The 51,187-nt window shown below is 43.7% G+C and overlaps 1 protein-coding gene across 4 annotated transcripts; it reads left to right on the top strand.

Moving 5' to 3' along the window:
- Nucleotides 1-956: 956 nt before the first annotated feature.
- Nucleotides 957-50,538, top strand: DSTYK (dual serine/threonine and tyrosine protein kinase). 4 transcript variants are annotated; one of them, XM_036442241.2, is made up of 15 exons: nucleotides 959-1,384; nucleotides 4,437-4,485; nucleotides 7,192-7,289; nucleotides 21,532-21,890; nucleotides 32,231-32,900; nucleotides 36,235-36,467; nucleotides 36,864-36,947; nucleotides 38,077-38,253; nucleotides 39,083-39,212; nucleotides 39,571-39,727; nucleotides 40,372-40,504; nucleotides 41,794-41,907; nucleotides 42,635-42,749; nucleotides 45,493-45,627; nucleotides 45,939-50,538. In XM_036442241.2, the coding sequence occupies exons 1-15, from the start codon at nucleotides 1,162-1,164 to the stop codon at nucleotides 46,124-46,126; spliced, it is 2,865 nt and encodes a 954-aa protein (XP_036298134.1). In that variant the 5' UTR covers nucleotides 959-1,161; the 3' UTR covers nucleotides 46,127-50,538. The 4 variants fall into 4 exon arrangements, with proteins under 4 accessions (XP_045439001.1, XP_036298134.1, XP_045439002.1 ...); XM_045583045.1 differs by lacking the exon at nucleotides 45,493-45,627 and having other exon boundaries at nucleotides 957-1,384; XM_036442242.2 differs by lacking the exons at nucleotides 4,437-4,485; nucleotides 7,192-7,289 and having other exon boundaries at nucleotides 962-1,384.
- The last annotated feature ends 649 nt before the right edge of the window (nucleotides 50,539-51,187 follow it).

Raw genomic sequence — 51,187 nt, 5'->3', positions numbered from 1 at the left:
CTTCACATCAAGAAAGACAGGATGGTTCTGTGCCTAGAGAGGAGGGGAGAGAAAGCAGGAGGCGAAAAAGAGATGGTTGTCAAGTTTTGTCTCCTCTGTATTTGTGTTCTGGGCTCCTTGACAGTCCGTGTGAATAAAAGTGTTCTATATTAGCAGAAGCCAAATGAAGATAATTAGAACCTGTTTGGAAGGCTACAAACCTCAACTTCCCTTTAACTAGCTCTCTACTTCAAGAAACCAAATGAGCTCCAGTTTAAAGCTCTTTAATGAGCCTTTCACACACCCTGTTCTCACACTTGGAGAGGAAAGTCAGAAAAGTAGCAGGAGCCCTAGCCGGTTTGCTCAGTGGTTAGAACGTTGGCCTGCGGACTGAAGGACCTGGGTTAGATTCCGGGAGCACATGCCTGGGTTGAGGGCTTGATCTCCAGTGGAAGGCATGCAGGAGGCAGCTGATTAGTGCTTCTCGCTCAACATTGTTTCTCTCTTTCTCCCTCTCCCTTCTTCTCTGAAATAAATAAAAATATTAAAAAAAAAAGAAAAAGAAAAAGAAAAGAAAAGGCGGAAACACAAACATGAGGGATTTCCCTACTTCCAGGGTATTTTTACCCAGTTCCCCAGTATCTACTGTATTCGGAAATTCAGAGCCATTAGGGTAACCATGGAGATATTACTGGCTTTCGTCCAGTTTCCTTCCTTTTCTTTGCTGTTAGAATCTTTCTGTAAGACACCCCACTCTGCCGGCATCCATTTCCTGCAGCTCCTCTCTCTGCTCAGAGATATCTCTACAGGGAGCAGGAACACGTTTTTTAAGCGAGGAGAGAGTGTAAGCAGGAGAACGAGCAAAGTCCACACCCAAAGCGGGTGAAATACCATTCACAGCCAGCGGGTTTGGACTACAAGTCCCAGGAGACACCGCAGCCTCGGCGCGTCCCCACGATCCTTCCCCCCAGCTCTTCTAGATCGTGGAGATAAAGGTTCCGCTCACAGCGCACTGCAGTGTGGTCTGTTTTTAACCGTGCTGACGGAGTGCGGAGCCCGGCCGCTCGCAGGCGGGGGCGTTCGGAGGCGGATTCCTCCTCCCTCCAGCGCTGGGGGGGTGGGGAGGAGGGAGGCCGGGCCAGCGGGCTGCGGACGGAGCCCCGAAGACAGCGGGCGGAGGAGATGGAGGGCGACGGGGTGCGGTGGGGGAGCGAGCCGCCGTCGGGTCCGGGCCCGGGCGGCGGCGGCATGATCCGGGACCTGTGCCGCAGCTTCGGCCGCTACCGCCGCTACCTGGGCCGGCTGCGGCAGAACCTGCGGGAAACCCAGAAGTTCTTCCGCGACCTCCAGGGCTCCCACAGCCCCGGCGGCCCCTCCTCCCCCGCCGAGGCCGGGCTGCAGGCCGGTAAGGAGGGCAGCCGCTAGGAGAGAGGCCCGAGAGGCCAGCGGGACGCGGACCGCGCCCCTGCCCTGCACAACAGCCCGGGGAGCGGTGGACGGGAGGAGGGCCGCGCGGCCGGGCCCGCGTGCTGCGCCGGCCGGACCCCAGATGCCCTGGGAGGGCATCCGCCGGGGGGTGGGGGGAAGCGAGGGGGCGGCGTGGGCTCGGCCTGGGGTCCCGGGGTCCCGGGGCCCTGGGATCTGGGGTCCGGGGGTCCTGGGGTCCTGGGGTCCCGGGGGCAGGAGACGCACGGAGGCTGAGTTCCCGGAGCTGGATCCCGGGGCCCGGCTGTGCGCGGGCGGGCGGGCGCGGAGGCCGGTGTCGGGGGGGGGGCCGGGGTTACCCCGGAGGAGAGTGGAAAGTGGCTCGGTGTCGGCGGCTGAGCCCCGGTGGCTCTGAGTCCCCGCTATGGGATGGAGGATGGAGGAGGGGCTGGAGGCAGGGTGCCCTGGGAGGCTGAGGAGGTCGGGGCATGATAGTGGATTGAGCGTGTGTTAGGCGTGCTTGATATGTATGTGATAGGCGTGTTGATTATGTATGTGATAGGCCTGCTTGATTATGTATGTGATAGGCGTGCTTGATTATGTATGCGATAGGCGTGCTTGATTATGTATGCGATATGTGTGCTTGCTTATGTATGTGATATGCCTGTTGATTATGTATGTTAGGCGTGCTTGATTATGTATGTGATAGGCACGTTTGATTATGTATGTGATTGGCATGTTTGATTTTGTATGTGACAGACATGTTGATTTTGCATGTGAAATGCTTTTGCACCAGTCGGGAAGCTACTCTGAAGTCAGGATTGGACTCGCAATGGCGCTGGGGTCCCTGAAGGAGATGATCGTTGACGGGTGGCATCGACTTGTCTGAGATGTTGCTTGTGCCGGTGGTGAAGTTAGGGGAGGGGTTGTTTTTGGCCCGGAAACTTCCTGACGCAGCTTCTCTCTGGGATGTGGTAGAGGCCCTAGTAGCACTTAAACTTGTGCAGGGTCTTTCTTCGATCTTCCTTAGGTTCTTGTGTCCTCTCCAATGGCTTGTTGTTGGCGGGGAACTGGACGGTTTGGTTTGCTAATGACTGACTCTAACTAGGAAATCACCTAGGTTGGGAGGGATCCCATAAAGATGGATGCCTTGGAGACAACACAGTAGAGAAGTCAGCGGGGTTATTTTAGGGATTCAGACTTAAGTATGTATTAACTTCACATTAAAGTACAATACGTCTCCGGCTCTATTCCACAGATTGAATGAGAATATCTAGTGGGTGGGTCCCAAGAATCTAAACATCTGGGATGAACATCTCTGGGGATCTGATGCAAGTGGTCTGCAAACACACTTTAAGGAACACCACAGAGGCTGACAGCAGATTTGAACGCGAGGCTCAAATGGAATGAATTGTTAAACTCGATAGGGTTTGTGTCTTGGGCCCTATATTTCCGAAGTTACATGGTTAGTATCCTGAATTTGCCTGAGACTCCAGAAATGGTGATAAAAATAAGACAGTAGGATTCTGATAAGGTCCTCAGTGATACTATATATAGTGATACTATACTATTATACTGAATTAGCCTAGATATAAGTAAAAAGACCATTTTACTTCATGGGATGAATGGGAGGAGGAGGATGACTTGTGTCAGGGAGGAGGAGATTCCTCCCCGCCCCCACCTCCTTCTTTAGTTCCAGGACTGGACTCATAATGAAATAATAAAATTGACACAAGACTAAATTAACAGGAGAAAAAAACCCAATTTAAGAGGTACACATAGGAGAATGATAGTATGGTCAGATTATAAAATGAGGCTTGAAATTATCCCATCGGGCACCTTTAAAAAAAATTCTCACCAGAGAATGTGTTCTATTGATTTTTAGACAGCGAAACATCCACCCGTTGCCTCCCATACGCTCCCGATTAGGGACTGAACCTGAAACCTAGGTATGTGCCCTGACCAGGAACCTAATGCACAACCTTTTCCAACCAAGCCACCCAGCCAGGACCAACCAGGCCCCTTTTTACACCTTGTAGCCAAAGAAACAAATGTGACAAATTGACAGAACAAAGCAAGTGAGTGCTTATTAGAAAGGAATCTAAGCAAAGTTTGGAATTGAGTAGGAAGTTAGCGAAGGCATTACAGGGCTTGTTAATACAAGCTTTTGTCTGGATTTTTTAAAACCCAGATTGTGATAAGATTGTCTCAGGCTTGCGGAGCTAGGAGGGTGCCTAGCTCATGGGGACAGAGAGGTTACAGGCTGTTCCTTAAGTAACTTTAATTCGAGATGCTGAGGCTGCCATCGAGGGCTCTCTGCGACTGGCCTGCCCAGGGCCCCGCACTAGCTGTGCCGTAACTGCGGTGCTGACACCTTATGCCCAGAGAAGTTCTGAAAATGGAGCGCCGGAGGCGTCAGAAAACAGCTGGTGGGAAGGGCTCGGGATTTTAGCGATGATCCCCAGGGTGCGTACTTTGACCCTCTCCCTTAGCAACGCTTTCCCTGCTCCCAGGGTTCTCTGAGAGCTTATTTAATAAAACAGCACAAAACAAAAGACCCTCTATTGCTGTTGTTTTATAATAACTATTCTTGAAAAGAAACCGAGAGAGTAGATGCACCTCAGAGGGATGGAGGTTTCCAGGCATCTGGATTGGCTTTTGTTTTAATCCTTTAAAAGCCACCTTATGAAGACCGAGGCACCTTTTGCATGTTGCCTCATCGGCTTTTCTAGTTGACTGCATGGTGAACCAGTCCTAGCGTTTTTAACTCTCTTCACTCACCTTCTGTCCACCGGAATGAAAACCGAGAGAGGCTTCTGATGACAGCACTGGGAGCAATTTGATTTTGTTCCATAAAATGCTTCAACTCCTGTCAGTGTGAGGAGTTTTATCTTTGGAGGGGAGATTGGTCAGGTAGCACTTCTACTCGTATGTATATTTTGGGGTGCCATTTCCCCAGCTGGGTAGGTAATTGTGTTAGAAAGGAGGGACTCCTTAAGAGACAGGTAGCTCATGTTCTCTCCTTTTTATAGGCTGTCTTTGCAGGGTCATGTTCATTCAGAGACGTCTCGACTTTCTTTTGTGAATGTTGGTTTCTAATTCGTAGGAACTTGGAATGTTAAGGGACACTCGATTTAAAACAAAAAGTTTTTATAGAAAAAAAGAAGGGTTGGGGAGAGAAACATTGATGTGAAAGAGAAACATCGATTGGCTGCCTCCAGCACTCACCCTGACCAGGACTGAGCCCCCAACCTGGACATGTGCCCTGACCAGGAATCCAGCCAGCGACTTTTCGGTGACACTTAACCACCTGAGCCACACTGGTCAGGCGGGACACTCAGTTTTTCATATATATGTATTATTGATTTTTTACAGAGAGGAAGGGAGAGAAATAGATAGCTAGAAACAGCGATGAGAGAGAAACATCGACCAGCTGCCTCCTGCACACCCCCTACCGGGGATGTGCCCGCAACCAATGTACATGCCCTTGACCCGAATCGAACCTGGGACCTTTCAGTCCGCAGACTGACGCTCTATCCACTGAGCCAAACCGGTTTCGGCTCAGTTTTTTACCTAATGAACCTCTAGAATAGGGGTGTCGAACTCAATCAGAGAAGGGGCCAAAATCTAAAATCCAGCCTAAATCGCGGGCCGAATGGTTTACTGAACAGTCATAAACTGTCATTGTGATGGAAACGCAGCGGAGTGCAGTGATGACAGCACGGTGTGGGCCACATTGCAAGGCCTGGCGGGACGGATTTGGCCCGCGGGCCTTGTGTTTGACACATGTGCTCTAGAAGGTTTTAGGTCATATCAGGATGGGCTGTGCTTCTGGGTTGGATGTATATGGTATTTGAGCAACTGAAGATGATGGATTTACTCTGTTTCTATTATTTCACTTTAACCACAAATTAGATGAGAAGGACCCCAAAATTATGCTTCCTTCTTATTTTTGACAGCTTTGCATTCACTGGAGGCAGTATATATACGAGTGTTGCAAACAAGTTTATAGTTGCTCATGTGGAAAATAATACAAAAATTAATTAAAAAAAACAATACAAGAATAAACTGTTTCACAGACTCACCACTGTAAGCTTGCTTTTGCTCCACCCTGTATATAATGCACATGATGTTTTAGAAGTTAAATAAAATTGATGACATAGAACTCTAAAATGAGAGTAGCTTAGACTGTAATCAAGAAGACTGAATTATAAGTGAAATTTCCTTAATTGAGTTTATCTGTGGCCTTTTTTTCACCTAACTATAGGGTCAGAGAGCTTCTCTATCCGTCAATTTTCCGCTGTCAGAGGTTGAGAAGTAAAGAGAGAAAGGCTTTGAGCTCTTCTGAAAAAGGCAGATGGACTGTTAAAAGTAGCAAAGGGAAAACTACTTTTCTTTTTAGATCCTTTGGAGTTCCTAGCTATGGCAATGGAACATAAATCTCTCCATTTTAAGAAACCAGAATAACTCAAATGTGTCTAATTGGAATGTTCTAGTGTCCTGCATTCCCTCAATCCTGACTCCCACTCCTATTGACTGAGTGACCTTGGGCAAATCACAGCTATGCTGGGCCAGTTTGCTCATCAGGAAATGGGGATTATGGTAATAGCACTTGCCTTCAGGGTTGTGGGAAGTTATAGGTGTTCAGAGCAGCGTTTGGTACTGCTGTCTAACTGTTTGCTATTATTCAATAAACTTTTGAGTGCCTGGTTTAGAGGATGAAGAGTCCAAGACATTGGCCTTGGCCTTCGATTAGTGGAAGTCAGTATTTCCCTTTTATACTTTTCTCCTAAGAAAGAAAAAAATACATAAAATAGTCAACATTATCATGTACCTATTTGTCTGTGTTGGATGAGAGATAAAAGGAAGACCTGAATTTGGTCCTGTGATCTTAACCATATGCACACTTAATGCGTAAAGCAGAGAAATGGCAGAAAGCTGAGGTATTGTAGGCGTTTTATGTGAGTTATGATTCTTTTTAGAGCTCTTTGCCTTTGCTTAGCCAACAGCTTGACTTCCCCCACATTCTTCACCCTCTTTTTTCTGTCACAACCAGTATAAACTGGTTGCCAGAATTAAAAAGAAGAGGAAAAACACTAGTGCACTTATTTAAGTAGACATTTTTCTTGAACTCCTTGGACAGAAATTGGTGTGGACAATAAAGTTTAAGTGGCAGAGTGACATCTGGGCAAGGGACAGAAAGTTGGGAGAGAGGAGATTCTTTCCAGCCTGGATGTGTAGAACTGCCCTCTGCATGGGGTTGGGGGTGGGGAGAAGTTGGGGTTTGGGGATGAAACAGAAAGAGATGAGTTGGTGGTAGTTTGCCATGGTCTGTGTAGAGGAGCTGCCTCAGTAATCCTATATAATAAAAGGCTAATATGCAAATTGACCGAATGGCTGAAAGACTGGCCGCTATGATGCTCACTGACCACCAGGGGCTGACACTCAATGCAGGAGCTGCCCCCTGTGGTCAGGCTTATATACAGGCTGGTGAGTGCAGCTGTGGTCGCTGGAGCCTCTCCCACCTCCGCCGGCGGTGCTAAGGATGTCCAACTGATATCTTATGGGCCTAAGCTGTCAGTTGGACATCCCCCGAGGGCTCGCAGACTGTGAGAGGGCACAGGCCAGGCTGAGGGATCCCTCTAAGTGCACAAGTTTTGTGTATCGGGCCTCTAGTGTCAATAGAAGCTCAGCAGAGACGGTGTAATTGTGGTTCTCGCTACTTAAATTAGATGAATAAAACCCTCTTTCTCCAAGTACATCTAAAACTTTCATTTTCTCTCTCAGTTTTCTTCCTGGATGGAAGCAGCATGTAGTGGTCAGAAGCAAGCCCAAGCATTTGCATCAGACTCGGGTTCCTGTTCTGGTTCAGCCTCTTATTAATGGTGTGGCCTGGGGCAAGTTACTTAAACCTATTTGAGTCTTGGTTTCTTCATATGTAAAATGGGAGTGGTACAGAATGCCCCTTATTTGATGATTCCATCTATATCAAATGCCCAGAATAGGCCAATTCATAAAGAGAGAAAGTAGACCAGTGATTGCCAGGGGATGGGGAGAGAAAAGTGAGAAGTGACTGCGAATGAGTATGGATTTCTTTGGGGGAATGAAAGTGTTCTGGAATTAGTAGTGTTGGTTGCACGATTCAGTGACATGTGAATTATCTAAAGAAATAAATGGGAGTGATAATGTATGCCTCACATAGTCATTATGACCTTTAAAAACACTATACATCAAAGCACTCAGTGCAGGCATATAGTTAGTGTTAGTATATTAGTGTGTGTGTGCGTGCGTGCGTGCGTGCGTGCGTGTGTGTAGTTGGTGAAGAGTAGCTTAGGAAGTTGGAATATGATGGGTTAGGGCACATGTGTCAAACACAAGGCCCGCGGGCCAAATCCGTCCCGCCAGGCCTTGCAATGTGGCCCGCACCGCGCTGTCATCACTGCACTCCGCTGCGTTTCCATCACAATGACAGTTTATGACTGTTCAGTAAACCATTCGGCCCGCGATTTAGGCTGGATTTTAGATTTTGGCCCCTTCTCTGATTGAGTTCGACACCCCTAGGTTAGGGGGAAGAAGAAGAGAAGCAGAAAGATAGGATGTGGGACAGAGCAGTTTTGAACAGGAACCAGACTTAGGTGCGGGTCTCTAAGCTCCAGTTCTGTTTCTGTGGCTTCTCCCCTGTTCTCTCTGACCTGGCCCAGGGAATATAAAACGCACCCTGGCAGGGGAGCGAGCTTACTGCAAATGAGTCATAACCCAGGCTCCATAGCTTGTCCTGGAACTAATTTACTTCAGTGGCGATGTTATCCGATTGAGTGAGAATAATGTGACACTACCTATATCCAAGCCTCTTAGACCATGTCCACTCCCTAACGTTTAGGGCGCCAGACCCCTCTTTGTGGCCCTTGCCACCTCCTTGTCTCTGGGAGGATATGGCCTCAAGCACAGTGGCTTTTTGCACCCTTTGCCTTTACCACCTTTCCCCTTTCTAACCTGCCTTTCCTAGGATTCTGTTTTCCATGGCACAGGGAAGCCTACAGTTAAAAAGGTTGGGATAATCCTGCCTGCTCCTAAAAGATATTATTACCTTAAGTTAGTATCATTTTCAGTGTGTACTGCTTTCAATATGATTAATTTTTCAGCCTTGCAAGTAGTTTTAAAGAAAGCATAGATTTAAATAAAAACTCATTTTGATCTTTACATTTTGTTTTGCTCTGTCCACTTTGCCAGCATGCTCTTTATTTCTTCATACTTCTGTTATCTGACTCACTAGGCTAAGGGAAAAAACAGTCTTCCTGCAGTAAATGTACTTCTCAAAAACAACCTTTTAAAAATAAAACCTTAAAAAGATGTTACTGAAGTAAAGGGAAATATGAATTTCCCCTTATATCTGCTGCTCAATTCCTATAGGCTCAGCACATACCCATTATGCTTTTAATATTTATTTCTTTGTATGATAGTTGCAGATGTATTTATCTTGTCCTTCTGACTAGATTGTGAACCCCTCAGGGTAAAGACTGTTTTTACTCATCTTTGTGTCCTACACTTTCTGCCACAGTGCTTTGTGCATAACAGACAAATACCTTTCCAATTATTTCCATGGCTAGTAGACTTTGGAATGACGTTGTTTTTACTGCAGAAGGTCTCCCCCCCCCCCCCCCAAAGAAAATGCTTTTTGTAGATTTGCCCCATTTTGCTCTTTGGGCCCCTAAAAAATAACGCTGATTAGATGATTGACTAGGCTGGAGTTACGTTCTTCGCTAGTATCCCAGAGAACAATTCTCATGTCCCACAGAATGAGTTGCATGCAGATATCCAGTATCAGAGTTTCCCCATGAGATAGGAAGTAAAATTCCTAATACTCATTCACTCAACAGACCTTTATTAATGCCTGATTGTACTGGGTGCAGGACACATAATGGTGAACCATGTCCAAATAATTGTATTACTCATTCCAAGGTGATATTATGAAAGAAGGATTAGTGTTTCATCACGCTCCTACTGGGTTTTCTACATGTTGGTTACCTTCTTAATTAACCATTAGCTGCCTTGGACGGAGTAGGGATAAGACATATGGGAAATTTTAAGACTGAATGGCATTGATAAAACAGAAGTTGACACGTTTTATTAACTTTCTGAAAGAATACAGGAAAATTAGCTCCAAACTGTCTTTTTTTTTTTTTTTTTTTTTTTTTTTAATCCTTACCCGGGTATATTTTTCTATTGATTTTTAGAGAGCGGAAGGGAGAGAGAGAGAGAAACATCAATGTGAGAGAGTCACATTGGTTGTGTTCTGCACGTGCCCTGACCAGCGCCTAGGCTGGAGAATAGCCTGCAACTGAGGTACATGCCCTTGACTGGAATTGAACCTGGGACTCTTCAGTCCGCAGGCCGACACTCCCATCAACTGAGCCAAACTGGGCAGGACCCAAACTATTTTATGGAGTAATTATAATTATCTTGTTTGTATGATTCAAAAGCAGTCTCACCCAAGGGACTGCACCTGCAACCCAGGCATGTTGACCAGGAATCAAGCCCATGACCTTTCTGTATACGGGACCTGCTTCAACCAGCCTTGCCACACTGGCTGGGGCTTGTGTTTGTTGTTAGAGTGTTTGTCATCTTCAGATCTTTCTCAGAGGTTGCTCATAAGGAAGCCAGTATAAAGAGTATGAGGTGCGTGGGTGTGTGTGTTTTTTTCTTAACAGTTTGTTTATTTTTTATTAAAATTTAAAAATTGATTTGAGAGAGGAGAGAGAGAGAAAAGAGAGAGAAACATCAATTTGTTGTTCCACTTGTTTATGCATTCATTGGTTGATCTTGTTTGTGCCCTGAATGGGATCGAACCCACAAATGTAGTTTTAAAGAAAGCATGGATTTGGCATATTGGGATAACACTCTAACCAACTGACTACCTGGCCAGGACTTCCCTAACAGTTTTAAGACCTAAGGTAAAATTTGTTCCTTACTTCTTGTAGGAAAATAGGAATGATAGGTTTTGCTTCCTATATGGGAATCTGAATGCTATCATTCATAACAAGAGCACAGAGGGTGAATCCATGTGGAAGATGCAGTTTTTCGTTATTTCTTAAAAATATTTTTTTTAAATTGATTTCAGAGAGGGGGAGAGAGAGAGAAAGAGAAACACCAATGATGAGAGAGAATCATCCATTGGCTGCCTCCTGCATGCTCACACTGGGGATTGAGCCCACAACCTGGACATACGACTCTACTGAGAATTGAACCCTGACCTCCTGGTTCAAAGGTCGCTCAACCCTGAGCCACTCTGGCCGGCCCAGTTTTTCATTTTTGATCTTCCATGGTCTGACAGGAGTCCCTGTGGGATTTCCAGTCTAAGTTTAGTCCACCTCATGCTTGAAAATTTATTCTTTGCCAGAGGGGGAGTCTGGTAATTTTGGGTATCCTGGAACTTGCCACCTTAACAGAGAGAACCAGATGTAGCAGTGGCTGAGATATGTGCCCTCTTGCTTAGAGCTATAAACCAGCCATATATAATATTCCTCCAAGTCCAAACCAAAACTGAAGAGAAATTGGCCAGTGCATGGGGCGGGAATGGGGTGGGAGGTGGGACCCCCTTAGTGTCCCCGATGGCCCACAGTACAGGGCCTGCCATGGGGTGCAGGAGTGCCTGTTTCTGTCTCTTTAGCAGGCAGTGTGAGTGGTTTGGACACATGCCCCAGCCTTGTGCCCTGTGGCTGTGGGAACCTTTGACTACAATTCTCTTTGGAGTTGGGCCTCTATAATGTGTTTCCGTTCCTTGGGGTGGTGGTTTCTGGGCAGGAACATGGGAAGTAGGACTTGAAGGTTGTTTTTCTTTTCACTTGGTTGGCTAATAAAGCATCACAAACTATCCCAAAGAATTATGATAGGTCATGTAGTCATAAAAGCCTTTTATTTTAAAATGAAAACCTCACGTTTATTTTTTAAAAATACTTTTATTTATTTTCTTTAACTCAGATGTAAAGTAGATCTAACTGTAGCTTCATCAGATTAAGTTTCAAATAATAATTTAATAAAAAAATTTAAAAAAAGTTGGCTCTCAAAAGAAAAAAAAAGAGTTTTATGCATTATTTATGCTGGACAAAATTTTATCTTAGCGTATTTAACCTTTTCAGTCTATATTATATGGAGAGGATTCTTTTTAATGGGTTGTTTTTTATAAAGAGAGAGAGGAGGAGGGGAGGGAAGACAGAGAAACATCGATCGGCTGCCTTCTCTGTGTGTGTGTGTGCCCAGACTGAGGATCGAACCCACAACCTAGCCATGTGCTCTGACGAGTTAGAACCTGCCGCCTTTTGGTGTAGACGACAACACTCCAATTAACTGAGCCACACCAGCCAGGGCTCCCGGGATTTTTATTTTTTAATCAAGACAAACTTCAGAGCAAAGACCAAGGCCCTGTCATAAATATAGCTAGATTATAAGATTTATTTGAATAAAAACTTTATTTAAATTAGAGAGACAGTGACTGAACCAAAATGGAGTTGTAGGGGAAACAGAATTCTCCCGGCATACAAGAGCCCCACTGTCGAAACCCATGTCAGTTTCTCCGGATTGAACCATTTCCTGTTCTGCTGGCCCTCATTCCATGTGGTAAATGGAGGAGTTCCACTGCTCCACCTTGGTAAAGGGACTTGTTGGTAGAGAAGATTGGCTAGTGCCTGGTAAGAAGGAGGGCTGAGTCCAGAAGAAGTGGAGGTGTATTCCCCACCTCTGAGTAATCAGAGGCACCGCTGTAGGCAGTCCAAGGTCAAGTTCTTCTGGTGGGTTCTTGTTCCGTGAACTGGATAGTTATAGAAACTTTTATCAGAATGTCCTGACCTGGAGCATGATGTTTGTCTCTACTGTGTAGCCTTGAGGATTTGGATTCTAAATCTGACCCCGAACTCCTAAGATTAGTGCCTTGAACTCCCCTGACTCGATCTGGCAGCAGTAAACCTTCACGGGAAGATTGAGGAGGCAGAAAGTAACGTGCAGGGTAAAAGTGCCGACAGTGAAGAAAGTTATTGTTTAAATTCTGTTATTGCCATATTCAATGCATTTTTTAACCTGCTGGATTTGGTTTGTTTTGTCAAGTAAAATTCTATCTCTTGATGTCTTTCTCCTCTGAGATCCAGAACTGCGTCACTTTGCTAGGCATCCTTTTGGCTCATAAAAAAAAAAAATATTTTGAAACAATTTCAAACATAAATCTTGCCAGATGAATACAAAGAGCTCTCACACTACTTCATGCAGATTCCCCAGTTGTTAACATTTTATTGCATTGGCTCCATCACCCAATATCTGTCTCTCCATGATGTCTACTCATCTTCTGGAAGGTTTGAAAGCAAGCTCTAAGTAGGTTGTCTTATCAGGGGTCCTCAAACTTTTTAAAGTGGGGGCCAGATCATGGTCCCTCAGAGAGCTGGAGGGCCGGACTATATGAACTACTAATTCCTACTGTAACACCTTGGCTGCGCTCACTGCCCAAAAAACCTGGCGGGCCGGATCAGACTCCTCTGCGGGCTGCATGTGGCCCGAGGGCTGTAGTTTGAAGATAAGTTACAAGACTTATCTCTTGTAAACACTTCAGTGTACATACCAGCATACAGCCCCCCAAGTCAGGATGTTAACATTGACTCACTGCTGCCATCCAGTCCAGAGATCCCATTCAGATGTTGCTAACTGTCCCAGTAATGTCTGTCTTTCTTTTTGATCCAGGATCCTGTCCAAGTTGCATTTAGTTGTCATGTCTCTCCTCTTCCTTCCCCTGGCCTTTCTTACATCTTCGATAGGTTTAAAGAGTTGGTTTTTCTTTGTGTAGGATGACCCGCATGGATCTCTCTGTTGTTCCCTCATGACCAGACTTGGGTCATGAGCTCTCAGCAGGATTGGGCACAGAAACGATGTGGTGTGCGTGGTGTCAGCCAACATGCTCCTGAAGACATTAAGCTTGGTCATTGGTCATGTTAACTGTCTTCTAGGTTTTCACCTTAAAGTCACCATTTTCCTCTTTGCAGGCAGTTTTTTTGTGGGGAGGAGTTCTAAGATATCACTGGTAGTCCTGTTCCTGATATACCAGTAGATGTCGCATCTGTTGGTCTGACAGCCACCTGCCTCAGTGGCGGTTTGTATAGTTATCATGTATCTCTTAGTTGGTATTCAGTGTCAAGGAAGAGCTCTCCTTTTCCTTTATCTGTTTATGTCAGTCTTTACTTGAGAGTTTTTTTCAATGGATTTTAATCTGTTATCATTAAAATTTTTTTAAAAACGTATATTGTTCTTGATTTGGTCTGTGAGCCCCCGTTTGAGCTGGCTCCTGCGATCATGTTACTGGTTACTGTAAAATGCTGCCTTCCAGATGATGAAACTAAGCCCCTGGTGAAGCCTGGGTCCTTCCAGGTGCCACTTCCCTCTCTGCATCTTGTAAACCCAGCCTCAGCTGCCAGCAGCCTTTGCTCCCTCTGCAGCTCCAGCCTCGGGAGCAGCTTTACCTGAAAGGAGCTTGTCAGCGGGCTGCCCCGTGCGTCTGCATTGCTCATGGCTTCCAGAGGCTGTAACGCTGGGGGCAGAGGTCCTCTCTCTTCCCTGGTGCCAGGATAGCATATTTCTTTAAAACTGTCAGAGATACCCATCAGGTAGGACAGTGGTCGGCAAACCGCGGCTCGGGAGCCACATGCGGCTCTCGAGCCGCAGTTTGCCACTCTGTTGACCAATGAGTTTGCTGACCACTGGACTAGACTAAATGTTACTGTGTAGTTAGAAGCTGTGAGGATTAGGCAATTGTGGCATATTGTGTGCAAAGAGGTAAAGGTTAGTATATGACAGTATATTCAGCTTTCAATACAAGCTTGGCTTCTTGAGTATATTTCAATCTCTAATCTCTAAAAACCATCCCTTTCAACCAAAATCTCTTGTACTGCTTGGTCCTGAAGTTTCTGAAACCCAGACTGCCTACGTATATGTTTTCCTTAAAGGGAGGGGTGCTTGCTCCAGTTCAGAATCCTTTAAATTTAGCTCAAGGTCAGAGAACTTGTTGGGGAATGATAAATGTTTCTTAGCAGAATTATTTCTCTCTCAGCTCCTGGGAGTTTTGTAGCTCAATACTCTGAAGCACGTAGGAGAATTGATTGTAGTAGAAAGACTATAAGCTTCATTTCTCAATTTAGGATTTATCCTTTACTCGTGGCACATGTAAGTAATAAGAAATAAAACATCACTATTTGTGGAAATGTATATCTGTGTTACTGATACTTCAGTGAATGATAAAACTCTGTATTTTCATTCACTTTCAGAGAGGACTATCTGTTTAATGTTAACAGTGAGGCATAAAACTTGGCTGAAGGAGGCAATCCTTGCGTTCCAGGAACAGAGATGGCAGTAGGAACTGTTGAGATGTGAATAGTAAAGTAGTCTGAGGCAAAGGCAGGTCCCATTCATTTGCTTCGTTAAATGCCTTCCTAGCTTGGCCAAAGACTGCACCTTACCCTGGCCTTCACTCACCTCTCGAATGTAATACTGATCAGGATGGAAAACTGGCAAGGAGGAGAGTGTGGTAAACTCCATTGCCCTTACTCCAAACAGCGTGGAGTACCTATTCTAATGGGCAGTAGAGACATAAAAAGGCCATAGTATTCCTTCTCTCCAGTTCTTCCTTTTGAGAATATTCTTAACCTCAAACCCAAAGGATAATACACACTGGTAAGAGGAGCATTAAAAATTTTTCTGAAAAGCACCCACAGACTCTTATAAGAAAAAGACCTTAGGATAACAATAATTAAAAAAAAAATGTTCACCAGCTATTAGTAATTCTGTGTTTCCCCCTAAGTGTTATTTCTGGTTTTGGGCAATTTTCGTAGTGACTATCAGTTTGCTTTAAATTGGGTTCAGAGCAGTTTTCATAGTGGCTCTGTCAGTCTGCTTTACATTGGGGTTCTACAATTACTAAGTTGTGTTTCATGCAGATTGGGAAAACGCGGTAGAGGGTGTAGGGGAGGAAAAATATCTCTATTCAGTTAGGGTCTCAAAGCTGGGCCTAAGACCTAAATTGATATAGGACCAATTAACAGGAGAAAAGCAAGTGCATCTTATTAAATTTTCCTCATATTTGGGAATCCTCATAAGAGAATGAAGACCCAAAGAAGCGGAGTTGAACATTTACTGATTTGGGAAAAGAGAAGTAAGTTTGAAAACATGACAGGACACAGGGGCTTGGGCTAGGGCAGCTAATGGTGGAAAAGTAGGAAGACAAAGACAAAGGGTGGTTTAACGAGGCTCATTTGTACAGATTTTTCATGGCCTTGACTCCGAGTCTCTGGTGATAAGGATGTTGCTTTCCTTCTGGTCTAAGGAGGACATTTGCCAGATGGGGGTTTTATCTCCTGCTCTCAGGAAGAAAAAGGGGAGGTCAGAGTGCTCTTCTTAAACCTGCTGTGTGCCAAGTACCCTTATGTTCAAAACAATCCTTATGCCAAAGTGGTGTATTTTGGGATGGCATATTCTGCCACCCTTCAGGGGTATGGTCTACGACTAAGTAATAACCTGGTGAAGTCGTTCAGAACCAGTCTCCCAGAATGTGGCACTTGGGTATGTGAACTGTTTTGAGCTGAAGACCATGAAGGTCCAATGACATAGAGTTTTTTTTTTAACCTACCCCTTAACTTTCCAAAAGAATTTAAATAGAGGGCCTGGTCTAGGGAGAGAACTAGCACACTGTTAGCCACAACGAATATGGGTAGGTGTAGCGGTCTGGGAAGCTTGGCAAGGCCTGGAGATTGAAGTCCTCTGGGTTCCATTGTCTCTCAATGGCCTGGCAAACATTTGTTTACCAAACTTTTGCTCTTTCCATCCTCCTGAAATTTGTCTTCCTGACCTTTGAAGTCCAGACCTTATCTCAGTAAGGCAAATAAATCTCAATTGCCAACTGCCTGTGAGTCTCATGTTCTTATGGGGGTCCTGTACTCATAGGCAATTACTCCTGTTAATGTGTCCTTCACTAATTTGGTGGTTGGACCAGCCAAAGAATCTCGAATGGTAGAAGGAAACGTTTTTCTCCCCTACACTGGTCCCCTGAGACCTAGGTATAGCTCCCGCACCTTTTATTTGTCTAGATACATGGAGAAACTTGGGCTCTTTTTTTAAAGCTGTTTCCTGTGGATTTTGACTATTACCTATAAATAGGGATAATAATATTCATTCTCTGGGAGAATCGGGAACATTAAATGACATGAGGCAATTCAAGTTATGTACTTAGAAAGGGTAGAGTAAATGCTACTGTGGGAGGAAAAATAATTCCTCTATCTTCTAGGTTCTTGGTGGAGACTTACCCCCTCCCCCCAATAATAAGGACTCTCCCATAATAAAGAGACATTAACAGGAGAAAAACAAACAGAAATTTGATAATATGCATGCCTCCTGTATATGTGGGAGAAACTCAGGAAAACTGAGTAATTCTGAAATGGTCTAAGTTGCCACTTTAAATATCATCTTCAGTTAAAGACAGATGTTGGGTGGGGATGGGAGGTTGCAAGGAAAAGCATAGTACACAAGGGTAAGGTTGTTAACGCATATCTAAGCTTTCCCTTCTTCATTGATAAGAGTGTCTAGAGATTTAGAGTCATCTTTTCCTGCTACGGAGAGGAAGATACCCTTACAAATGGGTATTTCCCTTATAAATGTTTCTTACAAAAGGGTAACTTGTGTTCAGTTTTCAGAGCTTCACCTGAGTCTGCTGTTTCTTAAAAATAACCAGCTTAAAATCAATCAACATGCCAGAGGCATTTTGGCTCCCCTTCATTATCTAAAACAAATGAACAAAATGGATTGGTACTTTAGTTGATCTTCTCCTTCGAGTTTGAAAGCTTTGTTCAGAAGTACAGGGTGTGTTTTTTTGGTTTTTAAAAATATATATTTTATTGATTTTTTACAGAGAGGAAGGGAGAGATATAGAGAGCTAGAAACGTAGATGAGAGAGAAACATCGACCAGCTGCCTCCTGCACCTCCCCACCGGGGATGTGCCCACAACCAATGTACATGCCCTTGACCAGAATCGAACCTGGGACCTTTCAAACCGACACTCTACCACTGAGCCAAACCGGTTTCGGCCAGAAGTACAGGTTTTTGAACCCTTGCACGTCAGTTTGAACTGCTTGGGTCCACTTATACATGCCTTTTCTCAATCGAACTGAGTGGGTCAATTAAAACGCATTTTCAAGGGCCAACTGGCAGGTTGTTGGAGCCCCGAACCCTGACATTGTTCAAGGGCCAGCTCTAGTCGCAATCAAGAAAATCTGTATTTAGGAACTACTGAGTGAAAAATAAGCCTTAACTTGCACTTGAATTTGAATTGACTTTTCCTGTAGTCAGAGTTGGCAAGGTTAATGTGCTCCAGCAGAGAAGCCCTACCGTTACCTTCTGGCAGCCCATAAGCAGATGCTGTTACATTAATTACAAAGAAAACCCGATTAACTCCGAAGTCCTTCCACTGTCAGTGGGGCAGCTGCTCCACCTCTGAAGCAGGTTTTCTTCCTTCCTGCTCCTGTCAGTCTGCAGTTGCTCATCTGCTGCAGCGAACTGCTCACACTGCGCTGTAGGTCCTCAGGGCCCCCGGCTAGTTCAGTCGCGATAGTCCAGGGAGAGCGTGCATAATTTAATTCACAGATAACTTACGGTAAAAACAACCAGACCAACCACCCATCCCCTCAATTACTTTTCCTTCAACAGTTAAAACCTGAGGGAATCCTGGAGTTTTAGAACTGGAAAGGATGTTAAAGATGATCTAATCCCTTAGTTCAGAGATGAGAAATCCAAGGCTGAGAAAAGGCAAGTGAATTGCCAAGGTCACAGAGCTAATCAGCAGTGAAGCGGGGACCAGGATCTCTCCCTTCTCTAGTGCTGTTTCCAATTGGATGCTGCACTCCTCCTCCCTAAACCAGGAACCGTTTGCTGAGAGAATCAAGGAGTGAAACAGTCTAGTTTCACCTTCATTTCTCTCCACATCCTTATTCAAATCTTGTAGACACATTGGAGATCAATAAAAAAGTGAAAGATTGCCCTAGCTCAGTGGATAGAGCATCGGCCTGTGGACTGAAGGGTCTCGGGTTCAATTCTGGTCAAAGGCACATGTCCAGGTTGTGGTCTCGATCCCCAGTGGGGGGGGGGGGCGTGCAGGAGGCAGCCCACCAATGATTCATCATCGATGTTTCTCTCTCCTCCCTTTCTCTCTGAAAGCAATAAAAAATATTTTAAAGAAAGGTAAAGATTTGTAGGAGAAGCATAGGGCTTAGATAATGAGGTATTGAAAAACCAATGGTGATATCCATGAAAGAGCTTTTTTTAGTGTCCATGGGAACAAAAATTAAAACTGGTTTCAGTGTCGGCCCCTGGCCCATTGCACTGGTCTATGGCTGTTTGACACTAGAGGGTCTATTTGTAGTGACTGTTTTTGTCACTATAGAGGTGTGTGTGTGTGTGTGTGTGTGTGTGTGTGTGTGGTGATTTGGGTCAGATGAACAATGGAGTGTGTCTGCTGTGGTTTTTGGCTCATGCAGAGCATGTTTTACTGGCTCTCCTATAGTTGACAGTGTCTCAGAGATGTTGAGATCTCTCCCTTTGGTGCTGAAAATGCTTAGTTGATTTTCATTATCTACTAGAGGTCCAGTACACAACATTCGTGCACTTTTAGGGGGGTCTGGAGGGAGTCCCTCAGCCCAGCCTGTGCCCTCTCACAGTCTGGGACCCCTCAGGGATTCTGACTGCTGGCTTTGGCCTGCTCCCCCAGAGGTCCTTAGCACTGCCACAGAGGGAGCCTCTCTCGCCACTGCTGCTGTGCTCGCCAGCCAAGAGCCTGGCTTCCAGCCGAGCTGTGCTCCCCCTGTGGGAGTGTACTTGACCACTAGGGGACAGCTCCTGCATTGAGCTCCTGCCTCCTGGTGGTCAGTGCGTGTCATAGTGACTGGTCATTCCGCCATTCAATTTGCATGTTATCCTTTTATTATATAGGATTACCCACTCTCCTAGCTGCAGCAATAATAAATCTCATTCAGATTGTTTTTTTTATGTACCAACTTTTGTTTTAGGAGTTCTGAAATTTGTCAGAATGAATTTACTTCTATCTGAGGATATGAGGACGACTGAGAAGAGAGGAAAGGAAGGAAGCGTAGATGAGAGTGAATCTAGTTGGACATTTCACTGCTCAGGCAGAGAGTTCGGTAGTTAAGTGAATTCTGCAAGGTGTTTGGGGAGATCCTGTTCCGTTGTCCATGTTGAGATGAAGGAGGTTTTTAGTAATGTTAGTCGCTCCTAAGTGGTTCATCCTGGTCCTGGACTTTCCTGAGTCTTTAGCAGAATATTTACAGTTTTCTATAAACCATTCTGCACAGTAAATGGGTTCTTGCATGGAGTGAACAAAGGTGTAACATAAAGTACTTACTATGTTTTCATTGTCCTGTTGGGGTGTTTCGCTAATTATAAACAAGATAACTAGAGTAGACTGTGACAAGTGTTTAGCTGTGAACAAGATAGGCAGGCACTCAGGAAAAGTCCATTGCTGCGTGCTAAGTGGTCATACAAGAAATTGGCTGTGTCCCATTGCTTTTGATGGTAGTCAAAGTCAGACCAGTGGTCTGGTGTTTTGCGCTCAGTAAGCACCTTACACAGAAGTAGGCACTCACTAACGCTCTTAGCTTTTCCAAAGGACACATCTCTTCCCTGGGGAGCATAGGCTCCTTGCTTCAGTGTCTGGCGCTGTTGACGTGCATGTGCAGGCCAGGTGGTGTGCCTGCCCACGGCCCTGAAAGGAGGGGCTCCCCAAAATGCACACGGGGGTCTGGGTGAGAGTGGACCCCTGTAAACCTTTTGGAGATGCCATTTGTAGAAGAGAAGGAGGTTTAAGGATGTGAAATGGTAAGTTTGTGGCAGGAAGGTACAGTCTAAAGTAGACCAACCTCTGTAGTGAGTCTGGGCTCTCTTGCTTCATGCATAGGAACAAAATAAACAGCGTATGGAAGGTATACAGCTCGTGGTTAAGTGTCTCAGGGGATGCTGTGTGTTGGTGCCCCCCCCAAATTTCAGTTAAGATGCATGTAAGATCAGCCTTCTTACAGCCCAAGAGCCATGTGTCTGTGCCCTTCCGAACAAACTCACGGGCTGCCTGAACCATAGAGATAGGCAGGCACTGGCGCTGGACAAGGGGGAGAACGAAGGAGTTCAGAATCTGAGCTTCAGGCAGCTAATTTCAGGTTCCTCTCCTCAAACAGGGGTCTTCATGCTTTAGGGAGTCTCTTGTTCTGTGTTGAATACCATTGGACTTGTTTGTGGAAGCGTGGCTGCCTTGAAAGAACGTTTTTGAAAGAAATCACATCTTGTAGAGTTGCCTGGATCCTAACTGGCAGTTCTCTCCTTTTCCATAAGTGGGAATGTGATTTGATTAGGAGATATTGACCTTAATTGAGTACGTGATGCTTTAAGAAAACAGCTGACTTGGCAACTGGGGCGCTGTCTCCAGCTCTCGGAGAGATGAGCTCAAAAAGATCCTAGAGCTTATGTAAATTTGAATAACTTTTTATTTCAACGTGTGTGATTCCCATACATTTAGTTATAAAATATGTCATCAGAGAGGAAAATAACAAGCTAAAACTTCACATGGTAGCAACACTTGAAAAGGTCGAATATGTTCGAGTATTAAATCTTCTGTCCTAAGGAAGGTTTTCATTTTAACATTCAGGTGTGGTTTCTCCTTGGACTCACATCCCAGTCAGTGGCTTTGTCAATGTAATGATCTTGTGATTGTGACGGAGTCCCTGTAAACTCCTTAGGCTGCCCCTCCCCTGGATGGAAACCGCTACCTTTCTGGATAAAACAGCTGCTTTGGGGAGGAGCCAGGGAGGGGAAGTCTGTTTGATGTTTGAGGAGCCTTTTCTGACTGGGATGTTTTCCTGATATCTCCTTCCACCAAGAGCTTCCTAGAAATGTTTTCTCTAGGACGCCTGGCATCCTCCTGGGGTCTCTGTATGAATCTCTAGGACCCCTGGCATCCTCCTGGGGTTTCTGTATGAATCTCTCTCCACCCCTCCTCACTCTTCTCTCTGTCCTCCTCTCTCCTTCTCACCCTCCCCTTCCCCAACTAGGCCAACTGAGCTGCATTTCCTTTCCACCGAAGGAAGAGAAGTACCTCCAGCAGATGGTGGACTGCCTCCCCTGCATCCTGATCCTCGGCCAGGACTGTAATGCCAAGTGCCAGCTATTGAACCTGCTCTTGGGGGTGCAGGTGCTTCCCACCACCAAGCTGGCCAGTGAGGAGAGCTGTAAGCTGCGGCGCCTCCGCTTCACCTATGGGACTCAGACCCGGGTCAGCCACACTCCGGTTGCTCACCAGGGCGCCTGGGAGACCATCCCTGAGGAGGACCTGGAGGTCCAGGAGGACAGTGAGGATGCTGCCCATGTGTTAGCCGAACTGGAGGTGACGATGCAACATGCTCTCTTACAGGTACTGATCTCATACTTACACAATTGTATACACATATACCAGCTTTTCTTGTGTTTGAACTTTCTCAAAGGCAGTATCCACTCTCAGCTCTGAGCATCAGCTGATGGAGTTAAAGGAACATAGTCTAGGAAGTTGAAAACAGACAAGGTTGTAGCAGTGCCCATCCCTGCCTCTGTGGCCGTGCTGCAAGGCCCTGAGCAATTGGCTTGTCTCCTTGCCTCCTGTCTCCCTTTTTAAAATAGAAGGAATGTGCCCTGGCTGGTTTGGCTCAGTGGATAGAGCGTCAGCCTGCAGACTGAAGGGTCGAGGTTTGATTCTAGTCAAGGGCACATGCTTGGGTTGTAGGCTTAATCCCCAGTGTGGGGTGTGCAGAAGGCAGCCGATCAGTGATTCTCTTTCATCAGCCAATCGGTGATTGATGTTTCTATTGTTCCCTCTTCCTTCCTTTCTGAACTCAATAAAAATATATTTAAATAAAATAAAATAGAAGGAATGTGATATTTGCACCTTGCTATGCTTTTACAGAATGATTATGTTCAAGGGCAGAAATCCTTTTTTCTTTCTTAGCAGGAAGGTGTTCTTGGATTATCAGCTGCTTCCTGCACACTCCCAACTGGGGATCGAGTCTGAAACCCAGGCTTGTCTCTGACTGGGAATCGAACCAGTGACTTCTTGGTTCATGGGTAAATGCTCAACCACTGAGCAACACTGTCTAGGCATGTTTCCTACTTTCTAAGGAATTTTGGGAATGTGAAGACAGGTCTGGCTCAATGTTATGAGATCTGGAGATTATCATTTGCTTCTCTTTTCAAGTAAACTCGCAAGGAGAGCACAAGGTGTTAAGGCATATCCTAAGAGATCATATTGTTTGTCTGGTGTTGCTGCCTCCACTTAGGGAGGACTTGTTTCTTGTGCTAGGCTTCCTTTCCTGCTGTATAGCTGGCATTGGGCTATTGGAGTAGACTGAATGGGGATTGGCAACACATGTGACTATGCCAAGGTTCAGGAGTGGGTAGGAATACAAGAATGCAGGCACTCTCAGCATAGAGATCCATTACCTTGGTTAGTTGTGCTAGGAAGGATGGGCTAGTTTGGCGGGACTAGGAGAGTGGTTTCTTTTTTCTAATATATTTTTATTTCTTTCAGAGATGAAGGGAGATAACAATAGAAACATCAATGATGAGAATTATTGATTAGGTGCCTCCTGCACACCCAACACAGGGGGTGGAGTTTGCAACCTGGGCATATTTCCTTGACTGGAATCCAACCTGGAACCCTTCAGTCTGCAGGCCAAAGCTCTAAACACTGAGCCAAATTGGCTAGGGCGGTTTCTTTCTTCTTATAACCTATTCACCTACTCATGTTCTAAAAGGCTTGATCTCCCAGTCAGTGAATGAGTCCTTTGGTTGTAGCCATGTCTGTGACATTCTGGAAATAGAAACTCATTTCCTTCCAGAGTCCAGATTTATTTTATCTTGATAAAAGCTAGAGGGGACTATGATATAGGGCAGCATTTTCTCTCAGGTTAGTTTCAGTGTGACTTTTCTGTTTTCTTGAGCTTGCATTTCTCAGCTCAGGGAGCTGTGAGAATTCTTAGATAACTCTGAGTAAGAGTTGTATATTGACTGAGGCTCCTCAGTTGACCCATGAGCTTCTTCACAGGCATAAATATTTGATCCATACACAGTCTGTCTATTGTATACTACCCTGGTCTGGTTCCTTCCAGTTGTCAGCAGCTCAGTGGTTTTTCTAATTTTTTAGATTTTAATTCCCTGTAAGAAATAACATTTTATAACAGGACCCAGTACATACATACACATATACTTTGAAATAAAGTTTCAGGAACCAAAACTTTTACTTCTTGCAAAACACACTGATATTTTTCTTCCTATTCTATTTGACTTTATTTTGAAAAATGATGGTAGCAACCACTAAATTGATGCTATGACCGCATGCTTTGTGATCGGCAGCTTAAAAAACACAGCTTAAAATGGGTGAAATGACTGACTGCTCTAGCTTGGGTAGTGATTTTTCCTATCATTGCCTTTTAAAACCAGTCCTGGAATGTGTGCAAAGCCATTGCAGAAGGGGCGAATTGCTTTATTTCTTTGTACCTCATCATTTTATTGGTTTCAATTTTTAAATACTTTTCCTTTCACTGGTTTTCATTTTAACGCTCATTTACTTTTGTTCCATGAATCGAGGCGATGCAAATAGGGGAAGTGAGAGCCTTCCCCCAAGAGCCTGTCTGAGCGCTTCGCTTGCCGCTGAGAGCGGTGCTTGCTCTGCTCTTGCTAAGCTCTCAGACTGAGATGACCACTGCAGAGGCCACCTGGATGGGGAGTTGCGATACCAGACCAGCTTTTTGTCCACACAGTTGAAATATATATTCTTTCTTGAGGAATATTCTTTTTGAGGAATTCACAAGCCTGTGTTTCTGTTTCATGTGGTTTCTGAGGCTTCCTTAGCCAGTGTTTCTCCGGATCTGCTTTATTCACTAATGGTTTTGATGTAGAAATAGCAACGGACCCCAACGGTTCCAAGTTTGAGCCCTTTGATGCTGAGCCTCACAGGGGCAGCCTTTGTGGAGCACAGGCCCTGCCCTGTCTCTGCAGTCAGGCTCCCGTCTCCGTGAAGCGCATCAGCCATGCTCCGCTCACTGCTGGGAGCATTTCACAGCCACCTTGAAGATTCTTCATGCCAGTGAGAAAGATCTTTCTGTTCAGCTCCCTTTTTATTTAGGACCAGTGAGTTAGCTCTAATAGCCCTTCCATTTGGCGTGTAAAAGGGGTGGCGAAGAAAGGAAACATTTAGCTAAAGGAAACCAAGATTGAATTAGGGGAAATGGATATTCATTTGCAACTGTCAGATTGTCAAAGCAGAATTTCCCCTGCCCTCTTATACAATGGCCATTCTTCTAATCTGCTGCTTTAAAGTCTTCGTAAATTAGTCATTTTCAGTTTTCTAGAAATAGGCCAACTCACATGAACCCTAGTGCTGTGTGTTCCCAGCTTTTTAGTTCTGGTCCCCGGAGATTCTTGGTTCATAATTCAGTAGGAGAGGCACTGTCAAGCCATTAGTTTCCAAAACCTTGTTTAGTGTTAAATTTAAAGCAGTCACTTTCCAATTGGCAACACATTTCGCCACTCACCATATAGTTCTGTCTTTGTGGACATACTTCCCCTTCGGCACCCTCAGCCCTCTCTTTGCATCCATCCATCTACCCACCTCTTTCTCTCTTTTCTTCCTCTTATAAGTCCAGTGGAGCACAGGGTCTGCCTCAGAGTTGTCTCAGTCTGATGCTGGGGGTGTCTATGTATTTTTTTCCTGTGAACAACTGTAAGAAAGGAATGAAAAGAAGCAGAGGAGATTACACGTACTGAGCTTACACAGATCCTGCATTCCAGCAGCGGTGTTTTCTGTTCCGCGGCTGGTCCGGAGCTCTCAGCTGTGCTGTGCTTATCAGTAGCCTGTTTGTCCCCACCAGATGCTTTCTGGCCTTTTGGACAAATGTCACCTGGCAGCCAGGCTGCCACACGCTGCCATGGTTTTTGGCTCATAGTGATGTCTGATCGGATATATTTCAGGGAACTGTAGTAGGTTGATGTTTCCACAAAAGGTATAATAACTTGCAAATAAACTTATTTTTATTTTTATTTTTAACTCGAACCAGTTGGCACAGTAAAGTTTTCTCTAACACTCAATCAATAGATTTCAATGGAAATGCTCTTTTCAAAATTTTATACAGACATTTATATTTTTAATTTCCCAGCAGTTAAACACTTTCACAAACAAAATTCATTATAAAGGATCTTACTTAAAATAATAAACGTTGATGCACAATTTTAATTTCAAAATTTACAGAAAATTATTTGTTGCTAGAAAGTTAGCTTCTCTCAATTTTTGTCTAGTTATTGCATTTGAAATGGCACCTTCTAGAACTAAATTTGTCTGTTGCTTACTTTTAGTTAGATGATGAAGTTGGGATAACAGCTGTGAGAGAAAAATCATGATATTCTAGAGATATTAAAATAAACCATGATTTTTGTGGGAGAATAAGAAAGGGGAACTGAGGTATATGTTAATAAAGGATATGGGAGGTTCCAGCAAATCATTACTTATAATTTCCTTCTAACAATAGTCCTGTATTCTTTGAATTTAACATCTCTCTTGCCTTTCCCCTAACATACATGTGTTTGGTTTTTTTTGCCAAGAAACCTGGGAATACGTATAGGTTAACTTACCTATTAACAGTATATGTAGTTTAAATGCAAGTTTTTAAAAAATCTCTATGCTCACAAGAGAAGCCTTGGTATCTCTTAGGAACAGCTTGAAGTTGAGGATGTATACTCTCAATTCACCGCCAGTGATTAATTTTTAGCCTTCCAAGATTAGCTCTTGGGGAAAAAATCTGGCTGAGATCATAATCGTAACCTTCCTCTTTTGTCTTGTCCCTTTTCTAGGATCCTGTCTCTTTCCTGCATCAAATGACTTCCCTCTCTGTTTTCACTGTCTCAGATCTGCTGCTATTGCCCTTTGAGTAGAGGATGATGGCGTAGAGCACATGTGTCAAACACAAGGCCCTCGGGCCAAATCCGTCCCGCCAGGCCTTGCAATGTGGCCCAAACCGCGCTGTCATCACTGCACTCCGCTGCGTTTCCATCACAATGACAGTTTATGACTGTTCAGTAAACCATTCAGCCCGCGATTTAGGCTGGATTTTAGATTTTGGCCCCTTCTCTGATTGAGTTCGACACCCCTAGCGTAGAGGGTCTTTCCTACTTCAGAGACTCAGAGGTTGAAAGTACTGTCAACATGAACTGTTGTTGGGACTATGAAACTTATTTTCTTTGGTGATTTCTCACCCAATCCTTGCAGAGTTGTTTCATAGCTGTGCCTGCATTTTGCAGCAAACATATACTTCTTAACACAGACACAGGGTTGTTAGGAACCCTGAAATCATCTTGTCCAATCTTTGTCCTTTCAGAACTTTCCTAGCAGATAGCTCCTGACATACAGTGGACCTTCAGTTACTATTTAACCTTGGTCTTGATAGTTGAATGGACCTGGGTTTACATCCTGGCTTCGTTACTTAACTGACTGTCCCCTCATTTGTAAGATGGAGTAGTTATTCATATCCTTTAGGACTAGTGTGAGGCTTAAAAGAGAGTGTTTGTAGTTTGTAAAGCACCCAGCACAGGGTCTGGCACATAGTAAGCCAGTCCCTCCTCCCTTTGTACGAATGAATCTGTGTCCTTGAGAAGATTCCTGCCTCTCTGTCACCCATCCCTTCCCTGAGAACCATCCACATTGGAACGCCTTCCTTTTGTCAAACCTAGGTCCTCCTGGTCCCCACGTACTTACAGTCATTATCCTGCTCTAATTAGAGACAAAGGTCTTCATAATTCACTATGAAGTTCTTTTGTAATAAAATGAAATAAGAGAAATGTTATAACAAGGTAAATAATACAACAGTTAAAGTCATAAAGTTAAAAGGTAAAGTCTTCCTTTCTTCTCCATGGTACTGTTTCTCCCCCTCCCCCATACTTCCCTCCTCTCCCTACCCCTTCTTCCTCCCCCTCTCCCTCTCCCTCCTCCTCCTCCTCTATCTCTATCTCTCCCCCCCACCCCCACCTGACCTCTGCCCCAAGTCTAGTAAGTGGTAAGATAGTAAAGCTTCAGATTCCTGCTTTATATGTATATGTGGTAGAATGCACAGTGTCTGTTCAGCACATTCTTGTAAACTTGTCTGTTTACCTGATTCATACAAGTATGCAGTACAGAGAAGTTGGAACCTTAGGGCTTCGTGCTTATCAGTTGAGCTGAAGAGGACCTGCTTCGGGGTGTTTGGGATTGTAAATATATGTGCACTGTTAGCATGCTGCTTTCTCTGGCTAGTTTAGGGCTTTGGTTGGGATTGTGACTTTGGCATCTGAGTTAACTACACTGATACTTTACCAGGTAGGAGATGGACTGTACCCATTCCATGCTGCCTGCAGATAAGGCTCTGGGCTGGCTTCAGACTAGTCCCAGGTGCTTACTGGGCAGGCATGTTACAGCCCGGAAGCTGCGGTTGCAGCTCCCCTTTGAGAGGGTTTGTACCAATAAGAGTCACGGTATTTTCTACAATATAACAGGAATAGTTATTTTCCTTAATATATAAATAACATTTAAGAGTGATAGTGAGTTCAGGGAGCTATATGAAAATGAAGAAGAATCAACCCTGTGTAAAAATAAACAGGAAAAACCTTGGACCGCCCTGTGAGCCTGGCATGAAGAATTGATAGTAAAAATAGGGAGGAAATGGAGGCAGGAGGAGGTTGGGGCTGTGTCCATTGTGAACGAGGGCAGGACAGTTATATTTTTGTGTACTTGTGTGTGATGTAAGCCTGAGCCTTCAGGACTATAGAAAAAGCAAAGATAGCTTTAGCTTACCTGTCTTCTATCTGAACCACCAGTTCGCACAACTGAGTGCTGGTATGTGCCCTGAACAGATGAGGGACTCCGCAGGGAGGGCCAGCATTCTCAGGAAGCGGCAGGCTTCTTGGTGGCTGATTTCTTCTTGGCATTTAAGGTTGTGCTATTTATAGCAAAAACAAAACTCCGGAGGTGAATTCTGGTGTCTGCAGGGTAGCAACCTCCTCTCTCTTACAGTCTCTTCATCTTGCCAAGAAAATTGATGGTCACTTCAGCTTCTGTAGATTCATAGATTTGTACCAAATGCTTTCCACAAAAGAAACTTGTTTAGGAATTTACCGTGACTTAAAATGGAATTACGGGATATTCTCATGCTTTCCTGAGATTCTTATTCCTTGGTTGAGTTAGGAGCAAAATGCTCACTGCTCCATCCTTGGAGGAGAGGCAAACAGCAGTTGCAGATAAATCTACAGGATGTGGATTGGAAGATAGAACATTTTACTCTGGGTTATTGAAAGTGATTTTCAACAAGTAGGAAAGGCATCATTTATTTATATCCATTTCACATTTATTTATTGGATTCTTATGAAGGCCAGCCACTGTTCTAGATGCAGGGACGGAGAAGTCAGGTGGTCATAACAGGGCCCAGAACCGTTCCGGCTCGTCTTTTTTTTTTTTTTTTTTTTTAACTCCCTGTCTCCAGGAGACAGCGCTAGCTTCCTTTTGTTTATAACTGTCAGGCATGAGTCATCTCTTCACCGGCAGTATTGCAGAATCACGCCGCATTCCAGTGTAATTTGTACTGCTGGCAGGAGCCCAGCCCGAGGCTCTTGTCTGTCCTCTGGAAGTTAGGAGAGTCAGCAGTGAGATCGCCGCCGGAGTTCATTAACTGAGGAGTGGGGAAGAGGGAGCATGTACTTGTTTTCTCTCCATTTTCCTTTAGTACAAGAAGTATTTAGGAGAGGAAGCTTTCTTTCTAGGTGGCATTGTATCAGGCAGTACCTGCCCTTAGAAACACTTGGGTCCATTTTTAAAATGAATTTGCACCTCTGAGCAAATAAAGTCAGCTGTGTCTTAGAAAGGGTATTGTTTCTACAAATGGACTTGAGCTTTGGTGAGGTTCTGTGGCACACAAAGTGGCCCTAGGAGGAAAACCTGGAAATTTATTTTAGAATTTTAAGAAAATCCATCAAATAAACAAGCAAACAAAAATGTTCCTGAAATTTTTCTAAAGAACACTTACTTTGGTTTTGACTAGGCTTTTTTCAGTAATACTCCTATAATAAGTTTGATTGATTTATATCTTTAAAATATGTACATTTAAGACAGCTTTGAAATTTGAAAATAAACATTTTTAGAGCATTTTCACTTATAATTTTCTTCCATATTATAACTTTTCATTTCTTGGGATTTTCTAGTCTTTTTCTAATTATTATATGCAATTATAATGTTGGCATTTAGGTAGCTGTATGTTCAACTCTAAACCTTAGAAGCTCTTACCCTCTTTTTTAATATGCCTCATGAAGTGAGGCAGGGAGCTGAAGGAGGGAGGGTTTGATTGTTTTTGTTTGTTTTAATATATTTTTATTGATTTCAGAGGGGAAGGGAGAGGGAGAGAGAGATAGAAACATCAATGATGAATCATTGATTGTCTGTTTCGTGCATACTCCCTTCTGGGGATCGAGCCCGCAACCTAGGTATGTGCCCTTGTCCGGAATTGAACCTGGGACCCTTCAGTCCGCTGGCTGATGCTCTATTCACTGAGCCCAACTGGCTAGGGCAAGGAGGGCTTGTTTTGAACCTGAGTGTGAGTGTCAGACTAACCTAATCAGAAAACATTCCCTGCAATACGAGGCACAGATGAATCAGCAGATTTTTTCTTGGCTTAGGCTTGGTTGGCAAACAGATGGATTTATGATGTGTTTGCTCAAATACAAATGGTGAGATGCTAAAAGCACTTTTCACTTTAGGGGGCTCAAAATGGAGCCAAATGACACTTATGTAACCCACCTTAGAGTAAAACTTACTAGCACTTTGCTGGGGAAGGTGAAACTTTTGTGCTTTGCTGGGAATGGGACATCTCTCTCTCTGTGTGTGTGTGTGTGAGAGAGACACACGCACACACACACACACACACACGCACACACACAGCATGAGAAAAAATAAGCTGGCATTTCTTAGTCATTTCTTACTTATCTAGAGAAGGAGATAAAAAAAGAAGAGGGCCTAGGTTTTGATTTTTAAAAATATGTAATCAGAAATACATGTTGCTCAAATAAGGTAAGGAATGAATACGAGCATTAATCTAAAAGAAAATAAACAAATTGTAGATCTTTTAGGTTTCAAATAAAGTACAGTTTCAGCATCTGATAGTTGTTAAGGAGACAAATTTGGGTTGAGTTCTCTTATAACTGTAAGATGTGCTAGAATTCAGTGGAGGGTTGGCTTTTGAGCTTGTAGAGCCCCTGAAGACATCAGGAGTTGGTGAGCTTAAATGGTGATACAGGCGTGAGTCTCCTGCTCACCCCTTAGGTCTGGAATGCCAGGCACAGTAGACAGTTTCAGAGCCATAGAGGAGCAGCAATGCAGTGGATGGAAATATATGCTCCGAAATGCCTCAGGATCCTCAGGAAAGAGGTAAAACACAAAGCAGAAACTGGTGGCTAGGAAAAGAACCCGTAGAAGGTTTGTTCCTAAACCAAACTCACTTTTGGAACTTGGGGATATCCGTTAGGTTTGGGTTGAGTCACATGTAAGAGACAATCAGAAAAGCAGGAGCTTGTTTAAATAAGACACGGGCTAGTGTTTTTTTTTCCTTTATATAAAAGAAGTCTGGAGGTAGGCAGCTCAGGGCTTCTGTGGCAGCTCTGTGGTCATCAGGTTTCCAGGCGACCTATTTCTTTTTGTTTCGTCATCCTTAACTCTGGCTTCCACAGAGGTTTGCCCTACAGCTGCCATATGACCATCGCTGTGTTGCCTGTCACTCACATCTGTGTGCCAGGCCAGAGGGCAAGGCCAGAGGGCAAACTTCTTGGTGGAATCATGGAGTCATATCCCCTCTGAAGAGCTTTCCTGGAGGCCCCGTGTGCTTACTTGGCCACCCCTGTCTGCAGAGGACATTGCCTTTCCAAATCATGAGGATAAAGGCCTTTTCAGGACTTAGTGGCTAGGATTTTGGGATACCTGTAGACTCTCAGAATAGGACAGTAATAATGTTGGGCAAACCTGGCTGTTAGTTTGCTATTGCTTGATTCATTCAATAATATTGAGCACTTACTGTGTGCTAGACACTGGAGTTATAATCATGAATAAGATGGACATGGTCGCTGCCGTTAAAGAGTTTATTGGCTAATGGGGAAAATGTGTTTTAAATAAATAAATTCTAAATGTGTCAAATACTAAGAAAAGGAGAGGTAGAGAGTACTTGAGGTTGTGTAATAGGAAAGAGGGTAAGGGTACAACATGACATACACATCAAGCTTTAAAGGATGCTCAGGAGTCAGCCAGGTTAGAGATGTGGGGGTGGGGGTGAGAGGAGTGGGAGGCATGCTCTATGCAGGCAGACTCACTCTCAGTGATGATTTCCATAGTAGTTCTTTCTTCCCTTATTTGTCTCATTTTTTTTCATCAGAGAGAATCAGAGTTTCTAAGCAACAGAGGAAGGCAGGGACTAAGTAGCATTCTCTTCATCTGCAATGGCTAACGGTCTGCCATCCTTTCTACTTGTTTTTTCACTCTCTCCAGATGACTGCCTGCCTGCACGGGCTACCCCAGGGAGGGAGGGAGGAGGTAGACAGGTGATCAGGGCATGCCAAAGTCCGGTTGCCCCATTGTAGAGCTGGACTTTGGTCTCGGTGTGGGACTTTGGGGAGGCAAGGATTGGCTGATTCTGAAATGCTGATATGACCCCGTTACCCTTCCAGGATGTGGACATTGTGGTAGCACCGTGCCAAGGCCTCCGGCCCACAGTGGAAGTTCTGGGTGACTTGGTGAATGACTCTTTGCCTGTGATAACCTATGCACTCCACAAAGATGAACTCTCCGAGAGGGATGAGCAAGAGCTTCAGGAAATCCGAAAGTATTTCTCTTTTCCCATATTTTTTTTCAAAGTCCCGAAGCTGGACTCAGAAATAATTGACTCCCCCACTAGGAGAATGGAGAATGAACGATCACCACTTCACCGCCAGCTCATTGACCTGGGCTATCTGAGCGCCGGTCACTGTAACTGGGGGGCCGCTGGCCAGGACGCTAAAGCTCAGAGCATGTTGGTGGAACAAAGTGAGAAGCTGAGGCACTTGAGCACGTTTTCTCAACATATGCTACAGGCTCGCCTGATTGACACAGCCAAGGCCCTGAACCTGGTGCACAGCTGCTGCCTCGACATCTTTATTAACCAGGCCTTTGACATGCAGCGGGACCTGCAGATTACTCCCAAACGTCTGGAATATACACGGAAAATGGAAAATGAGTTGTATGAATCATTGATGAATATTGCCAACCGAAAGCAGGAGGAAATGAAGGACATGATTGTTGAGACGCTTAATACCATGAAGGAGGAACTCCTGGATGATGCTGCCAACATGGAGTTTAAAGGTAGGTCCCCGAGAGCCTGGTGGGGTGCCAGGACTACAGGAGCCTCTGCCCTTTCCAGCTGGAAATGGAGAAACTCAGGCTGGTCTCTCTACACCGCTGTCATCAGCAGGAGCCCACTGTAGCCATTCAGCCAGAGTGGCCTCTTGTTCTCAGAGACCTTCCTGGAAGATGCCACTGCCATTCTTTCCCAGGACCCTCAGCCCACCTTTCGGTAAATCCATCCTAAGATGCTCTGTAACTTCCAGTTCATGTCTGGGTCCCTGACCTTAACGGAGCTGGAGGAGAGTTGCTTGAAGAATGGTGCTAAGTCATGCTTTCACCTTGGCTCCTTCGGCATACCCACACTTCATTGGTCCTTTTGTGTGTGAGTCATGGCGTCCACTTTCTTTTCAGGCTGTCCTTAAAACCCAACTAGAAGGATTTCACAGAGTAGTTTTTGTTTTTTTGTTTTTTTGTTTTTTAGCTTTTCTGGTGGTCCCTTTCTTACAGAAGGCTATTAATAAAGTTGGACCAAAGTGGTTAGTCAGATCTTTTGGTTTTAGATGCTATTGACTTTGTATACTAACCGCTGCATAAACATCAGGTCTGCTACCCATTAATGGGACATGGTTTGCAAGTTACACTTTGGGTTCTCAACATGGCTCTACATCCAAGTCACCTGGGAGGCTTTTTGAAAATATAGATGCTCGAGACTACTAATTCATCAGAATTCCTGACATGGGACCTGACATCTGCTTTGTCTGTGTGTGCAAGTGTGTACATCTGTGTTGTTTCTTTCAAAACCCACCACCCTAGGTGAATTCTATTTATTGACATTTTCTTGATGAGGGAACTGAAGCTTAGACAGGTTAAGCAATTTGCTCAAGGTCACACAACTCCTAAGTAGTAGAGGCAGAATTTAAATCGATACAGTCTGATTCCTGAGCCTATGCTCTGTTTCCTATGCTTTACTTCTTAATCTGAGTCTAGGTGCTGGATGCCACTGTCTTCCTGGTAACCAGTTTCAAAACCTCTGCACAGTTTTGAACTGTGTCTTTCTCTCGTCCACACATCCAGTTGGTTGCCAAGACTTGATGTGTCTTCTTCCGCATTGCACTTTGCTTTCTTATTCCTCCTCTTTAGTCTAATGGAACTATTGTTACCTGGCTGATCTCAGTGACATCTTTCTCTGTTTCTCCAGTTCATCTTTGTTGGCTCCCTGTTCCTACAGACTACGCTTAGACTCCTTTGCCAAGTATTAGAGGTTTCCCAAAGCCTGGCCCTTACCAGCTTTCCCAGTCTTCCTTCCCACTGTGAATCTTCCTGTAATTTCTGTTTGGGTTGTTCTCAACTGCTTGCTGTCCTCTGTATGCTGTTTCCTTTTCCTTTGCTCATGCCCTGCTTTTTAATGGAAATGTCTTGTATTGTCTGTGAATGCTACCTACCCTTCAAGCTTCTTCCAAGTAACATTTTCATGAAGTTGTCTTTACTTGTCTTAGCTATTTCATTATTATAGTTATTATAATAATATAGTTATTGTTCTATTTTCTAAAATCCTAAAGGTGAAGTGGAATAGGATCTGGATGTTATTATATCTCCCACAGCAAATAGCACAGTCTATTATAGTACATCTTTGGAGAATGAATGAGTATTGAATGACCGTATATGGCTGTTAAACTATAGGTACAGAGGATGCCTCATTTCTTACCTGTATTTCTAAAGATAAACAAAAGTACCTCTTTGTTGACTTCCTACAGTGGGGAGGAGTTGCTGGGAAATTCTCACTTGTAGTGGAAATCCTAGGAAGTCTCCTGAATAATTAAAGAAACGGGAGCGGTAGTGCTAGTACCATAGAGCACATAGGGCAGCTAGATTGGGCATTGGAAATTTGATTGTTTATTTTGTGCCAGGCATATTATGTTTGGTGTCTAGGATACAATGGTTAGTTCAATAGACGTGGGAGTAACTGGGAACAGGTAAATCTTGTCTGGCTTTGTTAACCACATTGTGTTTTTGTGGATCTGCTTATCTGGTTGGCTTATGTGCCTACTTCCATTGTTCTAAGTCCTTTCTGGATATTCTTGAGGCAATGATAAATAGATTTAGAAGATAGCTACCACATGTTCTATGGAGCCAGATTTTTATTACTTTAAAAAAATAAAGATAATGCATACACACTTAATATCATGACATACATACTTGATAAAATATTTATTGCTTGAAAAGATAATACCTGTATACATGGTACTCAAAGGTGTCAAAGATACTGTCCCCCAGTCACCCAGTTTTCTTCCATATCTTCTGCCCCTTGTTTTTTCACTTCATGTCTTAGAGATCTTTCCAAAATGTGCATACAAGTTTGTGTTCTTCTAATGCATCTATACCTAAATTTATTTTACTGCTCCCCTGCTGATGGACATTTAGTTTATTTCTCTTTTTTTACTATTACAAACTGCTCTGCATTGATCATCATTGTCCATATATATCTTTGGGATTATAAGGATATGTTTCTAGAAAAATAATTTCTAGAAGCACAGTAGTTAGGTCATAGGGTATATGGGTTTTTTGTTGTTGTTGTTGTTAGTTGATGAGCTTAGAATTTTTGTAGATGTTGCCAGATTTCCTTCAAAGAGATGACATTAAATTTCCACCAGCAAACACAAGAATGCCTTTTTAGGAGTGCAGTTTTTGCAGATAATTTATCTCTTCTCCACTTCTTTAGTCCTCTGGCTTGCAAAACAGCCATTGGTGGGGATAATCAATGCTCCAATTTTTATACTTATATCATTTTTATATTTATCTAGTAATTGATTAGACTTGAATTCCTAACTCTGGGATTTTTCTCAATATGCTAGGCAGTGTGAAATATGACTTTGGAATTCATGAGCTTTGGGTTCAAATGCTGGCTGTAGTACTTCCTGCCTGGACATTCCCAATGCCTAGTTTGTCCTCTCATTGAGGCTGTTTCCTGATCTATAAAATATAACCAATAGTACCCACCTGGCAAAGTTATTGTGAGGATTAAATTAGACTACATACCGTATGTAAAATACTTACTAGAGTGCTTTCAAAGAGTCTGTACTCAATAAATGTTCTTCCCACCTTATAAATGTGACCAAAAAGCTAACAAATTCAATAGGCTTATTCTAGACACAATTGCTCCTTCTCAGGAATCTTAGCTCCCTTAAGTACTTAAGGGTTACATGGCCCCTGATCATCCTGAGGGTCAGAGTTCATCACTTGACCACGTGCTTTATAGCCACTGTCATGGAAGCTCCTTGGCTTGGAAGACACCGTTAGCCAGTATGCCTGCCCTTCTCTCACAGCCAACCAGTTCATTCCTCTGCCTCTGCAGATGTCATTGTTCCTGAGAACGGGGAACCTGTGGGCACCAGAGAGATCAAATGCTGCATGCGACAGATCCAGGAGCTCATCATCTCCCGGCTGAACCAGGCGGTGGCTAATAAGCTGATCAGCTCAGTGGATTACCTACGTGAGAGCTTCGTTGGAACCCTAGAACGATGTCTGCAGAGCCTAGAGAAGTCTCAGGATATCTCAGTTCATATCACCAGTAATAATCTCAAACAGGTACTCAGAGAGTGTTTACAGATAACACATGAAATAGAATCCCACACAAGCCCAACTTCAAGTTAGCCGTCAATTTCCCTTTCAACATTTTCTGATCCAGTTAGAATTTTATTTTGTTTTCTGGTCATATGACCACTGCCTGCAGGCAGTGAAGGTGGGGGGCTTGGGAACTGTACAACTGCAGCTAAGGCAATGAGCAAGAAGAAGGTGAAGGAAAGGGGCCCAAATAGTCACAACATAGATGATCCACTTGCATTGACTCTGCACTTATTGTATATTGAGGGATACATTTGAGAGCCTTGAGACCAGGCTATATCTTGAAGTAAATGTCATTTATTGCATTTTGTAAAAAAAACAAAACAAAACACTCCTTTTCTTCTGTGTGTTCTCTTCCAGATCTTAAATGCCGCCTATCATGTGGAAGTCACATTTCACTCAGGTTCCTCGGTTACAAGGATGCTGTGGGAGCAAATCAAACAGGTAGAGGTTGTTGCTTAGAGAAAAGATGGTGAGCCCTTAGTTGACTCAAATGGATCTTAGTCACTCTGAGAGAATGAATATCTAGAATCTGTTAGTGTGAGGTGGCCATTTTTCCTAGTTTGCCTTCTTGGGAGCATTCCGATTTGTGCTTATTTTGATGTAATTATTAACATTGCACCTTGAACTCCTAAAAGTGGTGTATTTAAGTTCTATTATGGAGCCATAGACTCTGCTTCACTAGCTTTTTCAGGTTTCTTTGTCCTAACCTAAATGCTTTCTCAGAACCAGGCTTTATTGCCTGAGGCCACAGGTGGTTCCTTTTAAGTGGAGTTAGTTACTAACATCACAGAGGGATGTGTCAGGCACTTCCTGGTACTGGATATATAATGTATTGAGAGTTTGTGGGCACCTAGACTAGGCCTGGTGTTCTTTAATGCTTTCCTTTGAGCTGAGCCCTGATTTTGGGGTAGATAGAATTAGAGAGGAGTCTTAGACTTCATAGGGCTTCTGCTTAAGAATGGATAAACCAGCCCTGGCGGGGTAGGTCAGTTGGGTTAAAACATCATCCTGACCTTCCAAGATTGTGGGTTCATTTAATCTTCAGTCAGGGCACATGCAAGAATCAACCAAGGAATGCACAAGTAAGTGGAACAGCCAATCAGTGCTTTTCTCCCTTTCCCTCTCTCTTGCCTCTCCACCTTTCTCTTCTTTTCTTCCCTCCTTCCCTCTCCCCCTTCCTCTCTTAATCAATTTAAGAAAGAAAGAAAGGAAAGAAAGAAAGAAAGGAAGAAAGACAAAGACAAAGACAAAGAAAGAAAGAGAGAAAAGTAGAGATAAAGAGCCCTGGATGGTGAGGTTCAGGTGGTTGGGCACTGTCCCATATGCCTAAAGGTTGCTGGTTTGATTCTCAGTCAGGGCACATGCCCAGCTTGCAGGCTTGATTCCCAGTAGGGGGAGTGCAGGAGGCAGCTGATCTATGCTTTACTCTTCATTGATGTTTCTCTCTCTCCCTCTTCCTTCCTCTAAGAAAATCAGTTAAAATATTTTTAAAAGAACAGAGAGGGTCTGGTGTTTTTTAGTGGTTTCTGTCTCCCATCCCTCAATGTTCTTATTGTCCTTGTCCTGGCAGATCATCCAGCGCATCACATGGGTGAGCCCGCCTGCCATCACAATAGAGTGGAAGAGGAAGGTGGCCCAGGAAGCCATTGAGAGCCTCAGTGCCTCCAAGTTGGCCAAAAGCATTTGCAGCCAGTTCCGGACCCGGCTCAATAGTTCTCATGAGGCGTTTGCAGCCTCCTTGAGGCAGGTGGGTACGTAGGGAAGGAGATACGGCTGGGTCAAGCAGAGAAGAACCTCATCCATTGGGGAATATTTTGCTCTGTTCACATAATTTTTAAGAAGTCATCAGTATAAATTTTTTTATTCTGTTAAAGGAGGTTTGGCCCACAGCCATATAAGGCTCATGAAATCATTTGGTCTGGCCCTGCCAAGGCATTAGGAGCGAATTAATTAAATGTTTGACCAAATGTAGAAAATATAGGCTAATTTTCAAGTTGATAATTTTGTATGGCCTGTGAATGATGTTATAAATATCCAAATGGCCCTTGGCAGGAAAAAGGTTTCCCACCCTCTACGTTCAAGGATAATATCACATCACAGGAAGTTTTGTTAAATAAGTTTTTCATGTGGATACTTTTCTATTTTAACTCTAGGGAGAATGCAGGGAATCAGTTAATTTCTCCCTGTTTTATTGAGTAAGGAATGAAAATCAAGGGGCAGAAATTTTGTGTTAAGTTTATATAGAATTTTAAGATTGATGACAGAAAGAGATGACTATCCAACTTCAATACTAATTTGTAATTATATGACCTCTGCTTGTCCCTTTGGTGTGTGTGTGTGTGAATGTGTTATATGTGTGTGCTGGGTGAGGCTGGGTAGATGTGATCTGCATCCCGGAGGAAAAATTATTACTTGTTGAGAGCCCATTATGACTAATCTCTGAGCTAAATATGTCCCATACATCTTACTTAATTCTCACAGTTATTCTTATGAGGCAGGTATTATACTTACACAACAGGGAGGAAGCCAGAGTGAGGGACTTAACTAGGTCATGTCTTTTTGTGGTGTCCTCCCAGCTGGAAGCTGGCCACTCGGGCCGGTTGGAGAAAACTGAGGGTCTGTGGCTGAAGGTTCGGAAAGATCACGCCCCTCGCCTGGCACGCCTTTCGCTGGAGAGCCGTTCCTTACAGGATGTCCTGCTGCATCGTGAGTCCTTTTTTCCACAAGTAAATTGGAGGAGGGTTCTCGTATTCAGCCTTGGGGAATCTGAGTGCCCAAAGCTGCATCCTTGCGAAGCTGCCTAGTACTCCCTGATGTGTTTTTGCATTCCTGAAGTGTGTTTGGTTCTGCTATTTATGTACTCCAAATAACATGACCGAAGTGCATTTATTATAAATCAAACCAGTTAGGTTACTTTCTGCTGATTTAGAATGACATCAGGATTTCTCTCCCAAGCATAATTATGACTTCCTGTGTCTAGGCAGGTTCATGGCTAAGAATTTTGAAAAGGTTGCCCAGCAAGTTCCCATCCCTCCTGCCTTATCTCTGTCTCTGTACCTTGTAGATAAACCTAAACTGGGACAGGAACTGGGCCGAGGCCAGTATGGTGTGGTGTACCTCTGTGACAACTGGGGGGGACACTTCCCTTGTGCCCTCAAGTCGGTTGTTCCTCCAGATGAGAAGCACTGGAATGACCTGGCCCTGGAGTTTCACTACATGAGGTGGGTAGGGTCTCATTCACTCTATGGGAAAGGATCCAGAGAGGAAGCCACAAGCCTGGCATACGTTTTGTACCAAGAGCTACAGCATGCCTGGTCTCTCCACACTCAGGTCTAAGAATGTGTGGACCAGTATTTCTGTGTCTGGTCTGGAACTGCTCTCTTCAAGGTCTTTACTGTCTTTGGCTGCCCTTTCCCAACATCCTAATTTCTCAGACTCATCCTTTCATTTGACTTCCTTAGTTCTTTTTTTTTTTTTTTAAATATATTTTATTGATTTTTCATAGAGAGGATGAGAGAGATAGAGAGTTAGAAACATCATTGAGAGAGAAACATAGATCGATCAGCTGCCTCCTGCACACCCCCTACTGGGGATTGAGCTCACAACCAAGGTACATGCCCTTTACCGGAATCCAACCCGGGACCCTTCAGTCCACAGGCCGATGCTCTATTCACTGAGCTAAACCGGTTTCGGCAGTTCTTAACACCTATTTAGATTCCATAATTCGTTGTCCTTGTTTGAGAAGCCATTCTCTGTGCCCCCCCTCTGCACTGAGGGCCATTATCTATGGACCTAGACTAAGGGTATTCCTTCCCACCTGATGGCATGCTGTGCTTATTGCTCAGACCTCTCTCCTTCCTGCCAGGTCCCTGCCGAAGCATGAGCGGTTGGTGGACCTCCATGGTTCTGTCATCGACTACAACTACGGCGGGGGCTCCAGCATCGCCGTGCTGCTCATCATGGAGCGGCTCCACCGTGACCTCTACACCGGGCTGAAGGTGAGGCGAGGCAGGGAGAGTGGGGTCCCGCTGACGGCCAGAGCCTGCCTGGCCTTTCACCCTTTCTTGTTTGTTCAGAGCTCGAGTTTTTATAAGACATCGTTGGAATAATCAAGCTTTTTATTACCCTTATTTCCCCAAAAAATCTTCAAAAATTTTCAGAATCTATTTTATGGCCCAGTTCATATCCAGAATAATGTAATTTAATCACTTTTCGTCCTGTGGTGGGGAAAGTCTAGACTACTCAGAAGCACAGAAAAGCTTCCTGTAGCTCTGCTGTTCTTTCCCTTTTCGCTGTCAGTGTAGAAGACCAGTTTTTGTTGTTTAGTCAACCCACATGTTTAGTAGTGACTACTTTGTACAAGGCCCTGTATTAAGCACCATAGAGTCAAAAGTGTAATTACCAGGACTTTTAAGAGAATTATAGTCAGTGAATATTCTATGAAAATGGGGCATTTGAGTTTAACAAGTATACATTGATGGCTAAAATTTGAACCTATAGAAAGTAGAGGCATACCAGGGGGAGGAAATAGTGCAATGCCAAGAGCATTGGATGGCCAGTAAGGACACTCATCAACATTGGAATAGCTGGTTCATTTTGGAATTGTTGAGGGATGAGGAGGGTAATGTGTCAAAGATGTTTGGAGCAAGTTATAGAGGACTGAAAATATTTTCATAGAATTCAAATTCTGCTAATAGATAGCAAGAAGCTATCAAAATATTTTATTCAAATGAAAAACCCTCAGTTGGATACTTCATTTCCTTCATCTAAAATAACCACCAAAAAACCTAGAGGTTTCTTTTGTCTATGTACTGGAGCTTAGTGGAATGGAGGAAAAGCTAAGCCCAGAATATCTGGGTAGGCCCCTTCCCCTAGATTTCTCTTATACCAGTTTGTTCGGAAGCTTCCAGAACTAGGACAAAAGAATCCTTAGAAATGCTTGCAGGAACCATGAGAAGCCAGTATGATGTTTAGGGTTAGAATGAGTTCATGTCTCTAGTCATTTGGTTGCACCTCTCCTAGTCATCTTCGGGATTACCCAGCTGGTTTAAGTGCAGCCTCCAAGGGATTTTATCTGGCCTATATAGCTTGTGCTTTTTTGCTTTTGCTTTGCTTCCCTCTCCTAATTGATTTCCTCTCCCCCCCCCCTTCCTTTTTTTTTTTTACCCACTTTTCTGTCCTTGTATACCCTAGTGCAGCCAGTCTTTCAGACCTCACACAAGGTGTAAGCGGATTGGATAGACAAGTTGTCTTGCTAGTGACAAATAAGCTCTTTTGTTTCCCCAAGGCTGGGCTGACCTTGAAGACACGTTTGCAGATAGCACTAGATGTGGTGGAAGGAATCCGCTTCCTGCACAGCCAGGGACTTGTCCACCGCGATATCAAACTGAAGAATGTGCTGGTAAGGAAGAGCTGCTGCTTCAGCATAGCGTGCGCCTCCGGGTTAAGTGATCTTTGTGGGGTACAGTTAAATGTAAGTGTAGTCACAGGAGAAGACTGGACGGAAAGTAGAAGAGTTAATAGCAGAATAGTTGGGTGGTATTTTGGACTTCAAGTTTAGGGGAGACTTGCATCAGAGTCCCAGTTCATATTGCTTTAAGTTTTTTCTCCCAACACTTGAAAACATTTAAACTTATAGAAAAATTAAAAGAGCAGTACAACAAAAGCCTATACTATTCACTCAGATTCATATTCTTTTTTCCCCCCTAGGGGTCTACACACACACACACACACACACACACACACACACACACACACACACTTTCCTTGTGAAAATAAATTGCAGGTAACCTGTCATTCCTAAATATAGGTGTATCTTGTTTTATTGTGCTTTGCTCAACACACTTCACAAATACTGTGCTTTTTACAAATCGAAGGTTTGTGACAACCTTGCCTTAAACAAGTGTACCGATGCCTTTTTTCCAATAGCATTTGCTCACTTCATGTCTCTGTGTCACATTTTGGTAATTTTTGTTGTTATATTTGTTACGGTGATCTGTGATTAATGAGCTTGAGGCAGAATTGATAAAGTACTGCTATGAGATAGACACCTACTTGCGAGTTTGAGGATGCAGCTGTGTCTGTGCAGGATCAGACACAGGGTGACTCTTACCCTGCTTTGTTGGCAGCTGGACAAGCAGAACCGAGCCAAGATCACTGACTTAGGATTCTGCAAGCCAGAGGCCATGATGTCAGGCAGCATTGTGGGGACGCCAATCCATATGGCCCCTGAACTTTTCACAGGTAAGCTGGAGGGCAGGGTGTGGGTTTGGATGGGGCTCTGTACTGTAGCCTGAGTGCGACCCTTTGAGCTAAGAGTAGTGTCCACAATAGTCCTGGCAGATCCAGCACAGGCAGGGAGAAAACAGAATAGGAAAAACTAAGACAAGTAGTCGGGGAGTAAAGAGGAAAAGGAGCCAGAAAGAAAAGTGCAATTAAGAGTTACCCACTATTCTTTTGGATGTCTCTCCGGGCCATAATTGCCATAATCAACCAAATATTTAATTATAAGGAATCTATTGAATAACTTCTATACTATATTGGGAGTTGTCGCCTATCATTAAAGAACTTATAGATAGCAGAGATACGCTAATAGAGGTAAAATAATTAAGAGGGCAGTATAAGACAACATGTGATAAAGTGCAAAGTTAAATGCTACAAATGTAATGCTGGTATTCAGAAAACAGATAAATGAAAGTTGAAATGTCTGATAGTTTTGTGGTAGAGGTAATATTTTAGTTAGAGCTTGAATTAGATCTGGAAAAATTGTTAGGTGGGAAAGGAATTCATATTTATTAAGTATATTCTTTGAACTAGGCAGCATATATTTTTTCATATATTTTATTCCATTTAATCCTCACTAGAATTCTGCAGTGATATTGATGCATTTTTGTGTTTATATTATGGATAAAGTTAAGTCAAGGCCAGATTGCTGAAGAATCCACTCAGGACACTGAGCTAGAAGTCATGGAGCGAGGAATGGAATTGAGGTCTTTCTGTCTCTAGTGTCTAACCATGTATCATGAAAGAAAGAAAATTCTGGAAGCTGAGGAATGGAAAAAAATGAGAAAAAATGCAAAATAGAAATAAGCATGACAGGAAAGAACCCCATTTGGGGAATACTAGCAAACCAGGTTGGAGAGAAAATTCAATGAGCTTGAAATTCACACGGAGGAGTGAAGAATTAATTTTGAAGTAAGGTGCTATTGCATTCTTGAGCAGGTAAGGAATGACAAATGTTTACGGAAGAATAGCTTAGTAGCAGTAGGTAGAGGGACCTTGAGTAGCAAGAACCAACCTAGGGAAATGGAGGCTGTCTTCATGATTAGATTGTGCTATAACAGAAAACAGTAACAGATTTGAGATAACTCAGAGGAGGAATGGGCAAGTTTTTAAAAAGTTGATATGAGTGATGAACAGAAAAGAATGACTAAACAGTCCTAATTAGTTTGGCTCAGTGGATAGAGCATCAGCCTGTGGACTGAAGGGTCCCACTTTTGATTCCAGTCAAGGGCATGTACCCTGGTTGTGGGCACATCCCCAGTAGGGAGTGTGCAGGAGGCAGTGGTCAATGTTTCTCTCTCAACGATGTTTCTGGCTCTCTATGCCTTTCCCTTCCTCTCTGTAAAAACTCAATAAAATATATATATATTTTTAAAAAGTTAAAAAAAAAAAAAAAAAAAGAATGACTAAACAGTCACCCCAAGGTTTGATCCTGAGTGGATGATGAGGGGTTGTATGGTTGTATGAAGATGGAGGTGGCATGGGTGTAGGAGTTAAATTAGCAATATATCTGAATTCCTCTCCTTAGCCTCATGCACAAGCCCCCCCCCCCAGCCCTTCACTGAGTGATCCACATAAGAATTAGTACTTGCCTGGAGGGCTGTAGTCCTGCCCACATCTTACAAAGTACACAGTCATCCTTTTCTTTCTCTAGACTTACTTTTAAAAATTAAATTTCTGCAGAACCAAGTAATAGAAGCTCTAAGCCAAACTAGAAATAAATTATTCAGATTCCTATTAATATAAAACAGATACCTAAATTGTGAGAAAAATCATTGGAATACTGAATCTCAATGGAAGTGAAATGCATCTAGTAAAACATGGATTAATTTCACAAATAAAACAATAAATCAAAGAAGCCAAACACAACATCGCATGTATGATATGGTTCCATATTCAAAACTAAAGGAAAAAAATTAAATTTGTTTCCCCTGCTATCATGTTTTTTGGCTATTTTGTATTTAAATTCTTTTGATTGTTTCTACTGCAGTTCATTCTATTGCTGTCAGAATAATCTTTGTAAAATACTCTTCTTCATGTCATCTGCTCTAAAGCATAAATGACTTCTGTTGTCCACTGTATCTTGACTCTTCAGTCTGCCTATAAAAATTTTTTTTAAATATATTTTTTATTGATTTTTCACAGAGAGGAAGAGAGAAGGATAGAGAGTTAGAAACATCGATGAGAGAGAAACATCCATCAGCTGCCTCTTGCACAGCCCCCACTGGGGACTTGCCCGCAACCAAGGTACATGCCCTTGCCCGGAATCAAACCCGGGACCTTTCAGTCCGCAGGCCGATGCTCTATCCACTGAGCCAAACCGGTCCTGCCTGCCTATAAAAATTTTTATATTCTGGTTCCCAATTGCCCACCCACCTGTATTTCTAACTTTATTTTTCTAATATGACCTTTCAGGATTAATCTTTTTTACTGTCCCATTCAAATAAAAGGCATGTTTTCCTTCTCCTTTGTCAAGTGCTAGACTTGGGTCTCTTAATATCTAGCTTTAGCCTTCACTGCCATAGTTCTTTTTATTATAAAATGGGCATTATGAATGTTTCCTGCCTAACAGGGTTGCTATGAGAGAGAATGGATGATAAAAGCTATAGAAAAGAGTATATAAAGACCTCTGCCTGTGCAAGTTAGTGGTGATGCTATTGATTTCTCCCCCTGCCTCACTGCTTGTCACCCCTTCTTGCTGTAGGGAAGTATGATAATTCCGTGGATGTCTACGCTTTTGGCATTCTTTTCTGGTACATCTGCTCGGGCTCTGTCAAGCTCCCTGAGGCATTTGAGAGGTGTGCCAGCAAAGACCATCTCTGGAACAACGTGCGGAGAGGTAAGAGCCACAAGCCCTACTTTGTCCGAACTCCCCTGTTCAGAGCAAACAGAACAGGCACTTTACGGAACTATCTCAAAAATGCTTTTCTTTAAAATTTCTAATTCTTCAGCTCGCTATGCCAGTGTGTTTTAGTTTATCGTCACTGTTACTATTAGATTCTAACTAGATATTTGCAGTTGAAGTCAAAGCTTATTGCATTCTGAGCATCCTGAGCCCCAACTGGGTCATCAGCCTGAGAGCTGAGCATGCGGGCGTTGTATTGGTCGCCCTCTCACTAGCTGGTCTTATTTCACTGCTCCTTTTTCCAGGCGCCCGCCCCGAACGCCTTCCCGTGTTTGATGAGGAGTGCTGGCAGCTGATGGAAGCCTGTTGGGATGGCGACCCGTCTCAGAGACCTCTCTTGGGCATTGTGCAGCCCATGCTCCAGGGCATCATGGACCGGCTATGCAAGTCAGATTCCGAGGAGCCAAACAGAGGGCTCGATGATTCTACCTGAAAGCAAAGACCTTTCTCTTTTACTATTTCTTTCCTTCCCCCACCTTTTGGCCATGGGGAGAAGCTGACAGTTGTTTTTTAAGAGAGCTCCCAAGGGAACGATGCTTGCTGGGCAGCTTGAGACCTCCCCAGGCAGAGGTGACTCCTGGATAGCGCTGTCCGAATGGTTGAGCATATTCAGCAGTTCACTGATGCCTCAAGCTATTTCTTTAGCAAAAGATTGTCTAGGACATGGGTAAAGGCTGAAGAAAGCAATGTTCTGGCCTCAGAACTGAAGAGGAGGTAAATGTTACCATTGCCTGTTCACTGGGTTTCTATCGATAAGACAAGTGGGACACTGCATTGGCAACTGTATTAAAAGCTATGCTTTTCATAGTTTTGGCATTAGCTAGGGATAGTTTGGTTCTATCTATTGTAGTTGTCAGAACCCTTACAAAATTGAAGCTTAGTTCTAGAATTGTGAAAACAGGTGCAAAAAACACGTGTGGCTACTGAGACGCAGAGATCTCAGGGGGCAGTAGCGGAGGCCCCAGTGATGAAGCTAGAGACAAAGCTCTCTGTTCCCTCCATGCCCGTGTGTTTACATTTATAGGACCCACAGCCCTGACTCCTGGGAGAGTATTTCACAGTTCCATCACCAGGAGGCCACAGAAAGACAAAAGTGTGTGTGTGCGCTATTGGATTTTGAATTACTGCTACTCCTAAAACAATATCTTCTCGCCTTGGGTCTTCTTTTTTTTTTTTCTCTTTTCGTTCTCAAGATGAGGAAGTGCCAGCTAACAGAATACTTAGGGGTGAGTGTCTGAGTAAAATTGACTCAGTGGGAAGAATCTGGTGAGACTGAGAAGTGGACAGTGATCTGGAGGCCGTGGGTCTTCATGCAAACCCACCAGAAGGATGCCAGCTTGTTTTTTAAAACTTAAAAAAACCCAGAAACTCTTCCTTTTGTGTTTGGATCTAACACACTGACGTTTTTAAACTCGATCGTTGAGCTTTTTAACCAAGGTTTCTTCTGCACCTTGTCCCTCTCTTTTCCTTATTGTAAGTGTTAGAAGAGAAGACCCAGATGAAAGAGAATCACACCTTTTGTCGTTCTGTGTGTGCCTCTTACGCTGTGTGTTAGTGTCTGGGGAGGGTCCCCTCTCTTGCATTCAGAAGGTGGGGTGGTGGTTTTGGGGAGAGTTTGCCATGCATGAAGTGTACATCAGAAGAGAAATTCTTATGCCAGTCAAAGGAAGGGGAACAATTTAAACGTTGGTGTATCTCAGATCTTCATTTCAAGCCTCCCTCAATCAAGTAGTTCATTCGATTTAGAAAACAGGTAGGTGAAGGAATGGACAGTGGAGATGAGTAACCGCCTCCATCTGCCTAAGCCCCAAGCACTGTGGTCTGACCCTGTGCCTAGTCCCAAACTGTGAAACCGGTCCCTGAATAGGTGTATAAGATAGTGGGCAGGTTAGCTGCTGGAATTTTTCTAGGGTTGCTTGTCACAGAATGTCCATCTCTTAAACATTAACAGGGTATAAATGTAGTCTACAAATTTTTTTTCATATAACTTTTTAAAAATATATATATTTTTAATGATTTCAGAGGAAAGAAGAGGGAAAGAGAGAGAGAAACATCAATAATGAGAGAGAATCATTGAGCAGCTGCCTCTTCCACTAGGGATTAAGCCCACAGCCTGAGCATGTGCCCTGACGGGGAAATCGAACTGTGACCTCCTGGTTCATAGGTTGACGCTCAACCACTGAGCCACACCGGCCAGGCTCGTAGAACTGTTAACGTTCAGTTTTTAACTCTGGCTCTTCTGGGCTCTGATAATGACATGTATGATTATAGGAGCCCCTTGGGCACTTGTAGCCCTTTAGAAACCCATATGGAGTGCTAAAAACCTGTTTACTTGCAAATGACAGGTTGACTGACTCAGTGTCTTTGGGTTCTGTAGGCTCCAGCCTTGTTTTGGTGGAATGCTCAGTGTATCTCTTAGAATTTTTTACACTTATTTACTTCAAATAACTCTATTCTTGTCAGCACTAACTCGTTGCCCTTCTGGGCACTATGATGGGACTTCCAGGGAGCCATGTTTCAAGTTTAAAAAGTAGAGGCCAGTAGTCTCTACTTGACAGAAAATCCGTACGTCTTGTTCTGTATGACATTCCAAGAAAGCTTTTATATAGTAGTTCCTTTTTCTAGAAATTTCAAGAAAGTTTTTATATAGTTCCCTTTTCCAGTCATTTTAACTCTGACTATAATCAGGAGTCTGTGCTCCCATTATGGAGACCACATGCCTAACATTCTTAGGAAGCCTTAGTTCATACCCCACTCAGACATGGGAGGCTAGGTTTCCCTCCACCCGGAGTCTCTTTTCAGCTTCTCCCCGTGGCTTAGTCTGCTCTCCAACATCACTTTTCTAGCAGATTCCCCAACTTTTTTGCCTGAGTGGGGAGAAAAGGGCTAATGGACGTGTAATTGTGTTATAGGTCATTAAGTCTATTTTTTAAAAAGGCATTTGGACAAAAGGTGCAGAATATTCCTGAAAGTCTCCAGGCTATCTAAGCCCACACGTGGAGGTGTTATTTAAACACTCAGCAGGCTGAGTGCAGGGGTACATATGTACAGCACGTGTATACTGTGCTTTTGTTTTACAACATTGTTAGCTAATTTCAGATTCCTTTTTCCTTGGCACCCATTATTATTTAAGTAATGGATGCCGTGAAACGTACTGTATTGTATATTACTTGGGAGATACTAGGTATTAAAGAAGTTTGTTGGCAATTGGGCTGTTAAAGGCTCAGCAAGACCAAAGGCTGCAGATTTTACCTCCTAGCTTTGGGCTAGTGGTGAGGGGGTGGGGGGACAGAGAAGGATGACATGAAATAATTGCCCTGTGTTCTATTCTTCTAGCCAGTTTAATTATGGCACTTTTCCCCAGCCTGAAAGTGATCACCTGGCCATTCTTAATGCCCTTGCAGTCTGATCCCTTATGTTGCTTCAGAACTGAGTGGGGGACCTTCCTGCAGAGCAGTTGGAAGACATGGAGTCTGGAGCCAGGAGGGCTGACCTGTGCCTAAGGAGCCGGCAGCAAAGCAAGGTCAGTCATGGGTGGAGGAATGCTCGCCTGGGTGAGGTGTCCACAGGCCTGCCCTGGTTCCCTTGATCCTCAGCAGAGAACAGCTCACTGATGACAAGCCTTTCACATCTCTGGAAAGTGCTGGTTCTCCCAGACCAAAGAGTCACTCGTGCCTACATCAGGTGCAGGGGGTGGAGCATAGGCAGCAGCTTCTAATTTTTAACACTAAAAGTCAAGGAAACGGTGAAGAAAGGTTACATTGCTACCACAGATACAGGGGAATAGTAGAACTCTCAGCTCGTACCAGTCAGCTCTCCAATGCATTTTTTTTTTCGTCTTTGGTGTTGGAAACATTTTTTTTTTTTTTTTTTGTCACCAGAGAAGTGCTTTGGGCTGCAACGTGACAAATGCACTGAATGACACTTTATTTTTTTGTTTTTATTCAGCACTGACAAGCCAAGGGGGGTTGGTGGTCACAGTAGCTCCTGGGGGAATAGAAGCTCCCTCTGGCCTTGCTTTGGCAAGAAGGCATGCCTAGTGTTCTACCTGCCCAACCAGGGAACCTTCAAACGCCGCAGTGCAGCACCGCAGCTCCACGGCCCTCCCAGAGTCCATTGCCAATAGAGGAGTTTCTTTGAGATTTCAGAGCTTGATTTTGGGATTTGCTGGCTCAAATAACCCACTTTCTCTTTAAAAGAAAAAAAAAAAAAGGCTTTTTCTTCTATGGAGGTGGGGTGGCTAGGGCTGGTGGATGTTAATAGATGAGGGAATAACCTTGAGAAACTCACATTGCAAACTCCCTTGGGGGTTTCACATAGCACTACTGTTCTACAAGGGTTTTATTTTTAACTTCACCTGCTGTGTTAACACCCAGTCCAGTTGGGATGATGGCAGAGACTGTGAACACCTGGCACTGGGTAGGCCTTCTTCCCCAGAGGGTTGAAAGGAAAATTGGTCTGGACAGCTTGTCGTCTTTTGTCTTTATGTAATATTTTTGTTTGTTTTCAAGCACTAATGTTTATTACAGTGTTAAATAAAAGTGTAACATACTAAGTGTGTAGAATAAAAGTGCAATAACTAGAGAAATTACTTTGGCACAAACTTCAGTCCTTACACGCTCTCCTTTCTCATGTTGCCTGTCTCTTTCCACGTTGTTACATTCCCACACTGTTACAGCAGGACCCTGTTTATTGTGTGTATGTTTAAGAGACACACTTAAGGGATAAGTCTTCGCTTCGTGTAATTCTGAAAGCTTGGGTTTGGTTTTATAGAGTATTCTGTATGCTTGTTGGATGTACAAATACCAGATGTGCTGTATAATAAAGACCACATTAACGTTTTAAGTTTATGTGTGTTTGGCTTGACTCTCCTGTGTCAACAGGGAATCCCTATTCTATTAATTTTCACTGAGACCACTGCAGTCAGATGTCTTTCAGTTTGCCTTAGAGAGGGATAGGACTTGCTGTTCCCCCATAGATCACTCTTTAAAAAAAAAAAAAAAAAAAAAAAAAAAAAATATATATATATATATATATATATATATATATATATATATATTTGATTTTTTTACTGAGAGGAAGAGAGAGGGAGAGTTAGAAACATCGATGAGAGAGAATCATTGATCAGCTGCATCTTGTACACTCCCTACTAGAGTGAAACTCCCTACAACCAAGGTACATGGCCTTGACCAGGAATCGAACCCGGGACCTTTCAGTCCACAGGCCAACACTCTATCCACTGAGCCAAACCGGTTTCGGCCATAGATCACTCTTGATTTCCAGGTACTTGACCTTCGCACTACTAGAAAGTGGAGCAAGGAAATGGAAGATGGGACGGTGGAGAAGAGGGGGGCAAGGCAAAGAGATAGCAATTTATTTTTCAGAGCCTTTCCTAGGTTCACACGTGTTTCTCCAGCTTCTTTCTAGCACAAACTTGCAGCATTCTGAGCTCATGCACAAGCCTAGCTATTCTTATTACACTGTGAGAGAATCT

Source organism: Pipistrellus kuhlii, unplaced genomic scaffold (assembly GCF_014108245.1).
Source record: "Pipistrellus kuhlii isolate mPipKuh1 unplaced genomic scaffold, mPipKuh1.p scaffold_m20_p_18, whole genome shotgun sequence".
NCBI classification, from domain to species: domain Eukaryota; kingdom Metazoa; phylum Chordata; class Mammalia; order Chiroptera; family Vespertilionidae; genus Pipistrellus; species Pipistrellus kuhlii.
Note: the sequence above shows the minus strand (reverse complement) of the source record. Positions and strands in the feature narration are given on the sequence as shown.

Bases quoted from the DNA above. Each gene is read 5' to 3' on its own strand.
- DSTYK (XM_036442241.2), top strand. From the start codon at position 1,162: ATGGAGGGCGACGGGGTGCGGTGGGGGAGCGAGCCGCCGTCGGGTCCG. The intron at 38,254-39,082 runs GTGGGTACGTAG...GTGTCCTCCCAG, and splicing joins TTGCAGCCTCCTTGAGGCAG to CTGGAAGCTGGCCACTCGGG. The intron at 42,750-45,492 runs GTAAGCTGGAGG...TTCTTGCTGTAG, and splicing joins GGCCCCTGAACTTTTCACAG to GGAAGTATGATAATTCCGTG.